The 59446-nt window shown below is 36.3% G+C and overlaps 5 protein-coding genes across 5 annotated transcripts; 3 read left to right on the plus strand and 2 right to left on the minus strand.

The window, feature by feature from the left end:
- Positions 1-18577: 18577 nt before the first annotated feature.
- On the minus strand, positions 18578-25531 carry LOC142534719 (protein LIKE COV 2-like). The gene is made up of 7 exons (XM_075641526.1): positions 25205-25531; positions 22152-22204; positions 21948-22057; positions 21359-21526; positions 20317-20414; positions 19820-19946; positions 18578-18963 (listed from the first exon to the last, which is right to left on the minus strand). Exons 1-7 carry the CDS (start codon positions 25319-25321, stop codon positions 18863-18865), a joined length of 774 nt encoding a protein of 257 aa, XP_075497641.1. The 5' UTR covers positions 25322-25531; the 3' UTR covers positions 18578-18862.
- Positions 25532-39079: 13548 nt separating this feature from the next.
- On the plus strand, positions 39080-41059 carry LOC142516788 (ethylene-responsive transcription factor ABR1-like). The gene is made up of 2 exons (XM_075619883.1): positions 39080-39595; positions 40087-41059. The coding sequence occupies exons 1-2, from the start codon at positions 39238-39240 to the stop codon at positions 40815-40817; spliced, it is 1089 nt and encodes a 362-aa protein (XP_075475998.1). The 5' UTR covers positions 39080-39237; the 3' UTR covers positions 40818-41059.
- Positions 41060-42804: 1745 nt separating this feature from the next.
- On the plus strand, positions 42805-44572 carry LOC142534838 (glucan endo-1,3-beta-glucosidase 8-like). The gene is made up of 2 exons (XM_075641574.1): positions 42805-43296; positions 43410-44572. The coding sequence occupies exons 1-2, from the start codon at positions 42944-42946 to the stop codon at positions 44524-44526; spliced, it is 1470 nt and encodes a 489-aa protein (XP_075497689.1). The 5' UTR covers positions 42805-42943; the 3' UTR covers positions 44527-44572.
- A 1237-nt stretch (positions 44573-45809) lies between these two features.
- On the minus strand, positions 45810-48414 carry LOC142534962 (iron-sulfur assembly protein IscA, chloroplastic). Its single transcript, XM_075641633.1, has 3 exons — positions 48095-48414; positions 46881-47099; positions 45810-46143 (listed from the first exon to the last, which is right to left on the minus strand). The coding sequence occupies exons 1-3, from the start codon at positions 48267-48269 to the stop codon at positions 46001-46003; spliced, it is 537 nt and encodes a 178-aa protein (XP_075497748.1). The 5' UTR covers positions 48270-48414; the 3' UTR covers positions 45810-46000.
- A 9720-nt stretch (positions 48415-58134) lies between these two features.
- LOC142516804 (mitochondrial pyruvate carrier 4-like) lies at positions 58135-58683 on the plus strand. The gene has a single exon (XM_075619885.1). The coding sequence runs from the start codon at positions 58208-58210 to the stop codon at positions 58544-58546; it is 339 nt and encodes a 112-aa protein (XP_075476000.1). The 5' UTR covers positions 58135-58207; the 3' UTR covers positions 58547-58683.
- Positions 58684-59446: the final 763 nt, after the last annotated feature.

Below are 59446 nucleotides of genomic sequence, written 5' to 3' on the forward strand. Positions count from 1 at the left end.
GGATGCACATATCAATGGTATCGTCGCCCCCTTTGGTTTAAAAAACTGTAGACAATTGCTACTATTTGTATTGCTATATAATTAATTATAGGAAGTATTAAACTGCCACACGATTTAGAATTGGTGTATCATATGTAAGAGAAAATTCTTCGATATTTTTCTTTATGAATGAAAAATATATTATATTTATCTTGACTTAGTCTTGGTCTTGCATTGAAAACCCACAAAAACTGGTTTTTTTTTATTACACGTGGAGAGGGAGAATCGAATTAGAGGTGCCAGCTAATCTGACAGAAGTGAGACCATATGGGATACAAGCCCGGTCTCACAAAAACTGGCTTTAGATATAATCATATTAATATATACATCGTGTCCAAAATTCAATGAAATTCAAGCCCATTGACACTAATGTTCGAGAACATTTCCAACTTATATTGAATTTATTTGTTCTCTTTCAATTGGAAAATCATTAATTATGATACGCTTACGAATAATTTTTTTCATCAATTTCATCGCGCGTTTTGGAAATAAAAACTCAATGATTGATGATTGTAAGTATACAATAAATTTAGGCAAAAACTTGTGTGAGACGGTCTTACAGATCGTATTTTGTGAAACAGATCTCTTATTTGGGTCATCCATGAAAAAATATTACTTTTTATGCTAAGAGTATTACTTTTTATTGTAAATATCGGTAGTGTTGACCCGTCTCACAAATAAAGATTCGTGAGATCATCTCACAAGAGATCTACTCATAACTTTAAAGGGTAAATGAAAATTCCAAAATAATCATGTAAATTGACCTAGATAGAATTTTAGTCATCTAATTAACAATATAACATGTTGCCTCTTTTTTTTTCTCCACTCTCTTTTAGTCTATTTTTTCTTTGTCGAAGTGCTGCTAGAGTGTTGAAAATCGCTAACATTCTCCGAATATTACTGACAAAATGTCGGATATTGCTAATTTTTGTCGCTAGTTATAATATTTATTGGCCTATATATGTTTCATATAAATTTGATATAACATGACAATAAAGTTAATTATTCTAAAATAATTTTTATAATATAGTATAAATCAGATGACCACTAAATTATGAATATTATATTTCCTAGGATGTGAGATTTTTATTCTTATGCCTAAATAAGCTGTGATCTATATAATATATATTTCTTACCGAAATTTAGAAAGATATATAATGTGAGGCCCAAAATATTAACTAAATGTTGGCCAAGTCAACGCACGACTTCAGAAAGAAGACATCAACTGTTGGATCTGGGTTTTTTACGTGCCCAAACGCAGCGGAAGTTTAAAAATTTTTATTTTATTTTGACAATCAAAATATGTTTTGCTTTGGGCGCTCGTATGATTTAACAAAAACATTCATAGGATGTTAAAGAATTATACATTTGGTGAATAATTTCACTTGGCACCAACTACTCCGGTATTAGCAGACGTAGCTCTTGTTGTAAATCCCTACGAACGTTCTTCGATCTACTTCTTTAATCTTCGAATCAGGTCCACGACCGGATTACTTGTTCCTCTTCTAATTTGCACTAGAAAATTAGAAGATCTATTGCGTAGAGATAAAACATGAAGAGGAAATCAACTTCTTGCAACAAGAAAAATAATTTTCGAGAGCAGCACTCCATTCTTGGGAAGAGCCGAAAGTCTTCCTCTAATTTCGGATGCCTCTGTGTGCGTAATAAGAATCAAAATTCTATTAATTGTTTCTAAATTTCAATTTACTTAATTAAATAGCTTAATTAAGTCAATTAAATATTCTAAACAATATTTGCATGCCAAATAAAAGTCCTTTTTGATTTCTTGTCAAATCACCTTGCAAATCTCGATTTTCCTTTTATGTATAAAGCATCGGTGGTCCATTCTCAAAGCAATATAAATATTATGTTAATTGAATCAACTAATTGTAATTTCCTTAATTAATCATATTAATTAAGTTAATAAATTTCAATAAATCCTTGACTCACGAGAATGGCACACTACTAATCATGCATTAACATTTTGTTTGTGTGCAAGTTTTAAAATTATGGTATCATGAATATCTCCATATTACATAAATCAATACCATATTTTATAAAACTTAATGGGCTATATTTTGACTCAATCAAAATATAATTCAACTACTAAAGCCCACTTGAACTTTAATAAATTAGCATGATGAGCTTATACTCTTACAAGCCCATGATTCATGCTCCCATTACATTAATATCATCATAATCCCGATCGGTGATCAAATATCATCGATTTGACAGTTCGAACTTGTTTGTTATTATGATGCACACTATAATATCGAGATCACAAATGTCTAAATATGGCAGGTGCACTCCCTTTGATTGTTTAAGCAGTCATGCTCTCAAAATTTCTATAAGCTTTTATAAACTTTATTTATAAGCTTATCAATTGATCATATCAAACTTATTTCTTATAAATTCAACTCATTGAATTTATTATCTCAACGTTTTCTATAAATTCAACTCCTTGAATTTATTATCTCAACGGGAGCAAGTAAACCAGTGCTTGTGTGACCCTCAATGGTTCAGGGATACAGCTAGCCGTGGGTTCACAACTCTTTGTGATTCAGGACATAATCCTTTATTCGGGCTTACCCTAGTTAGCCCCATTCTTTTCATCAACACCTTGATCAAGAATGTCAGAACTCATTTCTGATTGTACCCATCGGATCATGGTAAGAGCGTCTAGTAGCATCGCCCCATGATCCCCTAGGTATCACTGATAGTGCTTGCAAGAACCAGTCGATTATGATTAACGTACAGTACGGTCCCTTCATCTCATATATCCGATCGAATCTGCAACCATTGGTTCATCGAGGGTTGCATAATAATTCGATAACTATGTGATAACTATAATAGTGGCATCGCGTGTACTATTTGAAGAACTCCTTCTCCAACGTACATCTCGCACTCTGGCCAGAGATTCCATGCACTATTATTTCATCAGATCACATAGGATATCCACACCCGTAGGTGAGCGGTGAATCCCCGACTACAATGCACTGGCTCCTATATGTGCCGCAACTATACCCAACCTCGCCACCTGATGACTCTCCTGGAGCAGGTAAACGAGTCAAAGCACAGCCCTAGCATATAGAGCCTCAGTGTTGTCCCAGGTCGTAAGGACTAATGGTGTACAATCATAACCACAGACTTATCCTCTCGATGAATGATAACCACTTGGAAAGTCCGAGGGAGGTTTGTTCGGTATAATCATCATATGACTACCCATCTGAATGTTTGGACATCTTTATGCCCTTACCAAGAAACGCAGTACACAACATCACAGATGCTGGTCTCGAGCTCAAGCGACCTTTATCCATGTTTTAGGCGGCTGAATCGACTAGGAACGAATTTAGAATATGCAGTGTTTACAAATGAGTTTCAACATCGAATTACGATTCATTTGTATTAAAGCATAATCAAGGACTTTATCTATGCTGTTTGCATGGGTATACAGATAAAGTATAACGAAACCATTAAAAGTTAAATTATATTAAAATAAAAATTGTTTATTTCACTTGAGTCAATAAATTCCCTAGCCAACCGTTGGCTTGCAGGGCATCTACTCTAACAATCTGCTAAGCTTCGACTCCAAAAACATTATTTAATTTACGGTCAAGGATTGTCACAACTAATTTATAAATATATTTGCACGGAAAAAATTAACTTAATTTTAATATACACAAAAACTTTAAAAATACGATTGTGAGACAGAAGTCCAACATGGCTTGATTTATGAAAAATATTTTTTTTTATACTAAAAATATCACTATTCACTTTAAGTATGGTTCGGGGTTAATCCGTATCACGGAAATAGATTTGAAATACCGTTTCACAATAGACATATTTTTTAATAAATTAAAAGGTAAAATTTCGAAATTATTTTTTTTAATGGAGGAAATTGCATGCATTGCTCTTTTGCTTGTATACATGTATAGGCGAAATTTTTTAAAAAAATGTCATGTAAGTTGCCAGTGTAGTATTTTGGTTCTTTAATCGTCAAATTATGATCTTATTGCGATGAGTATAAATAAATTTTTTTCGTCAACTAATTTATTCAATTTTTATTTTGGTCCAATAAAGTTTTCAAGGTTTTGTTTTGATATACAAATTTTTTATTTTCAACTATTCTAATTCAGTTATTGATATGACATAGAACAAGTCAACAATATTTCAATTCGAAGCTAGTATTTTTCAATGTCATGTCAGTATTGTCCGATGTCACATCAATAATTGGACAGCATAGTCGAAAATTAAATTTAATGTACTAAAATTAAACTTTGAAAACTTAGTAGACAAAAACTCGAAATTCAACGAGTCAGTGAATCAAAAAAACTATTCTCCCATGCCATGTGTGATATCTAAATTTTGGTTGAAAATGGATAATGTTCAATGTCATGTCAACGGTGAGCCAAATGTTTATTATTTTATTTAATAAAAACTCTGTACTATTATTATATTATTGACATAATAAATTATGAAGACATTTGAAAAGTTAATAGGAACCATAGCAAATTGTTATTATTCTATAACGATTATATGGAAATTGGTGAAATGGTAGGTACGAAGATTCATCTATTTCATTGACGACAAAAAAGGTGTTGGTACATACTCTATATATTTAAAAATTGATTTTATGTTTAAATAACGATAATTGCATTCAATATTTTCATTGAAATCTCGAGATTTTTGAAAAATTTTCATAAAAAATGATCTATCAACTTTCATTATTTTCGAATTTTGAGTATATATACATATACCCTTGAAAACAAGTAGAGATAAAAGTACGTTCAAAATTCTGTAAAATGAGAGTTATTTTTATTTTTATTTTTTCTATTGGAGGTTTCTAACAATATTTAGAATTTTAAAACAAATAATTTGACTCTCTCGTCATCCCCCAAACACCACCATTTTGGAAAGTAAACCTTCAATTTCCAAAATTAATTAGTCTATTTGTTCAAAAAATAAATAAATAAAAATAAACATAAGATTTGACGAGGATCTGAACACATAAATGCACACAGAAACACGCACTCAGAGGTGCAACTCTCTCTCTCTCTCTCACACAGATTTCTTGTAATCTGTTCATATAATTTCAATGGCTCAACATTCGCCATCATCATCTTCAACAGAAGTGATACTCACGAGAAATTTAGGGTCCGATCCACGCAAGCGTCACTAATCCAGACATGAGCTTCAAAATTACCCTGGGCCTGAAATCACAAATAAGACCGTTAGGAGGGGGCCAGGAGGGTGTCCTGGCGTAGCCCCTCCGACGCTCAAGTTAGAGACTGAGGATATATGAGGGGAGCAGCTAAGGGCGCTGCTGAAAACCATATAGTGAATGAATCTACTGAACACTCAAACCTGGTATTTATAGGAGAATACCTGGGCCCTTGGTGGGGTTGTTTTCCACTTGGGCTAGGGATGTGCCAAGGATAATGGGGCCCTTGATGGGCCTGTCTTCCATGGGGTATCACAAGTCTCCCCCTCCCAAGTCGAACTGAATCGTAGGTTCAAAGTTCGATTAGTTGTGTTGTCCTTGGTTTATCGACGATGAGGACGTACCGTACTAGAAAAATTTATTCCGCTTATCGTTAACGAACTATGTTGTCGCTGCGAAAATTACGCAATCAAATCGCAATCCTATTCTGGAAAGATATCAAATCAAATCACAATCTCCTCCCGAATGGTAAGATTTGGTCTGAACTCCTCTATAAATAGAGGTCCTCCCATACTTCAATTTTACTTCTCCCCACATAACTTTCTCCTCAATTTCGCTTACCAGCTCTCCCCAGCCCACGCTTCACCTGCGTGTTAACCCTAACACTGCTTCATCATCACCTCACCGTCATAGTCATACCCTATCCACCGCCTTGCTTGAGCCGCTCGCACGAGCCCTCGCCTGCCAGCCGCCAGCATCGAAACCTCGCTGCCAGCCCACGCCGAGCACGCACGCCCACACCGAGTCACAACCACACGAGCTCGCCACCTGCCCCGAGCCTCGCGCGTTTGCCCTCGCCTGCCAGAACTCGCTAGCCGCGCGTCCCCTGCCCCGAGCCGCGCACTCGTCCTCGCCTGCCAGAGCTAGCCAGCCGCGCGCGTCCCCTGCCTAGCGCCGCACGCTCGGCCTCGAGCTCCCAGCGCACGCTCGCCCCTCCAGGTGCACGCTCGCCCCCGAGCTCCCTTCCCAGCACCGCACGCTCGCCCTCGAGCTTCCAGCCACGCTCGCCTCTCCAAGCGCACGCTCGCCCCCGAGCTCCCTGCCGCGCGTCCCCTGCCCAGCGCCGCACGCTCGCCCTCGAGCTCCCAGCGCACGCTCGCCCCTCCAGGTGCACGCTCGCCCCCGAGCTCCCTTCCCAGCACCGCACGCTCGCCCTCGAGCTTCCAGCCACGCTCGCCCCTCCAAGCGCACGCTCGCCCCCGAGCTCCCTACCAGCGCTCGCCCAGCCGCGCCGAGCGCTGCCCACACCGCCTTCGCCCTCTCGCCTAGACACACGGGCTCGCCTCGACACGCGGGCTCGCCCTTGCATGCTCGCCCCCGAACGCACTTCGCCATGCCCATACACTCGCCCGGCCCACCGGCCGAGCTCGTCCTCGCCCACAGCAGCTCGCCCACCACGCCACGGCCCAGCTGCACGCTCGCCCGGTGCATCTCTAGCCCTGCACGAGCGTGCCACGCCCCAGCGCGCGCCCCTCACCTGCTCGCTCTTGTGGTCTTATCTCTTGAACATTTTTTTCCTCGTCCCATCCGGGTCAGTTCTCTCCTCTTGCTGTTTGATTATTCTTAGCACTTATGTCTTCTTCCGATTCCGATTCCGAGTCTATTTCTTCGCGTGGTTCTGAGAGGTTTAGCGAGTCTAGCGAGTCCAGCAAGTCTAGCAGGTCTAGCAGGTCCAGCGAGTCTAGCCAGGGTAGGACTTCCCTAGCTGATCCTGATTTTACCCTTGATCCTCCTGAGGAGGAAGTCACCGTTCATAGTCGTCCGGGTAAGGAAGTTCGTCACGTGACCCAACAAATGAACATATCTGAGGCAGATAACTTATGGTATGGTCACTTGTCATCCCACATTCCTCCTGGTAGTGAGTCGAAAATTAGGACTCTGTGGCACATTCCTTCCTCCCACCAGATCATCATTCCTGGCCCAAAGGACCGACCTTATCTAGCCCCTAAGGTCTATTATACCTTTTTTCAGCATCATTTTGATGCCGGCCTTTGTTTCCCCCTGTGTGATTTCTTTCAAGAATTAAGCAAGTACTATCAGGTGCACTTAGGTTTACTCACGCCTAATGCCTTCCGTTTGATAAGCTGTTTCGCTGTGTTATTTAGAGCTTTAGGCCTCCCTTTGAATTGCACCACTTTTTCCTACTTCTTAGTTTTGTTCAGGTCAAAAGATGGACCTTTCTATGTAACATCCCGGTCTAGCCACAAACTGTTCGATGGGGCCCCCAGTCATGTGAAGGACTGGAAAAAATACTTCTTCTTTGTACAGCCACCCAAAGAATTGACTTGCTTTACCGATTGGTACCCTGTCTTCACTAAACCCAAACTTTCCAAGAGTTATAAGAAAGATGAGGAGTACCTGCAGATAATGACTGTACTAGGAGATCGATGCTTTAACATTCCCAAACTTCTATCTGAGGATCTCCTATGTCATGCCGGGTTAAGTCCCGCTAAAATTAAGCTGAAGGAGAATGCTGGTAGATATTCTCATCTGTCCATACTTCTTGTTTTTCTTTTATTTATTATGTTACTTGATAACATTCTCATTTGGTTCCTTGTCTCTGCTTGCAGGTACTAGAGTCATGAACGCCATATTTCTCCGTGAGCTTTCCAAGACAAAGGCCGGGGGTTCTTCATCAGCTTCCCAGAAATCCATTACCCCGGCAGTCACGATGGGCCCAAAGGGAGATTGTTCTGCTGCTGAGAAAAAGAAAACAGGTTCCTGTTCTACTACCGCGAAAAAGCCTGCTAGCTCCCCTAGCTCCCCTACTGCTGCGAAGAAGAAGAAGGCAGGCTCCTCCTCCTCCGCCTCAGAGCGAGCCTCCTCGCCACCTCCTCGCGCCAAGTCCCCTCCTCCGTCTGGTAAGCAAAATGCATCCACTGATCTTAGTCCGTCAGCCCCTCAGCATGGCAAGCGCAAGATTTCTGAGATTTCTGTCGTATCGGTCTCTTCTCCAGAGGGGTCCGAGCCCGATGAGGGGCCTCCCCTCGCATCGGCGGTGCATCCTCTATACACTTCGGATTCGGCCATCATGGGGCGGGGTCCTACTCCTCTGGCTCAGAAGATAATGTATCAGCTTCCTTCCGACGTCGATGCAGCGTTCATGGGTTCATTGGGGTGGTCAGACCTCCTCCGCCGGACATGCAGAAGTGTCATCGAGGTATACTTCTCCTTATAACCTTTAGATTGATGTTTAATATACATTTGATCTTCTTATCGTCTTTTCACCCTTGTCTACTTATGCAGGGCATGATGTACGTCGGGGAGTTGGCTGAGCGCGCTCACGCCGCTTGATCTGACTCTTGTCAAGAATTACGCGAGGTTCAGGCTCTCCGCGAACAGCTCCAGGCTACTATTGATGAGATGAAAGTGTCGCATGCCGAGGAGCTTTCGGAGTCCCAAGCTCAATTGTCGGAGTCCCGGATCCAGTGCGGCAAGCTCTCAAAACAGAAGCAGGAGTCTCAGCGGCCGATAGAGGATCAAGCTAAAGAGATCCAGAAGCTGAAGAAAGAATTAAAGAACTCACATACTGAGCTTAAAGATGCCAAGGCACGACATGTTGCAGAAGCCTCCTCCTTCAAAGAGGAATTTCTCAAATCCGAAGAATTTGTCGAGATCTGTGGTCCGAAAGCTTTTCACTACCTGGGGGTGGGTTTCGAGGGTGCAGTCGGCCTTTTCCATGCTCAGGGCTATCCTCCGCCAGGCGCCCCTACTGACTTTATCGACTTCGAGGGCTTCATATCGAGTCTCCCCCCCGATTCCTAGATTGAGCTCCTTTATTTATGTTATTTTCTGCATTGTTTTATTTTCCATAGGATTATGCGACTTTTGGGACGTTTACATTTGGTTATTTCCTTTTGCGCACTTTTAAAAAGTACGAACTCGTTTTATTTATGCAACCCTGAGTATTTTGCATTTGAATTTACTGCTTCTCACGAGTTTGTCTCTGATACTATTAACATGTTAGGGCAAATAAAATCATCACCCTCTAACTCCTCTGCTAGATCATATCTTAGCAGGAAAATAAAAATCAACCACCTTCCCCTGCTAACTCCTCTGCTCGGTGACAGGAAAATAGAAATTCACCATCTCCACCCTCTAACTCCTCTACTAGGTGACACCTTAGCAGGAAAATAGAAATCAACACCATCACCCTCTAACTCCTCTGCTAGGTGACACCTTAGCAAGAAAATAGAAATCAACACCATCACCATCTAACTCCTCTGCTAGGTCATACCTTAGCAGGAAAATAAAAATCAACCACCTCCCCCATCTAACTCCTCTTCTAGGTGACACCTTAGCAGGAAAATAGAAATTCACCATCTCCACCCTCTAACTCCTCTGCTAGGTGACACCTTAGCAGGAAAATAGAAATCAACACCATCACCCTCTAACTCCTCTGCTAGGTGACACCTTAGCAGGAAAATAGAAATCAACACCATCACCCTCTAACTCCTCTGCTAGGTCATACCTTAGAAGGAAAATAAAAATCAACCACCTCCCCCCTCTAACTCCTCTGCTAGGTGACACCTTAGCAGGAAAATAGAAATTCACCATCTCCACCCTCTAACTCCTCTGCTAGGTGACACCTTAGCAGGAAAATAGAAACCAACACCATCACCCTCTAACTCTTCTGCTAGGTGACACCTTAGCAGGAAAATAGAAATCAACACCATCACCCTCTAACTCCTCTGCTAGGTCATACCTTAGCAGAAAAATAGAAATCAACACCATCACCCTCTAACTCCTCTGCTAGGTGACACCTTAGCAGGAAAATAGAAATTCACCATCTCCACCTTCTAACTCCTCTGCTAGGTGACACCTTAGCAGGAAAATAGAAATTAACACCATCACCCTCTACTCCTCTACTAGGCGATGCCTTAGCAGGAAAAAAAAAATAAAAATGTACCACCTCCACCCTCTGCTCCTCTACTAGGCGATGTCTTAGTAGAAACATAGAAATTTTTTCTTCCTCACTCTGCTCCTCTACTAGGCGATGCCTTAGTAGAAAAATAAAATTTTTCACGTTGCTCCTCTACTAAGCGATGCCTTAGTAGGAAAATAAAATTTTTCACGCTGCTCCTCTACTAAGCGATGCCTTAGTAGGAAAATAAAATTTTTCACGCTGCTCCTCTACTAGGCGATACCTTAGTAGGAAAATAAAATCATTTTATCACTCTCACGATACCACTACATTCATGAACTAAAAGGAAGAACTTGATTTTATTGAATTCCGATGGATTACACAAGAAAATTCAGGAAATAAAATACATCAATGACAGAATCAAGAATAATACTTCCTAAGGTGATAAGCATTCCAAGGCCTCTTCAAAGCTTTGCCTTGCGCATTCTCTAAGTAATAGGCTCCAGAGCTCAACCTCTCGACCACCTTGAAGGGACCCTCCCACTTTGGGTCCAATTTTTCCCTCTGCTCTTCTGGCACCTTCCTCAGGACCAAATCACCCACCTGAAAGTTTATTTGCACGACTCTCCGATTATAAGACTGTGCAATGCGGTTCTTATAAGCTTCCAATTGAATGCTGGCAGCCTCCCTCTTTCCTTCCAAAATATCAAGGTCAGTAGCGCGTCTCGCCCCATTGTCCTCGTCATAAAACATCACCCTTGCCGATTCCAACCCGATCTCAGCCGGGAGCACTGCTTCATTACCGTAGACCAAACTGAAAGGAGTTTCTTTGGTTCCCTCTCTCGGAGTGGTTCGGTATGCCCATAAGACACTTGGTAGCTCATCCACCCAATTGCCTTTGGCTTTGCCCAGTCGAACTTTCAGACCCTGTACCAGCGTCCGATTAGTCACCTCCACCTGGCCATTACTCTGCGAGTAAGCTACAGAGGTAAAGACTTGTTGGATCTTCATCTCTTTACACCAAGCTTTGATTTTGGCCCCTTGGAAATGTCTCCCATTATCGGATATCAGCCTCCTAGGTACCTCGTACCTGCATACTATACTCTTCCACAAGAATTTCAGGACGTCGTTCTCAGTGATTCTGGCCAAAGGCTCTGCTTCCACCCACTTTGAAAAATAATCAACTGCTACCAGTAGGAATTTTTTCTGAGCAGGAGCTATAGGAAAAGGTCCCACGATATCCATTCCCCACTGGTCAAAGGGACAGGCGGCCGTGACAGCCTTCATCATCGCGGCCGGCCGGTAATTCAACCGCGCATGACGTTGACAACTATCACAAGACATTACCAACTCTTGAGCATCATGCAACACTGAGGGCCAAGAATAACCGGCGAGCAGTACTTTTCTTGCTAATGCATAAGCCCCTAAATGATTTCCACAACACCCCTCGTGAACTTCTCGGAGCACATAATCAACCTCTTTGTAACTTAAGCACCGAAGAAGTGGCCCTGCAAAAGACGTTCTAAACAACACGTCCCCAACCATTACATAGCGTGAACATTTTATCTTCAACTTACGAGCTTCGCGAGGGTTATCAGGAAGCTTTCCCTCTTTCAAGTAATCAATTATGTCAGTCCTCCAATCATCTTCTTCTTACTCAACTGCAGGTGAACTCGTGTGAGGTGTGAGTTCGATTTGAAATACCACATCTCTATTCTTCCAACTTCCCATTGTTCCAGCCATTTTGGCTAGAGCGTCCGCCTTTTCATTTTCTTTCCTGGGGATCTGTTCAAATGTAATCTCCGTGAATTTCTCTCTAACTCTGTCCACTTCTCGAGCATACTCAATAAGTTTCTCATCTTTCACATCATACATCCCCTTCATCTGTTGTGCTACCAACTGCGAGTCAGAAAAAATAAGTACTCGGGTAGCTCCCACATTTCTGGCTGCTCGAAGTCCGGCCAACACAGCCTCATACTCTGCCTCATTATTGGAGGCTCGAAAGTCCAACCTTACAGCCAACTTCACTTCCTCCCCAGCTGGTGAAATTAGTACTACTCCCACCCCACTTCCATCCTTCGACGAGGAACCATCCACATACACCTTCCAAGGGTCTTCATTCTCCTGATGAACAGTCTCAGCCAGAAAATCGGCTAAGGCTTGTGATTTAATAGCTGTTCTCGGCTCATACTGGATGTCATATTCTCCCAAATCCGTAGTCCACTTAACCAGGCGGCCGGATATATCAGAATGAGTGAGGATTCTGCCCAATGGACTGTTAGTTAGCACCACAATTGGATGAGATAGGAAGTAGGGTCTCAAGCGCCTCGCTGTCATCACCAATGCCAAAGCCAACTTTTCCAACCCTGAATACCTGATTTCTGCCCCTTTGAGTGCATGCGAAACGTAGTAAACCGGCTGCTGAACTGATCCTTCTGACTTGACTAGGACCGAGCTCACAGCTCCTTCAGTGGCAGATAAATATACCCACAAAGGCTCGCCTGCTGCCGGTTTGGCCAGGACAGGAAGCTCAGCAAGATACTCCTTCAACTCGGTAAAAGCCTTCTCGCAATCCGGACCCCATTCAAATTTTTTTGCCTTGCGCAAGGTCCGGAAGAATGGTAAACTTCTGTGAGCGGATCTCGAGATAAAACGTGCCAGAGCAGCAATCCTCCCTGTCAACTGTTGAACATCTTTGGGTCCCCGAGGAGAGACCATATCTTGGATAGCTTGGACTTTCTCGGGGTTGGCCTCGATCCCTCTTTCTGTCACCATATAACCCAAAAACTTTCCACTCCTCACCCCAAAGATACACTTCTGAGGATTCAACTTCAGCCCGTAGGATTTGAGGGTTGCAAAGGTTTCCACCTAATCAGGTACAAGCTGGGATGAGTCTTTTGATTTTACCATGATGTCGTCTACATACACTTCGACATTCCTTCCTACCTGTTCAGAAAAGACTCTATCCATCAATCGCTGATACGTGGCTCCGGCATTTTTGAGTCCAAAGGGCATGACCACGTAGCAGAAAGTTCCTTCAGAGGTGACGAAACTCACTTTATCCTGATCCTCCACAGCCAAGGGAATTTGATGATATCCCTGATAAGCATCCAACATACACAAATATTGATGTCCCGCTGTGGAGTCCACCAACTGATCTATCCGAGGTAGAGGATAACAATCTTTAGGGCATGCCTTATTGAGGTCTCTGAAATCCACACACATCCTCCATTTCCCTGAACTCTTCGGAACAAGAACGACATTCGAGAGCCAAGTAGGAAACTGCACCTCTCGAATGTGCCCAGCATTGAGCAATTCCCTCACTTCTTTTTTTATAGCCATATCTTTCTCAGGCCCGAAATGTCTCTTCTTCTGCTTTACGGGACGAGAGTTCGGTAAGATGTTCAATCGGTGCTCTGCTACATCTGGGCTCGTCTCTGTGAGCTCTTGGGCTGACCAAGCGAATCCGCTGAGATTAGCTTGTAAACAAATAATGAGTTCCTCCCTGACTTTTGGGTCAAGGTCAGGGGTCATTCTGAGAGTCTTCTCATCGGGCCCCAATGTCACAATCTCCGGCTTTTCATCCATCACCTCATGAACCTCCCTCACTACCACGGGAAACCCGCTTCGCCCTCTTCTAATCATATTGACCTCCACACGAGCCCTCTTCCCCTCTTCTTTCACTATTCCTTCATAACATCTTCGTGCAACTTTCTGGTCTCCACACAAGACTCCCACCTCCTTTCCCACAGGAAATTTCAACTTCTGATGATACGTGGAAGTTACGGCTCTGAAATCCTTTAAGGCAGGCCGCCCCAGGATTCCATTATACGACGAGGGGGTATCTACCACGGTAAATGTTATCATCTTTGACACCCGCCGAGAGTCACGTCCCAAAGATAGGGGAAGAGTAATCTGACCCAGCGGCGGAATGGCATGGCCTGCGAATCCATATAGAGGAGTGGAGACTGGATCAAACTCGAATCCTTCGACTTTCATCTAATCCAACGTGCTCTTAAACAATATATTTACAGAGCTCCCATTATCAATGAAGATCCTTGCCACATCGTAGTTAGCAATGGTGGCCGTCACCACCAAGGCATCGTTATGAGGGGCCACGATGCCTCGAAGGTCCTCCGGCCCGAAGCTGATGACAGGATCTTGGGTTAAGTCTGCACCCCTGGATATTTCAAAATTCTCCAACCTCCTTCCGTGCGCTTTCCGGGCTCGCCCAGAGTTTCCATCAGTAGCACCCCCCGAGATCATGTGAATCATTCCTCTCGTGGGGTGGTTATCTTCGTCTGCTCTTCTCCTCGGCTCGATAGGTCCCCGAGGAGCATCCTGACCCCGCCCTTCTCTTCTCGGCTCTCCTACCCTCCGGTTGATCCAAGGAGGACCTCGACCCCGTCTAGGAGACGTGCGAGGTTTTGGTCGGTCCCCGGACGAGGATCCCTCTCTTCTGTCCACTGGAGGCATCCTAACTCCGCCCTCCGCTCTCTGCGACTTCTCCCACCTTCCCTCTGACTCCCTCACCTCCATTACTTTATCACGATTCCTATTAAGAGGAACATGTGACGAGAATGGTCCTCTATTTCTATTTCTGTCCTCCTCTCTTTCCCCCGCACCCCTCTTCCTTCCCCCTTTCTCCGTTCCCTCAGCTCTGCTTCCTCCGGGCCGATTCTCCATCCTTCTGTACCGTTGAGCATCTTCCAAGTTTACATACTTCTCAGCTCGAGCCAACAGATCATCGTAGCTCGACGGAGGCTTCTTGACCAGCGACTTAAAAAACTCCCCTCCTCTCAGGCCTTGGGTGAAAGCACTTATCATGATGTCCGGGGTAGCCGCTGGTATCTCCAACGCCGCATTGTTAAAACGCTGGACAAATTATCGCAAAGTCTCGGCCTCTTGCTGTTTCATCACGAACAAGCTCAAATAATTTTTCTGATGTCGCTTACTACTGGCAAATCTGTGCAAGAAAGCGACTGAAAAGTCCTCAAAGGAACATATGGAGTTAGGCTGCAAGGTGTTAAACCACTGCTGGGCTGACCTCACCAACGTGCCCAAGAACACCCGGCATTTCACTCCATCTGTGTACTGATGCAACAAAGCCGCATTCTCAAATCTCCCCAAATGCTCTTCGGGGTCAGTATGTCCATCATATTCTCCAACATTCGGTTGTCGGAAACTCGGGGGAAGTCCTTCTTCCAGAATGGCAAGCGAAAAAGGACTTCCTCTCTTGGGGGCCGGCGCTCTGCTTCCCACCTGTTGTCTCAACATCCGTATTCCTTCTACATCTCTCCAATCTCTGCATTCCCTTCGCTTGGGAGGGGCTGGGTCTCTTCAATTCTGCTCTGCTGGCCCTCAACATTTTCCTCTCGCTCCTGGCGAGTGGCCTGCTCTTCAATGAACACAGATTCTTGGTTCCTCCTCATAGCTTCATCAAGTGTCCGAGTGATAAATTGACCCAACTGCTCCAGGGTCAAGTTCCCCACATTTTCATTAGGACAGGGTTGCTCGACCCTGGTCTCCTGACGAGGTTGTTCAGTTCTTGTCTCCTGATGGGGTTGTTCCTGCCTCGCCTCAGCATGAGACTGTTCGGGTCCCCTCTGAGGACGCGATGACGCTGAGTTAACTCTTCTACTCCCTCGCCTCACTACCATCTCTACGTCTCAACTCAGATATTCTCACAGACGGCGCCAAGTGATACTCATGGGAAATTTAGGGTCCGATCCACGCAAGCGTCACTAATCTAGACACGGGCTCTGGGCCTGAAATCACAAATAAGACCGTTAGGAGGGGGCCAGGAGAATGTCCTGGCGTAGCCCCTCCGACGCTCAAGTTAGAGACTGAGGATATATGAGGGGAGCAGCTAAGGGCGCTGTTGAAAATAATATAGTGAATGAATCTACTGAACACTCAAATCTGGTATTTATAGGAGAATACATGGGCCTTTGGTGGGCTTGTTTTCCACTTGGGCTAGGGATAGGCCAAGGATAATGGGGCCCTTGATGGGCCTGTCTTCCATGGGGTATCAAGAAGCTTACCCCAAAGACGAGAGTCGAAATGGATTGCCGGAGTCGAAGATGTCGCCGACTGTTTCAAGACAGCTCATAATGATCTTCGGAGACTATGAAGATGATAATGACAATACTAGAAATACTGATCGGTTCTCCCGGACCTCCATGAAAAGGAATAAAAAAGGCGCATCTGCTGCTGCCGATCTTGGGAATGGTTTCGTCGATATATTCGGAGAGATCAAAATCATCAAGAAAATAAGGTATAGAACTATTCAGAGTCTCTACATGGTTACAAAGCCAGTAGACTGAATTCTATGGAATATATTTATCTGTAATATGTGCGATCATTGACTCAATGCTGGAAATTGGATATATGTTTTAAGGGAATACTGATGCAAATGTTTTGCTATATATATACTTGAAGTTCCTTCTTTTGCGGTAATGGCCGGATGTTTCAGGCGCATGTATTCTCAGAGACCATAGCCGATATGTTTGGCAGATAAGTTTCTTATTTAGAATGTTCCTACCGGTAATATCGGTTAGGCAAAAATTTGTATGAGACACTCTCATGGATAGTATTTTGTGAGATATGTCTTTTATTTGGATAATCAATGAAAAAATATTATTTTTTATACTAAGAATATTACTTTTTATTGTGAATATCGGTAGAATTGACCCGTCTCACAGATAAAGATTCGTGAGACCATCTCACAAGAAACCTACTCTATTGGTAATACGTGCTACAATATAAATTTACATATTTTAATCAATATTTTTATTTTTAAAAATATATATTTATCTTATGAGTAGGTCTCTTTTGAGACGGTCTCACGAATATTTATCTGTAAAACAGATCAACCCTACCGATATTCACAATAAAAAGTAATACTCTTAGCATAAAAAATAATATTTTTTCATGGATGACCCAAATAAAAGATCTGTCTCACAAAATACGACTCGTGAGATCGTCTCACACAAGTTTTTGCCTTATCTTATATATAAAGCTTGAGGTTTCCGGTGGTTCAATTTTATGACACAAATTGAAATTCACAAAAATGTCTTTATCAGCTTAAAATTTTTAGGTGATTTTTTTTATTTTATGAAAAATCATAAAAACCTATTTTAGTAAATTTTTAATTTACTCATAACTATCATATTTTATCTGTTTTTCATTCCCAAAAAATTCGCATATTGTTTGTACAAGTTTTAAATATATTTAATATAATCACATCATTATTTTTCTTTAAAACCCACATGGAAAAATAATTACAAACATGACCAAAGAATCACAAATATTTTAAATTATTTTTTTATTATGTTATTTGCTCATTTTTATTTTTGGTATTGTTGTTGGTCAACTAATTTGTAATTTTTTTTTCAATTTCGTCTTTTTTATGTCCATCTTGTTATCATTCGGAAAATCGAAATATATATTATCTGAGCTCACATTTGTCTCCGTATCCATATATTTATATTAGTGTAAATATCCAATTTCAAATACACTGATACATTTAATAATATCAAATCTGACTAAGGGAATTCACCCTGCTCAGGTGTTGATAATACAATATTCCTTCCTTATAGCACACGTCAATTTAAACAAGTCTTAAAAATTACGCACAAAACTCTTAATTAATTGAATATTTTTAAAAGAACATTATTATAAACACAATCAAAGGAAAATAGTGGAAAAATCAAATCTCACAAGTCTCAACAGATGTTTTTGATTCCAGTAATTGGCCATATAGAAAAATTCCACACTCAAAATCAACCGAAATGAAGCCGCCACCCACCCCGGGGTACGATGAAGGATGCATGCGAACTCAAAATCTGGGACGAAAGCTCAACGATGCTGATTCAATTGGGATCTAAAATAAACTCAATATAATTTTATCTAAATAATCAAATAAATTTGAAATTCAAAACTCTCGATCCAAATACACCGGCGATGTTCACCCATTTTGCGCAGCCCTCTATCAAGTCCAGTCAAATAGAATCCCCCCTACCCAATGTAGCAATGCATCTTTTTTTAAGTAATTGTTTAGCACATTCAAGTTAGTAAAATATATTTTCTTTATATTCAGATGACACAAAAACTTCTCTGTAAGACGACGTAGCAATGCATCTTGTTTTAAGTAATTGTTTAGCACATTCAAGTTAGTAAAATATATTTTCTTTATATTCAGATGACACAAAAACTTCTCTGATTTAAATCGCACATGAAAAATATTATTTTTTATTATAAATATGAACAAGGTTGACTCGTCTAACGAATAAAGATCCGTGAGGCCATATCACAAAAGACATACTATTCATATAAATATTATATATACATACATATACATATATACACACACATGACATCATTCGTCCAGATAAATAAATCAAATTTTTAACAATTTGAAGCAGGAGTTTTAAATGTGATCAAAAAGAGAAAAAAAAAAGGTGAAAAAAAAAGTTGCAGAAAACTTCAATAAGAGCACACCTGATATCCTACCAGAATAAGAGATTAAACACAAGATAATAAAATTAGAAACGAAAAAAGGACAGAAATGAAATACGATCTTAATAAAATACAATGCAGTCAACGCAAATCTTATCCAACATGATGAGTTGGTGCAAACTATTGTTGTCTTCAAACAGCTCCAACTCCAAAATCTTTTGAGGCCACCCATGGCAAAATAAGAAACTGAATATCACTGAGATTGAACCTCTATATTCCTACATTAGCCTGTTGAGCGGGATTCTTCCACCGACTCGAGCAACACTTCCCATGGGAGATATTGTTTGGGGCATTGTCATACCACCAGAGACGATTATTTCTGCATTTCCACTCAAATTTCATTAAAATAGAAATGAAACTTGATACTCACAACAGGCATACAGTCAACGGCAATAAATAACTAAAAGTCACGTAGTATATATGTAAGCAAAGGCATGAATCCAAATGGTGGTATTAAAGAATTCTATCCAACACGTTCGGCCACTAAATTCTAATAGGAGCCAACGAACTTATTCTGCGTGGGGCTAATAAGAAATGCAACTCCGCCATTGTGTCCTTTTCCCACTTTCAAAGAACTTCTATTGATATTGTAAGTGTTCCAACACTAAGTATAGGTAAGGGAGAAAGTAAAAAGGGCTTTACAGTTAATGTTCGTTCTTTGTCTTAATGACATATAATAGTTTAGGAATATCCCAGGTTTGACGAGATGATATAAAATTCTCATGTAACATGAAAACTATGAACTTGGTCGTATCCCGTGAAGAAATTAGGCCTTAGTCCGACATTGGAGTAAATTTTCCAACTTACAAATGTTCAGTTTCTCTCACAAGTTCATGAAATCAGGTACACTTATAACATAACTGCTCACTATCTCTAGTTTAAAATGATAATACTATAAAAAGGAAATATTTATCTAAATTCATCCTAGTTAATGAAACCTGCATCAGTGCCAGCATTACTTGTTGATTACATGCACCTACGATACCTAGTACTCGTATTCATCTTATCTTACAATTGACATGACCTTAGTAGTGGCGATAGCAAGTTTGGTAATCTATAGCAGGATCAAGATTTCAACACATGGTCCTAATATGTGCAATGACAAAAATTCGTCACAGGTAAATCATATTATTTCAAGGGTAAATAAAGAATGTTCCACAAATAGAATAGTATACCTATCCCTTCACGGATAGACAGATTGGGCCTTATTATATCCTTGGAATTAACCAAGAATATATCACCAATATACAAGTGGTTTGTAGGTACAAAAACACTATATAGCTGTTCATCGCCCTCGTCTCTCTGCATAGTAAGGGAAAAGAAGACAATTAAGTACGAAAATAATAAAATAATGCACAAGAATGTGAGACAAGAATGTTTGATTTATCACACCAAATTCGTGGAGACAGACATCCATCGCATGGGCTAGAGACTCTTTTAACACAATTCCTTTGTGTTCTTTTTGTTTATTGGCAGGGCTTACATTAGAAGATGTAACCTAAATCTAACTCAATCGTGAATCAAGCATCTTACAACTCAAATGCAGCGCGTCGAGGACAGAAGAACTAAGAGGTGGAGGATTAACAAGCAAAACAGTAATTTTTGGATGAAGGAAAAAATACAAGCAAAAAGTTCTATACAAACATAGGTCATTAATTAACCATATGTTCACCTGAAGGAGAACCGACGAAGTGATAAAGCCAAATGCATATTCACCCACTCGTGGGTGACGTATAATTGCAACTTCCTTAAATGCAGTAGTATTTTGGTCTGCGACGAAAATAAAGCAAAATAATCAAGAAGTAGATCCTGATGCAAAAAAAAAAGCACATCGAAGGAAAAAAAACATCTCAGAAGGAGGATAAATAGGATAAATTTTTTATGTTAAGCCATTTACATATGCCAAAATTCAATTACCATTTTTACAACTGCCAACATTGCTGTTGAGGAACATTAGTTGTTTCGTGGATGTTGCACGTATGATAGGACCGAATGGTGGGGAGAGGTTTTTGTATCTTATAGTTCTAATCCTATACAAATGGAATGTAATTTTAAGGTGGATACCCAGGCTTTAGACAAAAGTTTTGTTAAATGTACGACAATCTGCATCTCAAACAAGAACTTAGAAAGGTGGCTTATTTATCATCTTGAAGCTTCTATGCAAGTTGCAACCTTCTATTGGTTACATGTAATTTTCATGAAAAATCTAAAATAGATAGCAAATATTTATGCCCAAAATAAAGATAGTTCTAGTCAGCCACGCCATTTAAAACTTTAAGGAAGCCAAAACTAATTGGATGCATTTAGGAACAAAATTCTATGTCTATTTCGCTGATAAACTTCAAAGCACTATATAATATAAAGGATTTTATTATCCACAAGGACCACAACCATTATAGACAGGTAATTCATAAAAAATGATTAGCTTAGTCTACGTGAGTAAAAAAAAGAACTAGAAAGTTCAAATAGTACAAAGGATGGCCAGCATTTCTCAGCCATGGCACACGTATCATTTCATTACAAAACTTTTTCCCACCACAGAAAGAGGGAGGGGCAGTGGAAGATGCCAAAATAAATATAAAGGTATTTAGGAAGACATGCTAGGGGTTTAAAAAGCAAAAAAAAAATCATGTTTACCGTCACATATAAAAGAATTGCATTATAACTTCACAAAACTATTAGGTTTCTACAAAGGAAACATGTCTATTCTTTACCTGGCGAAATTGCAGCACTAACTTGCTTGGAGGCTGAGTAAATATGTTTCACAAACGGCATTCTCTTAATAAACCATTCACCAATCCAGAAAACCGTAGAACCCAACCATGATGAAACAAATACACCAACGAGGAATACGAAAATTAATGATGTTACAAATCCAAGTCCTGCAACCAAAAAAATCGATTCAAAAAGCATATCCAAGTACTTCGACAAGAAATACAAGCATAAAAATGCAAGGATTTTAACAATAACAGGTGCTAAAATATTAGATAACCTTTTAAAAACTGAATCGAGGAATAAGCCACAGAAATTCAATGAGTCCCATGATAAAGAAGTGCTATAATGTCATAGCTATTAGAAAGAATGCCATCTTGAGAAAATTGACAGGAAAAAGAAAGATGATATTACTTTAAGAAAAGAGGACCCAGTACATACATATCCAAAACAACCACCTCAACTATAAGTCTATGACCAAAAAAATTAACTGATTTGATTTATGTTTTCCTACTGCATGGTGACGGCTAAAATTCAAGAAAATAGACGGCTAACATCAATGAAGAGCAATGCATGAATCTGAAAACTTACCAAATATGTCAATGCCCAGTTGATCATATAATGGACTGAAGAAACCATCGACAAACTGAATGAACCACCAAGTTACAAAAAAAGTAACAGCAACTGGAAATAGAACCACACTGCAATTTCAGTTTTTTTATGCATTGTTATACTTAATCCAGACAAGTGTAGATAAAAATATGCACTTTAACTAGATAAAAGACAAATAAGTACCATCCAGTCATGAACTTTTTTGAAACCCAACTTTGGAGAACAAAACAGCAAGCCTGGACATATGAAAAAGCAGTGAACCTTAGAAAACAGAAAAAAAATGAAACTTCCACAGAAACACAAACTTCTAAACGGTCAAGCACATAAAACAAGACTAAAATCTAACAGGGACCCTAGAGGGGTGCAATATCTATGTCCAATCACAAACATTTGCATCCAAACATGTACTTTCTATGACCGAGTGCTTACCGCTTTACCAAAAGCTATAGCTGATGGTAATGGTGCAACTCAAATCTTTTTAAACCGCACAGCAGCTCAAGCACCACGGTTCGATTGCTCTACCAAGCAAGCACAATTACTGCACCCAACAATCTCCCTTCCAATAATTGCACTCCTGGCAATTAATGGGAATCGAACCCGTGACCTTGGCTCTGATAGAAATTGTAGGACGAATGCTTACCGCTTTACCAAAAGCTATAGCTGATGATAATGGTGCAACTCAAATTTTTTTAAACCGTACAGCAGCTCAAGCACCACGGTTTGATCGTTCTACCAAGCAAGGACAATTATTGCACCCAACAGTATTATACTTGAATATTTATGAGTAAAAATAACAGTTTTACAGCATGCATAAAAGAAAATGTTGTCGGTGCAAATATTTTTTAATTCAATAATTGCACTAAAACAGCAAACAATTCAACCAATCACTAATGGTATGCGAACAGAAATTTACGACAGCGGAAATACTTGAAGGTCAAAGCATGACACTAAACATTGTGCTGCATTGTAGATGCTCAGACAATGACAAATTATAAAAGCAAGAAATGACTATACCAAGTTGAAGTGAAATTGGTCAGATATGAAGAATCAATTTGTTTAAAAAATATTTCATAGTTAGCATACTCGGACCGATAGTAAACAGAATGTTTCAGCTAACACAGATAGCACAATTTACTTTGTTTCTTCCTTATTGAAGTGTTGCCAATGCTACAGAAGCAAAAGAGTTGGACTTGGCGAGTCATGAGCAATAAAACTTAACACAGATATCCAACTTTTAGATCCTGCATGAGCATACAATATGTTTCCTATTTCTAGACAAGGATAGGGAAGGGCAATCAGATGTCAGCACACTCACAATAAAACATGACTATTGGAACTTCAATACCTTGCCATATATTCCTTATTTTGATTCATAATTTCATAGTCTTCAAATGCTCAAATAAAAGTAAAAGCTCAGGCATTGTTGTGTTGGATCTATCCAGTTATAATCTTTTACTTTTGGAAGGAGGGTGATCTCTAAAATATCATTTCCTACGAGATGTTTATTCTTTGTAGAACAATAGACAAGGTTCCTGAAAGCTGACAAATCCTTTTCTTCAACTCAAATAACATTAAATTTTGGTACACGTGTTCACTTGGACCCTTTATTTCCGGTTGACAATTGACATACCATCTATCCATCACAGAGTAGTGCATGGATTGTTTGAGACAGGAATGATAAAATTCAAATTTTGGCTGTTGGCAAGAACTATACAGGTCTTTTTCACATTTCAATAAACGATTGATGATGAGAGTGTTAAGATTATCATAATCTTTTCTTTCTTTACAATATCTAGTAAACTTTAGGTTCTATTATTTTTTAGTAGGATGTGGTTGGCAGTAGTTTCTTTTGATTGATTATGTACGTAATTTTTAAAAGTTGGCAAAGGTCTTCTCTCCCTCCAGCGCAACTGATCTTGACATGAAAAAACGCCCTTGGAAAATTACAATATATTGGTAGAGACCAGAAGTTCTCTCTCCTTGAACTTCTCTCTACTTGAAGCCAATGTTGAGAAAATTAGCAATATAAACCAAGGTTCTAAAATTCGCTAGGCGCTAGTCGGACACCAAACCAGCACCTAGATCCTAGACCGCCTAAGCAGGGACTAGGAGCTGCTAGACGGATTCTACGGTATCAAGAAACTTTGTAATGATTCACAAAATAAATTTCAGCCAAAACTTTGTTAAAATCCGATTGACACCCGGTTCATTTATCCTGCCTCTTCTGCTTAAAGCGGGTCAGGATAATAAACAATGCAAGAGAAATCAAAATACAGAAAAAAATTACCTTTAGGACTTGGTTCGATTTTCTTATGTGTGCAGAAGTAAGCAGACAAAGAAGATGAGAATGTTGTGACAAGCGCAAACCAAGAAATCATGGTTTTAATTGGGCTTTTAATCCCAAAAAATTAAAAGCATAAACTTGGAATTATTTCTTATGTCATGTTTTATTTTAATCGGGCTTTCAAAAAATAAAAGCCCAACAAAATTTCCCAAAAAACCTCTAAACGCCTAAGACCCCTAGGCCCGCCTCGGCACCAAGCCTGTCAACTTTTCAGTGAGTAGCCCAAGTTTTAGAATACTGCTATAAATCATCTTATATCGACCAATGCATTGCAAATTTTCAAAACAAAAGAGAACAAAAATGCATGACAACGACCTAGGCCAATCAGTACCCATGGCCAAGATAATGCAAATATTGGCTGTTATCCAAAAATAATGAAGAAAATGACTGTTTTGAAGGAAACTAGCATTTCAATTGATACTTCAGAAGAAAGATGGGTAGGAACAAGTTTACTTCTTCTATCAGATGGAACAACCAGATACCATTTGATATCCAACATTATCAATAGATGGCAATCTAATGAGAGAGATAGTACTTGGATTGTTATTACAGATCCATATTCCAACCACAATTTAGATTCAAATTCCTACAAAATTCAATAAACGGTCATCCAATTCATCATGTTTTTCATTGAATTTCCCCGGACCAAATTCAGCCAACCAACAAAAAAAATAACGAAATCTTCAGCACTGATCACTACCAAACGTGCTCAATTCTATTCTATTACTTCATACATAGTAGCAGACCCATTAATTATACCATATGTTATATTTAGTAAATAAGCCACCATTTCAAATTGCAAATTTAAAAAAACGAATCTTATTTTACAATTCAAATGGGGAAAAAAATTACCGTAAAAAGTTATACAAAAATTCAGGAAAAAAAAACGGACCTTACGAGTGGAAGAATCGGGAGAAGTGGGCGGAGATTTAACTGGATCTTCGGGATCTGCTCTTTCGGGGTCACCTTGACTCAATGGCACTGATGTGGTATCCTTCTCATCCGCCATTTTTTTCCTGATAATAGCTTTTCTCCAATTCGAACAAATTCCCGATAGAAATCTTTGGGAATTCAGAAGAAAATGGGATGATTAGAGATTATATAGATTTTACAGATCCTTTATTGAAAACTTCCAAAGATGAACATTGTACAAAGGGTTTGACAAGGAAGTCCGAGAGAGAAGAGAGTCCAAACTCCGGAAAATATTCAGATTTGAAAATCACTTTTATATTGGTCAACCATTATTTTATTTTAATTATTTTATGTTTATTTTTATATTTATATTATCACGAATAACATGGAGCGACCAAAATCAAATCAACTGAAATATAACATGGTTTGGATTGAACGTAAAAATTTGTGTTAGACGATTTTATGAGTTGTATTTTGTGATATGGATGTTTTATTTGGGTCATCTATGAAAAAATATTATTTTTTATGCTAAGAGCATTAATTTTTATTGTTAATATCGATAGGGTTTATCTGTCTCACATATAAAGATTTGCGAGACAATCTCACAAGAGATCTACTCTAGATTGAATTAATTTTAAAAATAATCATATCGAAAAATTGGTTTTGTAAAAATTTTTGCTAAAAATTTTCAATTCAAAAAAATTGGTTTTGAACAAACTTTTGCTAAAAAATTTCAATTCAAATTGAGCGCTAGACCTTTTATAAGGTCAGGGGTTGGGAAGTTCTTGTTTGTTGTCTATTTCTTGAGCATTTACTGTCCATCCACGAAATTATAAGAAGAGAGAAAGAGGCGACTATCTAGTGGGAGTCTTTTTGGTTGTTTGACACGAGGTCTCTATGGACAAAAGGACAAGTGAATCATCGCTTTTGGGTGTGTAAGCAGTTCTCTACCGTCTATCTCATTGCATTTCATTATACCATATCGAACCAGATAAGGATGGCAACTTTCCCCACGGGTTTGGGGCCCCGCGGGGAAAGCCCGAAACGGAGATGGGGATCCCTGATTTTTTCGGGTTTGGATTCGGGTTCGGGGATTTAAAAAAATCCCCGACGTAATTCGAGACGGGTATGAGATTATTATTCACATCCCCGAAATCCCCGAACCCGCCCCGAAAATAATATCAATAATAAAATAATAGTATTATTAATATTAATAATATAATAATATTATTATTTTTTAAAATATTAATAATCTTATTATTACTAATATTGATATTGATATTAATATTAATATTATCTCTAATAATAATAAGTTTTGGTTTGAGAAAATCTTTGAATTCGTCATCGTCTTGCCATATTATTATTTTTGAAACGGGGATGGGGACGAGGATGAGAAGTTGATCCCCGAAGTTTCGGGTTTGAGGATTTCCCGAATCCGAAAAAGCGGGGATTGGGGCGGGTATGGGGGTGGGGATGGAATTCGGGGATGGGGATGGGGATGGCAAACCCGCTCCCGCTCCGGCCCATTGCCATCCCTCCGCTCCGGCCCATTGCCATCCCTAGAACCAGATAGATCTCAACCAAACTGAGTTTATAATTATATATACATAGATTATTTGATTTTTCAGTTTAATCTCATCACTAGTATTATGAAAAAAAATATGATAGATGTTACTTTATAAAGTTTAAGTTTGAGTAAATTGTCAACTCCCCATACCCAAACTTGGGTTTGACGTCATCTCATGGGAAAATATTTTGCATTTTCTGATCTACAATAAAAAAAATTTACACTATTTATGCTCACATATCCTCACTGATGTGAAAATTAGATACGAATAATTGAATATATATAGCATAAATATATAAGTTATCAGTATCAAATATTTTAGATCTAATACAAAAACAGATGTTCAGAGTATAAAATATTTGACATTTATGTATTTTATAATTCATCTCTCTAAAACTGAAATTGTAAATCGTGATTTTGTATTCAATTTGAGTCAATTGGTAGCATAAATATATAAATCAATTTTGTGTACCTAAATTTCTTAAATTAATACACCAAACATGTATAATAAAATTTTTTTTTGTATATATATATATATCCATTTTTGAAGCTTGATGATGGATGAAGTGATTTTTTTTTAAAGATAACTAGTTCATTTTAAAATTTATATTTTTTTAGGGGTATATTCATTCTATAGTTTCAAAGATTTTTAATGACTTTTTTTAAATGATGGACTTTTGTGGAGTTGATATATTTTTATTGACTTCTATGGAATCTCATAGAATTGTAAAACAAATTTCACAGACTCTTATAGACTTTTTTTCAAGATTTTTGTAAACTTTTTCATAAAATTATGTGAATTTTGTAGTTTATAATTGTGATTTATTTTTTATTAATTTTTTTAAAATAATTATTGGACATATATAATCTCTTCAATTTTAAATTATTATTTTTTATTTATGAATGTAAATGAATTTTACTTACTTAAAAGTTAAATCAATTTAATTTGTAAAAAACGACAAATGAACTATCCAATTTATTGAAATCAAAATTTCAATTCTTTATGTCAATTCAACATATTAATGAATAATTTTTTTATAAGTTCATAATAAAATTTTATTAAAAGAACACTCAAAATAATGAGTAGTCTTTTATAAAAAAATCTAATAATTACTGACAATTTGATCACCATCGTTCTACATTCCATTGGCTATGATATCCCTCCATGCATTAGTATTTGCTCGTTGTTGTTTTTGAGTATTAAATAACTGATCAAAGTCGTCACCTTCATCGAATGTTATATAATAATTAATAAAAAAATTAAATTTTAATTATGTTTTTAAAAAGTACAAATAAAAAGAAAAATAAATAGATGAGAAAAGAATGAAAGTTTGTATTGAATTTGGGAGATTTCTCAATTAAATGTGCATCCAAATCTTTAGGTTGAATCAAAGACTTTTGTTGACATTTTATTGTTGTACCTTAGACTATAATTCTTGTACTTAATAGAATTTCATAGAGTCATTAAAAGTCTATTGACATTTTGAATACCTATAGACTTTTGTAGAGTTTTTAAAAGTCAAGTTTGAATATCACATGACTTTTTAAAATTCTACGAAAGTTTACATTGAATACCACTAAACTTTTATGGAGTATATAAAAGTCTAGTTTGAATACCTCTAGACTTTTAAACTCAATAAAAGTAATTAAAAGTCTATAATCAATACATCCGCCTTAAAAGAAATTTGGTTATGTTACTACCATATATTACCAATATATTTTCGGTAGGCGATATTTCATTGTGATTGATGATATATGGAGTTGCGAAGCTTGGGACGATTTGAAGATGACATTTCTGTTGGATCTGGTTTTCTACGCGCCCAAACACAGCGAAAGTTTTAAAAATTTTAGATCTTGACATTCAAGATGTGTTTTGCTTTGGGCGCTCGTATGATTATAACAAAAACATACATAGGATGTTAGAATCGTTATACCTTTGGTGAATTAATCACTGGACACCAACCGATTCGGTATTACAGATCTGGCTCTTGATGAATCCCTACGAACTTTCTTCAAGAGACTCCTTTCATGTCGTCTAATCAGATCCACGACTGAATTGTTTTATCCTCTTCTAAATTGCACTGGTAAATATGGAAGAGATTTTGCGTAGAAGAGGAAAAATTGAGAGATGGCACAACAATATTTCTTTTCAAAAAGGGTTGGCCGATCTTTTTCTTTGGAGGTGGAATTCTCGAATGATTGAGGTAGGTGGCTAGGGTTTTTCTTTGCAACCTTTATTTATAATTAAATTATAGCCTAATTACATAATTAATATTAATGGGCTTGATTTAATTAATTGGGTTAGTCCAACTAGTTTAATTAATTTAATCAAATCCCATTAAAACTTTAATTATTTATTATGTTGGACTTGTACTCCTACAAGCCCATAAAACATATTACCCACCATAATTAATTTATTAATTAATAAACTCAACTTTTGAGCTTAATAAATTAAATACATTATAAATTCAACATTTGAATTTATTATTTAAATTATAAATTCAACTACTTGAATTTTTATCACCTCCAAAATTTAATATTTAATAAACCCAACATTTGAGTTTAATAAATTAAATTCTCAAATTTTATAAATTCAACTCCTTGAATTTATTCTCTCAAAATTTAATTATCATAAATTCAACTCCTTGAATTTACTATATAATATAAATTCAACTTCTTGAATTTACTCTCTCAACGGGAACAAACAATCAAGTACTTGTGTGACCCTCAATGGTTCAGGGTTACAGCTAGCCGTGGGTTCACAACTCTTTGTGATTCAGGACATAATCCTTTATTCCGGCTTACCCTAGTTAGCCCCATTCTTTTCATCAACACCTTGATCAAGAGTGTCAGAACTCATTTCTGATTGCACTCTTCGGATCATGGTAAGAGCGTCTAGTAGCATCGACCGATGATCCCCTAGGTATCACTGATAGTGCCTGCAAGAACCAGTCGATTATGATTAACGTACAGTACGGTCCATTCATCTCATATATCCCGATCGAATCTGCAACCATTGGTTCATCGAGGGTTGCATATTAATTCGATCATAATGTGATAACTTTAATAGTGGCATCGCGTGTACTATTGGAGAACTCTTTCTCCAACGTACATCTCATACTCTGGCCAGAGATTCCATGCACTATTATTACATCATATCACATAGGATATTCACACCCGCAGGTGAGCGGTGAATCCCCGACTACAATGCACTAGCTTCTATATGTGTCGCAACTGTACTCACTCTCGCCACCTGATGACTCTCTTGGAGCCGGTAAACCAGTCAAAGCACAGCCCTAGCATATAGAGCCTCAGTGTTGTCCCGGGTCGTAAGGACTAATGGTGTACAATCATAACCACGGACTTATCCTCTCGATGAATGATAACCACTTGGAAAGTCCGAGGGAAGGTTGTTCGGTATAAGCATCATATGACTACCCATCTGCATGTTTGGACATCTCTATGCCCTTACCAAGAAACGCAGTACATAACATCACAGATGCTAGTCTCAAGCGACCTTTATCCATGTTTTAGGCGGCTGAATCGACTAGAAACGAATTTAGATTATACAGTGTTTACAAACGAGTTTCAACATCGAATTACGATTCATTTGTATTAAAGTATAATCAAGGTCTTTATCTATGTTTGATAACATGGGTATACAGATAAAGAAATAACAAACCATGAAATAATGAATTATATTAAAATAAAGATTGTTAATTACAACTGAGTCAATAAAATCCATAGCCAACAGTTGGCTTGCAGGACATCTACTCTAACAATTTCCTGATGATGGCAGTGGAAGTCGGATCTTATTAACTACGAGGCCACCACATGTTTCTTTCCACACCTGTGCTTCACTTCACCAAATGAAGTTTCTAAACGAAGATCAAAGTTGGGAGTTGCTCCGCGAAAAGGTTTTTGGGAAATAATCCTTCCCTCTCCAACTGGTGGACGTTGGGAAGAAGATCGCAAGAAATTGCTGGGGACTGGTTGAAATATATAGAGTTAGGTCATTAGCATTTTTGGATATTATGTAACAATAGTTTGTTGTAATTAGTTGTTGTATTCTAATTCTTATGGCATTTTCTTTTATTAGGAGTCGGTTGTGATTTTTTCTAATTTTGTGGTCTGTTACGTTTCTTAATCTTATATACGTATGGTTTCACAATAAATGAATAACACAGATTATTATTCACAAAATAAGTCGTCCTCTGGACTTAGCACTCACCTTTTGGTGGTTGAAGGACTTCTCCTTCCTTCGGGCAACGTGACAGAAGAAAAGTGGTGGGAAACTATTTCGAAAAACATAAGCTTCACAGAACCCGCAATTGCACCGCAATGCTAAAAAAAATACTCTATTTTAGTTATGATTGGTTGCCCCATCCCAGAAGATTCAGAAATCGATGTTTCCAAGTAAACAAGCTGTGGATTGCAGAGGGATTTATTAAATCAGATCATCGGTCTAAATGTTCGATTTATTAGTAAACATACAATTTATTAAATTCTGCACATGTTCGATTAACTAGAAAACCATTTTTTTTAAACAAAAATAATGAAAAATAACATTTTTTAAGGGCATGGCCGGTCCCAAGGCCACGTGACTTTTTCCTCCAACTTCAAATTCCATCCATATAGACTTGAAATTTGAAAAGGCTTTGAACATGAAAATGAAGTAAGAATTACAGCATACCTTTAATCATCATGTAAACAAATAGACCATTATTTGGAGTAATTATTCACTAACTCCCGCTTGACTCGTGGGGGAGATGATTAAATAATTTAGACGTGTAATATGAGTGATAAATTTTTTTTTTTGATAGATATACGAAGTTTATGTAGTCCATAATTTAATTGTGATTTGTTAATAGGCAAAAACTTGTCTGAGACGGTCTTACGGGTCGTATTTTGTGAGACGGATCTCTTATTTAGGTCATCCATGACCAAATATTACTTTTTATGCTAAGAGTATTACTTTTTATTGTGAATATCGGTAGGCTTGACCCGTCTCACAGATAAAGATTCGTGAGACCGTCTCACAAAAGACCTTCTCTTGTTATTGTTATTGTTATTATTATTATTATTATTATTATTATTATTAGCAGCAGTAGTAGGCAAATAATGCAAAAGGATATATACATGAATCAGTTCTCCCTCAATTAATATCATAATGATTCCAGAAAATCCAAAGAAGAGTTGCAAGATTTAACTTGATAGATTGTTACAGACGTCCCGTAGATTTTGAAGTGTCTGAATCTCTCATTTTATAGTTTAGTTTCGTATTTTATTTTATATTATATATAATTTTTATTTTATATTATATATAATTAAATGAATTATAATTTTCACGAATAATTTAAGAGCATTACAATACAAAATTTTAAAGATATTACCAAATTATTTCTCTCTCAGCTCAAGCTCTGTCCATTTACACTTAAATCATTTAGGCCCAAGCTCACTCAGGCCAATAAAACGGGGCTGCCCAAGTAGGATAGATATAATTTTTGTACATAAAATTATTAAATTATATAAACAAAAATACATTTGAAATTTATCAATTCAGACGCAACTTTAGTTTAATTTCAAACTCAAATTATTTGAAAAGACAATGGTTTCTAAAAGTACATGCTCTTGAAAGCAAAGGCAATATCAAATCCTTCTTTCGTCACAATTTTCGTAGAAAAAAATGATAATCAGTTAGGTCTAATTCCAAATAGGTCGAACCTATCGGAGCCCATTCATTCAGCGTTTTTATTTCCATCGGGCTATATATTAAATCGATCTCAAATTTATGTAAGGCTCGGTCCAATATTTATCAGATCGTGTGGGTCTGGCAGCTCGACCCATTTGTCACGATCCTAGAGCTTTCATGACAGGAAATGGATGAGAAGTACCTATTGTAAGACTGAATGAATTGCCAAGATTTATGGTCGACTTGGCGTTTGGTATGCTAGCAAGTGGTGCATGGAATAAACATCAACTAAAGAAGCCTATCCCCTCAAGTTGGTGTAGAAAACCCCCTCGGTTTAAGGTTGACATCAATTATTAATCCACACTGTATCTTTGAGGTTGAACCATTGTTTCTTTCTTTAGACGAAACCTAGTGATTTACATAGCATTGGCATCTTCGGTAATGTCAACGCCTATGTCATTAGGTACTAGATATCGACCCCAAATGGGACTGAGGCGTAGATGCTAGACGCGCGACCGTGGACATAGGGTCGACTCAACAAAGGTGGGTGAAAATCAAACGTTGATTGAAACAAGTAAATGATATTTCGAATTTCATTTCGCGAAATATAATTTTTATATTAGAAAGTGAAGTCAAATATTGTAGTCATTTTTTATTTATTTATATAAATTATATATGTCATTTCAATCGATACTTATATAGATGTCCATAAATTTATTTATATAAATGATATATGTAATTTCAATCGATACTTACATAGATGTCCATAATGAGTGTTCATCTTATCATAACTCTGTTTATGGATGTGATGAAATTTTACATCCAATATATGAACGTCATCTCAGTGATACTATATATATATATATATATATATATATATAATTAGGTTGTCTTCGGTCCTTCGCCTATACTAGGGAATTGATTAACGAGCTAGAGCACTGGTAGTTAATGTCATACTATTTTCAAATAGTGGATAATTGAATTAAAGGTTGTTCTATATTTAGTTTTTGCGATAGCTATTTTTTAATAAGTTTCTTACGAGACAGTCTTACGAATCATATTTAAAGATTCGTGAAACGAGTCAACCATTCTCATATTTACAATATTAAGTAATATTTTTGATATAAAAATAATATTTTTTAATTGGTGACTCAAATAAAATATTTGTGTCACGAAATTAACTCGTTAGACCGTCTCACTAAAGTTTTTTTGTTCTTTAAAATACGAGCGAGTCTAAGACGGTATTTGGACAAGCTAGCTTATAAGATGTGAAAAAATGTTTAGTAAATAAAATTATAAACTCAATTATAAGATGAGAATTTTTCATATCATCATCATGTCCCATTTTTTAATAACGATGAAAATAAAGTCTAATAATACCAAACATTAAGCTTTATTATCTTATTTCGCTCAACATATAAACGATCGACTTTGTTTTGAAAACAAGATCTACAACTTACAAGCTCCATAATTATAAGACGTTTCAAACAAGTTCAGTCAAACACCGTCGTCTAATAATATTACACAGCTTTTCAACTTGCATTTCCAAAATCATTAATATCTTTTATATGTATTTTATGTTTTTATCCAAGTGTTAATCATTTTACTGAAATTCAATGGAGACGCTATAAACATGCGGCTCCTATAGCAATGTCAATCTTGAATGATACAATAACGTATCCATTTGACTTTGTTTGTATATATCTAGAGAACATCAGCCAATTCTTGCTTTTTGCCTTAATTTTTGAAAAGTTTGACAATACACTCAATTAAAACAAGACAATATAATAAAGATGAAGATAGTTGGGGTTTGAATCAGTCTTTCCCTATTCTTGGTGCTAATTAAATTTTGGGTTTGCCTACAAACTTTGGACTTTGACCATTGCAAGTGAAATGCAATGTTGTGGACTTTGATATATATATATATATATATATATATATAGGGTTGTATCAGATACTTTGGTATATTATTGATATACATTCTCTTTACTCTCAATTTGGTCATGCAGATTATTTATTTTATTGTATAAACGAGAATTTTAAAAAAAAATTGAAACCGAATATTTTGTAAATAAAAATCAGGCCATCCGGTGTGCGAAACTTGCGCCTGACTATTTGCACTTATCGCGGTGGGTTTTCCTGGTTTAGGTTAGAGTTTACACTAACTGGTTGTAATGAATATTATTTTCTCGTATGAAAATTAAATTTTTGAATAAATAATGTGAAATCTATACAATATATATTTATACTATTATATACTAACATACTTGGTTTCATTGGATGGATAGTTTTGTACTCAATGCCTAATATTATACTTTCATTTTATTTTATAGTTGGGAATAACCCAAAATAACCTAATACTAATATACTTTATTTTTATTTTATTTTCAATTTTATCTATGTATAATTTGTTATGTAACTTTGATGTTGTGTGTTTATTAGTAATTTTCATACATCTCACTTTTTTTTCCGAATTTAATGCTAGTGAGTATTAATATTTTATTAATATAATATACATGTATGCCAAATATACGTACATTTTGAGTATTTCAGACGTTTCGAGCTTCCGAATCTTCATTTTCGAACCTTAATTTTCGAACAATAATTCGAATGGCTTGCGAATATGTTCAAAGATTTCAAGCCGAACATGAACTCAAACTTCATTTGAACCGAACTCGAGCAAAAAAAAATTAAGAAAATTGAACTTCTAATCGAGCTGAAAGTGAAACATACTTTATTCGATTTCTATTAATATTTGAGTTGATTCTGTTAGTTTACATCCTTTATTCATGGATAATGATAAAATTAGCTTTGTCACACCAATTGATTTCACAAAAATACACCTATCAACCTTAGAAACATAATATATTTTTCAGTTAATATCCGATTTAAAAATTTTAAATATTCACACATTATCTCCTACAATTATATATTTGTTATATGTGCATCACTATTATCTATATAATAATTAAACTATCACAAAATAATCATGAATCATATATTTATATATAAAATAGATAGATATATATATTAAGACCAACCGTGTAAACCCGCAACACGTATACGAGAACACTTGTACTTACTATTAATTAATGTTAAATACTTTAACAGTATGTCGTTGAAGTCTTTTTTTTTTTTTTTTTTTTTGAATTTCATAAATATCATTTTGCCTTCTACCACTTTTCACTCTCCATAACTTTCTCTCTTCAACCATTTTTCTCTTTAATTTTATAATCAATGAACTAAACAATACAAATTATATAATACTTAACGTAATTATATATATATTTATATTTATCTTAATTAATTATACAATACTTGACATATTTTATCTATTAATATAAAATATAAACGAACGATTTCAAAATAATAAATCAGATTGAAATATCTTTCAGGTACATGATTGTGTACGTGAATCGCTAGTATTAAATGAAATTCGAAGCATATTATAACTTTTTTTTTTTAAATGATTTTTCAAAAAAATGATAATAATAAATTTTTTTTTGGATCGAATTTAGATTTTTTTAACTCTGAACTAATCTGGTTCGACAAGTGTATGTGCAAAACGGTAGCTTCGATGCTACATGTGGAAACACTGGTTTGGCATGGACAAGATTCACACATATATGTGATTTTAAAAAAATTAGTGAACCCCATGTATGTGTGGTTAAATTTGGGCCTTTGATTCTATCAAGGAATAGTATCCTACATGTAGCATGTAATCAACCGTGGAAAACATGGCCTGACCTATTATTCTTTCCGTTTTTAGATTGGATCTTCTTATCCTCTAAACCGCGTCGCAGAGTGGTGGCGTTGACTCAAGTCAACGTTGACCAACCAACAACGAACCATACATTCTCCTACTTCCTACTGCGGGCCCCCCATTCTTTTAAAATAAATTATATATTAATTTTTATTTAATTTGATATTAACGCCATGACTCGATTTAAAAAATTAATAAATTTATATATTTTAAATCTAAACTCAAGTAGATTAATAATTCGTGCTCTGTCATTGTCTATTAGCCAGTGTTATTCATTCTACAAGCTACTCAATGTTTTAAAATTGATTAAATTAATAGGTAATAATTAAAATTTTATGATTAAGAATTTTTTTGGTGGCTATTTCATAATAAGATCGTTAATTAATAGTTCGTTAAAATCACTTTATTATTTCGGTTATTTTAGTTATTTTCATTTTTTTTCCGATTCGTCGTTAGTTGGAATCATTATTGTAACAAGAGTGTCAAATTTGGGTTTGGTATTTCAAATTTTAGATAATTTGGTTAATTTAGTACGTAATTGTTTTATAAATTTTTATTAGGAATAACAATTGTTGCAATAAGGGTATCTGAGAAACAATTGATTAAAAATATTAATCATTCTGTTCAAACAATTGATTTAATTTATTGGTTCCATTTTGTAAAAAATATTATTTATGGTTAATCTGATCTTTCTGTAAGACTTATTTGGTTTTAAATTGGATTCAACTAATTTATATTTTTATTATTCGCTTTCACAATTATTTATGAACCAAATAAATGCATTTCATCTTAATCTTAATAAGAAAAATCTAAATGACCGTACAAATCATCATACCCTCAGTGTTTGTCAAGCATTAGTTCTTTTTAAAACGACGATACATAAATTTCATTTCGACGTCGTATCATAATCACATCGAGAAAATGGACAAAATCGCTCGAAATAGATGGTCATAAACAAATAAATAAATATATAGAATCAAAATTACAATTTTCCCGTCGTAAAGTTGAAACTCGTTGCTTTTTCTAATTTCTAACGCACAAATTTTAAGTAATTTTTTCAAAAATTATTACATGAAATAATTCAAAACGTTCCGAGTAATTTTAGAGCTTCTTACAAATATTATCTTTGTTATTTACTTCTTTATTTACTTTATAATATTTTAAAATTTTCTCTTATGCTTTTACACATATTTATTTATAATTTTTTTTTACTTTTTTAAACCATCCCGAACGATTCCAATTGAAGGTTTAATTTCTCAGATTACAAAAATACCATATTTATTACTAAGCTACCTTTTAAATCTCTCTCACATATGTTATAAATTTCTTTTTTTCTTATTTGATTATGTTTATAAGAAAAAAAATTTAATTATTTAAACATAATCATTTTAATAGTTAATGGAAAATTATAAGTGTGGAATGTCAATCAAGATTTAATATAATATAAGAAAGTCATAAATAAGTATAATTTTGTCAAATAATAAAATAAAAAGGCATAATAAAATGTATTTTATTAACATTTTTGGAGTATAAATAATAATTTTCATTTTAGGGGGGATATAGTAAAATTTATTGGGATAGTTTGGCTTTTTAAATTTAACAACTTATTTTTTTCATTTTATGATGTCTCTCAATTGTTTTTTCATCAAACATATCTTTTTTTATAGTTTGCGAGCTCTCGTGATATCAACTCATCAGTCAATATGTCGAAAAATTTTAAACCATGTGAATGAAATTATAATTTCAGACTCTTCTTTTTGGTCTCCTCATTTATTTCCACTATGTATAAATAAATGCATTCCCATGATTTATTAGTTTATTTCTCAATGGGTTCGATTTTCATTGACAGTAAGAAGTGAGCGAGAGATATTTGAGTATAATAATTGTCTCTGTTGAAAGATCGATCGAATAGTGATACTTAAGTTGTTGTGCAGTTTAAAATATTCGAGTTGCATTATTATAAAACGGTAAGCACTCGATCCTAATAATTGGTATCAGAGCCAAATTCACGAGTTCGATTCTCATTGACTGATATCAATGTAATTATTGAGAGGGAGATTATTTAGTGCAATATTGTCACTGCTGGAAGAGCGATTGAACCGTGATGCTTGAGCTGCTTTGTAATTTAAAAGATTTGAATTGTATCGTTACTGTAAACTATAGTTTTTGGTAAAGTGGAAGGCATCCGGTCCTACACAAATACTCCAACAACAATATTTACTTATTTATAAAAAAACACAAAGTTAATTAGGAAGAAAGTAATATTTTTATTTCACGTGTTCCATTTATTTCTTATCCACGTAGGAATATATTATGTCCGTCCATCGCCGACAAAAGATGACAAATGGCCATCCCTTAACTGCGTACTTGTGAATTCACCCCCCCCCCCCCCCCCCCCCCCCCTATTGACCACTTCAAAGATTCTTGCTTCTAATATTTTACTGAATGTAAAAAATTGTTTATTTAAATTCATATATATATATATATATATTATAAAAATTTATTTATTTAAATATTTATATATATATATATATAATACATAAACAACTCAACAAAATATGAAATGACATTATATTTATCACAAAAAAAATCACATGCATTAATTTTTGCGCAAATATAATATGTATATATAACTTTTAATGTCAAAAATTAAATTATAAAATATTATAAGAAGATTCTATTGCTTCGATTTGTTTAACTTTGTTTTATTAACGTATTTACAAGTCAAATGACACATTTGACAGTGGTATTTCTTTTTGTCCTATCCGTTTTTAAAATAAAATAATAAGGTCAAAGATTTGAACATTCCAGCATGGGTGTATTATAAAGTCCCTGGAAGATCTTCGGTTCTTGCCAACTTTCCAGATTTAGTGAACGAGCAATCTAACAATCTTCTTCTTCTTCTGCTGATCAATTAGTTCTTTTGATACATTCAACGAATATATATACAGTTTCTTATTGATATATTTCAGAAAAGATATTATATAATACATGTGTGTATTCAAAGTGGCGAATCCAAAAGAAAACTTCAGGCAGAGCGGTGGAAATGACGACAGAGATGAATTGTTTGAAATTGGAAACAGGTTGGATTTTATGCCTATGCTTTCTGGGCTGAATAGAGACCAAGAAATGTCGGCTATGGTCTCGGCTTTGGCTCGTGTGGTGGCCGGTGACAACGATGGGGCGTTGGCGGATGGCGGCGGCGGCGCTGGTTCTTCATCTGCATCCAAAAGGGGCCGTGAGGAGCTGGGCAGTATTGATGCAGATGAGTTTTCGGAATCTATTGGTGCGGTTTACGGAGAATACAGAGATTTTTTAGCTACAAGCTCAAATATGGTTGCAGCCTCGGGTAAATTACTTTGTGTAGATATATTTCATTATTATTATTTTTCATGAGACAACTCAAAACACTTAAGAAAATTATTACAAATCAAATTTGATACATTTTGCAAGTTTCCATGATCTCTAAAGTTGGCAAACATTGCTTGTATACTTTGCATGGTGGAAATTAAGAACTTGCTATCAACTCTCTGGAAACCAACAATGTAAAATTAGGCTGCAGTTCCAAAAATCTGGAAAGAAAGTTGTATATTTTCGTCTGTAACAATGAGTTATTGTTCCTAGATCACACGGTTGAGAATTATTTCATACCAACATTCAATCAACAAGAGTATGTTAGACTGAAAAAATCCTGAAATGCGAATTAACCACACAGATCTACGTACGAGATTACAATCATTAAGAACTCACTCGTGCTTCGCTTATTTAACACGAGTTTATGAATTTTAGACTACGATTTTGCTTTAGGTTTTATTACTTACAAATTATCACAAATTGCAGAAGCGAATCTGAGTGAAGCAGCTAACCGACCAAGCAGTACAATCATAACATCAACAGAGGCAACGGGAGCAGTATATGCATACACTCCCACATATAAATACAGCCATCCCCACAAAACCAGCGCCAACGAATCATCGTCAAGAATACTAAGCAGCAGAAGATACAGAGGGGTGAGGCAGAGGCCTTGGGGCAAATGGGCTGCCGAAATAAGGGATCCATACAAAGCCGCAAGGGTCTGGCTCGGCACATTCGACACTGCAGAGGAGGCTGCTACTGCCTACGACGAGGCAGCCCTCCGGTTCAGAGGCAACAAAGCAAAACTCAACTTCCCGGAAAATGTCAGCCGGATTATTCAAGAACCTCCTCCTGATCATAGTAGCCAAACCAAGATTTTTGGCATTTCGGGTTTGTTTGATCAGCCGATTCCCCACGGACTACCTCAGTTTCAAACGCAGAATCTGGTGAATATTCATGATAGTTCTTCATCGAGCACTTCACAGTCTTCTTCCTCCTCTGGGATTATGACTCTTGATGATATTAATAGGAGGCAGGCATCAGATGGAAGCTGCAACTTGATGAATGAATGGATGCTGCATCCTTCTGATTTACTGTCTCCCGATTTTCAGACCGGGTTTCCGAATTATCCAATGTTTTATCCAGCGGATAAACCCCCGCCAGGGGATGGAGACATCAAGGAGGACGGTGGCCAGAGCAGTGGAGGTGGAGCTTAGATTTCGTCGGAGTTCATCTGGATGATTGAATGTCATCTAGCTCCTTTTTTCACTGCAATTATTTTTAAAAAAATACAAAATTGTTTCGGGCTTCCATATTTTTCAGCTGTGGCATTTGATCGATTTTTAAAGCGAGAAAGTTAAAACGAAAATATATGGGTATTATATATTACGGGTTTGATTCATAATACAAGTCCAAAACCCTTTGTATAAGTTTGTTATAGAAATTATAAACGATGTTTATACAATTTTATAAACTTCTTTTTTATGTTTCATGAATTAGGGATCTAAGCTAGCATATTTTGGATTTCCCTCGTTTAATTAGTAACATGATTTCAAGCATAATACTATTAACGTGACATCGAATATTATTGATAAAATACAAGATGTTTCTACTTAACATAAGACGACAGTGAAAAAATACAAATTTACATGAAGTTTTTTGTATTATTTCTATTTCCACTGCCATACAAACATCTTATTTGTTTTTGGTTGATGAAATTCACTGTTGATAGATATCTAGACTTGAAGTTTGGTTTCATGGAAGTGTGGCGAGGAGTGATTATCTTCTTGCATAGAAAAGATTTAGAATTTTTAAAAGGACTTTTATCGATATTAAGAATTTATAAACTATCTATAATTTGTGATTATATTAATAACTATCAAATTGGCATAAGAATTATTGGTGGTTATCATTAATCCACGATGTTCCATAATAATAAATACCAAAAGGCTAAGATTGACACTCATTTTGGTTATCTAAATTTATTATTATTTCATTTAAAAAGGGAAAAGATAATTTCTTTAGAGTTTGGTATTATGAAACTGCAATGTCCTTGTTGAATGATTGAATATTTGAATGTGGATTTTACCTAAAAATTGTACTTTTTTCAATGACGATAAATTTATAGGCTGAAAATGGTGAGGAAAAAGAGATCATCGGTGATATGAACTTGAAAAAAAAAAAGCAACATATGCTATTAAAGCTTTAATCGATCTGAACCTCACTCATATTCACTTACAATCGTCCGTGTAAGTAAATGAATCAAATCATGCCGATTATATTCGAAACTTTAGTATTTTAATTTTTTTTTTTGCCAGCTAGAATTCGGATTCAAACATATCCACAAGGTAATTGAATAATTTTTTAAAAATAAATGATCGAAATGGTCAAAATATGTTCATCTGTTATTTAATTATATTATATTAATAAAATATTAAAGTTCGTTAATTATCAAACAAAATATTTTGATCCCGAATTCAATTTTTGAAAAAAGTTTAAATATATTTGAGTTTGATCAAATTTCAAATACGAATCAAATATTTTTGAGTCAAATTTAAAAGCTCACGAGCTGCTCATATTTATCCGGAAGGAAACTCGGTTGTGGATATCTTAGCAAAAGCCGCCTGTGAAAATGATTGGTTTCATTTATTCTCAAACTGTGTGCTTAACTTAACAACCACGTCTTTTTTTGAAGAGACGATCAAATTAGGGTTGCCCATACTTAGATACTTCCTCCAGAATTTGTTTTGTTCTGTTATCAAGATTTGATCAAATCAAGTGTCCATACTTGATAGAATCCTCACCCACATACACTGTTGTTCAGTGAAACAGAATTTATGGCTTTTCAATAGAAATATAAAATCATAATTTGATCACGGATATATATTTTTCTTAAACTAGCTTTAGTAGGTTGTGTCCGAGCATTAATAGCAGAAAAGAAATAACTACTTAATTTGTAAAAAAAAAAACATTTTGTTTGGAATTTCAGGGAATTACACCATTTTTTATTAAATGGTATAGATTATGTTAATATGAGTGATATCACATAATTAAATGTAATATTTCCATATTTTCCGGTTAGAATATCTTGTCAAAGGTTACGTTGTCTCCAAAAAAAAAAAAAATCAAATATAAACCAATGAATATCAAGAAATCACCCTTTTGTGTTTCTCTTTTATCCCATTCCTCTAAACCGACGGAATCCCATCAATTTTCATTCATTCTTGTCCCCAGGAATTCTACCCCCATTTCCCTCAAGAAAGATGACATCCCTGTTGAAAACTTATCATAAGCCAGCTGATTCATATCAGAAGTCTAATTTATCGCAAAGATTAATGCAGGCATGAAAACTATGACCGACAGGAAGAGGGTCGTGATATTAACATGGGTCATGGCTTTTATTGTTGTGCATATCGTTGTGACAGAGGGGGTCGGTGTAAATTGGGGCACCCAAGCCTCTCAAAATCTACACCCTAGCATGATCGTCCAAATGCTCAAGGACAACAACATTGGCAAGGTCAAGCTATTTGATTCGGATCATTGGACGGTTAAGTATTTCGCTGGTACAGGCATTGAGGTGATGCTTGGGATCCCAAACAATCATTTGGCTTCTTTTGCAGATAGCTATGATAATGCTAAGGAATGGGTCAAGAAGAATCTCACAACACATTTGTACGATGGAGGAGTCAATATCAAGTAAGGGTTTTCAAGTATATATATATATATATATATATATATAGACACATACATCACACATGTGTGAGTGTGTCACGTTCCTACAACATTTGATCATGCATTGAATATGACAGGTATGTTGCGGTAGGAAACGAGCCGTTCTTGACATCCTATAATGGTTCAAACTTGGAGACCACATTTCCAGCTCTGAAAAACATACAGAAAGCCATAAACGATGAGGGGCTAGGTGACAAAATCAAAGCAACGATCCCACAAAACGGTGATGTGTATGACTCCGGTTCTGGCGGTCCTTCGGCCGGCCAATTCCGGTCTGACATAAGGGACCTCATGACACAAATCGTCAATTTCCTGCAAGACAACTCCTCCCCTTTTCTAGTCAACATCTACCCTTTCCTCAGCTTGTATCAGGACCCCGATTTCCCTGTTGAATTTGCGTTTTTCGAGGGTGGGGCAACCCCTGTGCAAGACGATGGAATCTCTTACACAAACATGTTAGATGCAAATCTAGACACCCTGGTATGGTCGCTGAGAAAAGCAGGAGTGCATAAGGTGAAAATCATAATCGGAGAAATTGGGTGGCCAACTGATGGAGACAAGAATGCCAATTTTCAAATGGCTAAGAGATTCTATGATGGGTTCTTCAAGAAAATGGCTACGAAGAAAGGCACCCCACTTTACCCTGGAGACATTCAATACTATCTCTTTAGCCTCACTGATGAGAACCAAAAGAGCATTGCACCGGGGAACTTTGAGCGTCATTGGGGGGTGTTTAGGTACGATGGACAACCCAAGTTTCCAATGGATTTCACCGGACAAGGACAAGACAAAATGCTGGTTGGTGCAAAGAATGTTAAGTACTTGGAAACACAGTGGTGTGTGTTCAATAGTGATATCAAGATCATGGACAAGGTCCCCAAAAATGTTGACTATGCGTGCTCAAGATCAGATTGCACGTCGCTCAAAGAAGGCGCATCTTGCAACGCTTTGACTAATGTTGATCACATTTCTTATGCGTTTAATATGTATTTCCAGATGAATAATCAAGACGTGGAGGCGTGCAATTTTGAAGGATTGGCCAAGATAGTGAAGGCAAATTTGTCCACACCGCAATGCCACTTCCCCATAGCCATAGAGAGCCGTGGGTTGAGGCTCAGGATGCAGCAAATTGGAGCGGTCATTTTTTCTGGGATTTCGAGTTTGCTGCTAGTTTTGTACACAACTCTTAGCTAGGCTAAACATGTACACAAAAACGAATGCAAGTACTGTTTGCACATAACTTGTAGCAACGGTCCCCATCAGAGAAACACCTCAAAAATCAATTCTGCCATATATCACACTTCCTCTGTACCCAGGGGAAAACCGAAAAGGAAAGCCACCAATCAGATTTAAAACATGTTATTTTTATAAAAGTACAACTCTCAATATTATTAAATCAACCCTAACCACCCCATTCTTCTTAGTCCTGTACTTACAGTAGAATCCAGATTTTCTCTACAAAATTACGGTGCAGTCAGTACAAGTAGAGCCAAATGAAAGATAAAAAATTCGCTAATCTTAATTATTAGGCATATATATGTTGGACATTAAACTTTTTGGTCAGAAGTACCGGCTCATGCTATGTGCAACATCACATAGTTTCAAAAACTTAAATCTTAGCTCAACACTGTAAACACTTGATATCCTAGCAAACGAGTACTTGCTACAAAAAATATACATGTCATCCAGCCCAATCTCAGACTTTTGAACAATGCTGGATTTCCCAAGTGCCTGAGTTCCCATGATTAATAGACCACTAAAGGGGGGTTAGGGGCTGGCCTGAACTAATGCAACTCCGACTCTTACGTCTTCAAGAGCATGGCTTATACACAGACACAGGCCTTGACCTTGCGGTTCCTCGGATGTAACTGAGCAGGAAACATATTCAAAAGATGATTGTTTTATCCTGTCACATCACATCGACTGACAGTGCATAGAGTAAGAGGACCCGACCCCACAAACAGGGATAATGGATCCCAAGCCCGTAGGCCTTGGCCGTATGTCTCATCAATCTCAATAACAAAAAATTCCAAGAAAATAAGGGAATATCTATTAGGTAAGGTATTTTCACATCTATAACTATCAGGTATGTCAATGATAATTTCAACTCATAATTAGCCACTCACTAAAATTTATTGAGCGAGTTATTTTCCCTGATTTTGTCCAGTCTCTAACTCGAGTAGGCAGGGTGTTATCGGTAAAATTTACGGCGTCTTCTTTCTTGTTTGTTATTTTTTGCAGTTTGTTATTTGGCTAGAAAAGGCCACAGATTCATGATCACACCCACTGAAAATGTTCCATCATCATCCCACATTCCAAATAACCCTAATAAACAAACAACTGCTTACGTGGAAAAGATGAGTATTAAATAACATCAATGCCATCACACAAGCTTTTCGATCAGAACTCGGTATCTCATAACTTTGATCATGAGTTCAAATCACAGTGAACTTGTATTTTCACATGTGGAAAGAAAATAACGAATTTTAAAAATTTTATTAAAAGGATGTCAAATGTACTTAATCAGATATACAATAGCTGGTTCGACATATTGCTATGACAAATCTCTAAATATTGATACCAGTAAACAAAGTTTGCATAAAATAATGCCATTTCAACTACATTTAAATACAGAATAGAAGTTTATAACCATTTGTAACATGCTCAATCACATTTCTGCGGCAAAAGATTTACCACAGCCGCAGGTCTGGGTGGCATTTGGATTCTTGAAATTAAATCCTCCTCCAATTAGTGCATCGCTGTAGTCCAGTTGCATACCGAAAATAAAAAGAAGACTCTTTGGATCACAAACTGCATGACCGAACATAGAAGTAGAATTTGAGCACAGAAGATGAAAAACGAAACCACATTATGCAATATGTCACAGCTAATAATAGAAACAGCTAATTGCATGAAAATTTCGTGCTGTAGCATGCAACAACAATTATGGCCAAATAGCCATCGTTTTTTAAAGGGTATTCCTCAACTGGATCAAATTTAAAGTTAAGTTTGTATTCCCATGAAGCATGATAAAGAACAATATCAAAGATGATAAAGATAGATGGAAAAGAATGGGTGCATTTTTACAACATGTCATCCGAAGGAATCAATTGCTGATCTGAAATCAATGGCAAACTGGAAAAAACATAATATGATGACAATATTAACTATCCTATGTGAATAGGAACCCTATGTTTTGAGAAGTACTCTAGATTTTAGATTGGGAATTTTGGCCACAGTTGGATTTCCTTTCCTTCATGTCTGATTCGGTAAATAAATCAATCAAAATGACCGCAAGCAATCAACATTTGCACTTGCAAAAAGAACAATCCTAATTAACGCAAATTGTAAAGCTCGCTCGAACAAATTAACCACTTTTATTATATCATGAACAGAGATTGACAAAAGGGTGTCCCTGAAAATATTATAATACATGACAAAAGTGATCAGACTCAAAAACTCTCTTATATATGCTACTAATCTGTGCTTTAAATAATCAAATAAAGAAGTAGCTAAAAAAATGTTAGATGTGACAAGAACAACAATACCTATACTGAAACCATCATACTCCGTTACAGAATCATCAGTTCTAGAGTTCTCTTTGCTTTCAAATTCCATAGTATATGACAAGCCAGAACATCCACCTTGTTTGACACCAATTCTTAATCGCAGATCTTCGCTCCTGTCTGATCTCATCTTGTTTAAATGCTTTAGAGCATTTTCAGTCAAAGCAATAGCAGGTGCCATACCACCGCTAACAGGTGGTGCTACGACAAACACAAAAGTATATTATAATAGTATACCAAAAAAAAAGGTATAATTGACAAATTCCAAACCAAGCAGAATAGCAAACTAAGAATGATTTATTCCTGAAGCATTATTTAAAAGGTCATTAAATCCTAGCAAACTTAATAGAATCACGTGAAGTTGCTTCTCAAAAAATTTCAGGTGAACAGACCACCATGAATATTTTCACTATTGTGCATTATCAGTCTCACAATCGCACGTAAAGAGAGAAAATTTCAATATTTTTGTGCACGCTTGTGTCCTTGATATGGAAATGACCAGAACAAAAAAAATGACGCAAATGAGGTGAGAAACATGGAAAAAAAATTCTCATACTTCTTTATGTGATTATACTTCAACCAATGCAAGGCTTTATTCAATTTGCATTTGGTTCTTTAAGCATTTATAAGTGAAAAGAATTTTCATCTTTCAGGGGAAAATCATACCAAGATTCAGAAATTTAAATTTCGAATATTTCGTAAAAGAACAGAAAACTAAGAGCAGTCCGCGTTAAGGGCTTGAAGGAATAATTGCATCATGAACTATAATAGGCAAGCTTTTCATCAATGGAGATATTGTTCAAGAACCGATACAACTGTACAACAAGTTACATTTCAATCCCAAATTTTAACAAAATACATATCAAACAAAGGCAAGAATTAACAGATATGCAATGTTTTACAGTAGCCTCTGAATTTTACAACTGCTCATCACTAATAAGGTAAATATAAAGCTATTACCTAACATATATTTCAATACCCTTAGTCTGGTTCTCCTCAACAATCCTAAAAATTACAAATTTGTTTCTAAGGATTGAATCGTCGGCTCTTGCATCAAACAAGCACAATCCGAGTCTTTTTACTTTCGTATTATTACATTAAATTATCCCACAAAATCAAAGCTGGAAACTCCAATAAATTTCAATAATCAAACCCCAAAAAAAAACCGATTGTGCGAAAATGTTTAAAGAGATTACCTTCCACGGAGGCCGACCGAATGGATAAAAGGGGCTTCTTTCCATTGAGAGACGCTGGCGAAAATTGAAAAGACACATTAGAAATCGACGAAAATGAAGATTTTTGAATCGAAACAGAAGCTTTTGACAGCCCATAAACAGATTGCGGAGAGCAAAAAGATCCAGAGAAAGCCATATTTTCTTGGGTTCCAACACCTAAATGAAACTCCAGAATCAAGAATCGAAGGAAGATATCCTTGAGAGCTGCTGTATTTTGACTAGCTAGGCGTGTCGTACAATGTAGACTGGTCTTTTGATTTTCTCTTCCATTTTTAAAAAATTCGAGGCTTACTTCTTTTATAAATCCATATAAAATAATGACAATAATAATATTTAAAATCTATAATAATAGTAGCCACAAGAAACTAGATATTTTTTGCTCGACGAGATTTGCAAGTTCCATGAATCTGGTTCCCTTCCGAAAAAATAATAACACATCATCTTTTGAAATTAAAATTTGTTATAATTTAGGTACCAAATTTAGTCGTTTTTTTAATGACAAAAATTTGTGTGACACGATCTCACGGGTCGTATTTTGTGATACGAATCTCTTATTTGGGTCATCCATGACAAACTATTAATTTTTATGCTAAGATATTACAGATAAAGATTCGTGAGACCATCTCACACAAAACCTACTCTTTTTCAAAATAAAAGTAAGATTATGTTCATTTTTTTTTATTTGTCACTAACAAGAGTTCTTCAAACCTACACTTTTGACAATTTTTTTTATTAATAATATGTTTGATTTCGGGTTTAGGTAATTTTAAATGAGTATGGATTGGATTATGAGTATTTAGGTTTTGTAATCGGAAGAGTCGGATAACGAGTTTTACAATCTTCGACTTATTTAGATTTTGATTGTGATAAATATTATTATTTTCATTCTAAACATGTTACTTCTCTCCTCTTTTGATATTTCTTTTTTTTATACGAGGTCTTATGGTGTATTGGTGTATGTATATTTATATATCAAGTTAATATTTTGTGGGATTAACATAAATTGTGGATTTTAACATTTGTTTGAAAGGTTATTAGAGACTGTTGGGTGCAATAATTGTCCCTGCTTGGTAGAGCTATCGAAACGTGCTGCTTGAGCTGCTGTGCGATTTAAAAGATTTGAGTTGCACCATTACCACTAGCTATAGCTTTTGGTAAAGCTTCAAGCACTCGATCCTACAATTGTTATCAGAGCCAAGGTCACGGGTTCGATTCTCATTGATTGCAAGGAGTGCAATTATTGGGAGGGAGATTGTTTGGTGCAATAATTGTCCCTACTTGGTAGAGCGATCGAACCGTGATGCCTTGGACTGCTGTGTGGATTAAAAGATTTGAGTTGCACCATTACTACTAGCTATAGCTTTTGGTAAAGCGGCAAGCACTCGGTCCTAATAAACTCGTTTTTTTAAATGTTTTTTTACTCAATTTATTTTGTAAATGTACATCGGTGGAAAGGAATTTGTATTCAATGCGGTGCAAAGAAGATGATCATCAAACGCCAACAGGAACATGGTCTTGCACTTTCAAATTTCAATGATCATATATGTGTGTGTGTGGTTTTGAATTTGTCATATTCTAGTTAAATATAAGGATCACTGATGTGCAAGTATTCAGCAAGTAATTGTTTGTAGGAGTTATTGTTGCACAAGAGGATGTACTCGGACGTCTGTTTTTCAGGATACAATGGAGCAACTAGCAGTAACCTAACACGAGACACAACTACGACGAACTGAAAAGTACCTTAACTTTATCACGATGGCAGAAGGAACAACAACCGGAGGAATGAGCAGCAGCCGAGACAAAATAAGAGTGTTGAAGGAATGAGACTGCAGTAGAGTGTGTGAGGTGATTCTGAAGGACTTGAGGCTGCTTTTTCTATGTGGGACATTTCCTACTTACCATCTACTAGGCCTTGCTTGTCTAATTTCTCATTCAAAAAGAACAAGCCCAATAGGCCTCTAAGTCCAACAGTTATAAAGCAATGTAATCCCTGCTTGGTAGAGCTATCGAAACGTGGTGCTTGAGCTGCTGTGCGATTAAAAAAATTTGAGTTGCACCATTACCACTAGCTATAGCTTTTGGTAAAGCGTCAAGCACTCGATCCTACAATTGTTATCAGAGCCAAGGTCACGGGTTCGATTCTCATTGATTGCAAGGAATGCAATTATTGGGAGGGAGATTGTTTGGTGTAATAATTGTCCCTGCTTGGTAGAGCGATCGAACCGTGGTGCTTGAGCTGCTGTGTGGTTTAAAAGATTTGAGTTTGTTAGAGTAGGTGCTCGTCGAGCCAAGTGTTGGCCGAGTGTTCACAATGAAACTCTATGTATAAGCAATCTTTATTTTAATAATATTTGAAATTATTGTTTTGGCAAATCTTTATCTGTATACCCATGCTAGTTGCATAGATAAAGCCCTTGAATATACAAATAGTAGAAAGAATATGAGATGCTCATATGATGAGTATCATGAAACTCATATTTGTAATACTGTATATTCTAAACAGTTCCTAGTCGATTCAGCCCGCCACTAAGAAGGATATAGGCCGCTCGAGTTCGAGAATAGTATCTGCGATGTGAGTACCATGTTTCATTGGTAGGGGACATTGTGATGTCCGAGCATGCAGATAGGTGCTCCTGGTAGAGTGCACTGAACAACCCTCCATAAAGGACTTTCCAAGTGGTTCTCACTTATCGAGTTGAAAAGTCCTAGTTTATGGTTGTACACCATTAGTTCTTATGACCCGGGACAATATTGAGACTCTATGTGCTAGAATTACACTTTGACTTGTTTACCGACTCTCATGGGGTTATCAGGTGGCAAGGTTGGGTGTTCTGTCGAAACATATAGGAGTCGATGCATTGTAGTCGGGGATTCACCGCTTACCTTCGGGTATGGACATCCTATGTGTTATCATGTGTATGTAGGTTGAAATCTCTGATCAGAGTATGGTGGTAATTATGAAAGGGGTTTCATAGATTACACCATCGATGCAACTACGACATGACACATAGTATCGATTCATTGACAACTCTCGATAAACCAATGATTGTCGAATCGGTCGGGATATATGAGTTGAAGGGACCGTACTGTACGCTAACCATAATTGAATGGTTCTTGCAGGCACTATCAGTTGATACCTAGGGAATCATGTAAGCGATGCTGCTAGGCGTTTAACATGATTGGTTGAGTACTATCATACTTGAGTTATGACGTTCTTGTTATCAAGGAGTTGATAAGTAAGAATAGAGCAATTGGGGTATGCTCAAATAAGGACATGTTTAGTCCGAATCACATGGAGATGTGAACCCACGGTTAGTTGTATCAATGAACCATTGAGGGCCACACAAGTACTAGCTTTTTAGATCCCGTTAAGAAGTAAAAATAGTTCAATGTGTTGAACGGCTTATAAATGAGTTTATAAGCGTTGAGAAAAATAGAAGTATGACTTCTATGAGAGAAATGTAACTTTTAATTTATGAATGTGTTCCTAAATTAAAAGTAGGCCAAGTGAATAATGTATTTGAAGATTGTGATTTTCATAAACATTATTATGGACTAAATTAAATTAATTCAAGTGTTGAATTAATTAAACACTAGTGGGCCTAGTAGAGTCCAAATAATTAAATTAATTCAAGTGTTGAATTAATTAAATAACATTGGGCCTTGTAGAGCCCAATTGGAAATAATTATTTAACTAGTGGGCTTGAGTAAAATCAAGTAAAGTCTAATTGGGCTCAAATATGTTTGAGACAATTAAAAAGTCCATGGGCCCTTTGTAAATGTTACAAGCCCACTAGGGTTTGCATGCTTGGGAGGTGAAGAGTTGTGAATATTTTTGAATAAAATATTGCATGGCATGCAACTTTTGCTTTTTGCTTTTTGCAACACCAAGACACAACATTCACTCCCATTCTAGCATCTCTCATGGCCGAAATATTGAAGGGAATTCTCTCAAGTTTTCTCTCATTTTTGTGTTCTTCAATTGTTGGAGAAAACACTCACTTCTACAAAGAAAAATCCTCTTAGTTTTCTAGTGCAAATTAAGAGAGGATCTACCTAGTTGGTGGTGGGCTTAATAGTTGAGCAACGGAGTGCTCAAAGGAAGCTTGAAGATAGTTTCTACCATTGAAGAGCTAAGGTGTTTACACCTTAGTTGGAGCCATACATCAATCTTTTAAAGATTGATCGGTATATCTCTCAAACACCCTATGTATGACATGTGTTTGTTTTTGTATTTGCTACACAAAATGTGGGGTGGCCGAAAATTCCAAGCAAAATTTCGATTTTTAAACTTCCGTTGCGCTTCCGGTCACCGTAACCGATCCCCTTTCAGAGTTGCACCATTACTACTAGCTATAGCTTTTGGTAAAGCGGCAAGCACTCGGTCCTAATAGACTCTTTTTTTTAAATGTTTTTTACTCAATTTATTTTGTAAATGTACATCGGTGGAAAGGAATTTGTATTCAATGCGGTGCAAAGAAGATGATCATCAAACGCCAACAGGAACAGGGCCTCGCACTTTCAAATTTCAATGATCATATGTGTGTGTGTGTGGTTTTGAATTTGTCATATTCTAGTTAAATATAAGGATCACTGATGTGCAAGTATTCAGCAAGTAATTGTTCAGTAGGAGTTATTGTTGCACAAGTTATGGACTAATATAGTACAGAAATCTTTCGGTAAAGAAAACCTGCGAACAGCACAGTGAAAAAAACAGTAGAAGAAAGCTTAAAATAAACCAAATCGATGCCCGTATGAAATACAGTGTCCTTAAAACAGATTCGTCTCCTCCGGTATGTGCTTCGAGGATGTACTCGGACGTCTGTTTTCCAGGATACAATGGAGCAACTAGCAGTAACCTAACACGAGACACAACTAAGACGAACTGAAAAGTACCTTAACTTTATCACGATGGCAGAGGAACAACAACCGGAGGAAGGAGCAGCAGCCGAGACAAAATAAGAGTGTTGAAGGAATGAGACTGCAGTAGAGTGTGTGAGGTGATTCTGAAGGACTTGAGGCTGCTTTTTCTATGTGGGACATTTCCTACTTACCATCTACTAGGCCTTGCTTGTCTAATTTTTCATTCAAAAAGAACAAGCCCAATAGGCCTCTAAGTCCAACAGTTATAAAGCAATGTAATCTAACTTACGAAATCAAAACCCAAAATTGAATACTTATCGAACCAAAAATTCAGCAAAATTACATGACTATTTTGGCATGGTAATTTTTCTTTTTGACTTCATAGTACAGATTTTGATAATGAACTTTTATGGCATTCGTGTAATCTAAGAACAAGACATTCCTCATTTTCTAATTCACATTAACAAAACGTACTTATAATCTTGTAATCTAATACACGTAATATGTAGAGAGGAATTATCATCTTGTGCTCCACCTATAACAATTGGATCATGTCGAATTTTTGGATCACATTCCGATCGAAACATCGGAAAATCAATGGATTCTACCCCAAACAAGAGCCTGATCTTCTCCTTGTTTATCCTCTCACTTCACCTCCTAATACAATCACATGGAGTTACATCCTCTCCGGATGTTCAAAAGTTTATGAAAGGGTATGCGGTACATGTTGTGAATAACCTTCCGAGCGCCCCTACTCTGTTCATCCATTGTGCCTCCAAAGACGATGATCTTGGAAATCATACACTTAACTCGAACGAGGAATTCACCTGGAATTTTCACATGAACTTTTGGCAGACCACGAAGTTTTTTTGTCGATTTCGATGGGATAATAGAGATATAGCTCATGATGTTTTTAATTGGAAGCTTTCTTCGTCGTGTGAATTTGATCACCATCAAGCAGAAGGAAATATTTGCTACTGGTCTGTGAGGCTTGATGGATTCTATCTTGGCAATCAAATTCCTCCTCAAAGTGTGATGAAAATATACGATTGGTTTCCGTAACATGCATTGTTTTTGTTTCGTGACAAATATAGATATATGAGACTGTAATAAAACTAATATGCATGGACAAGCATGTTGTATCATCGTACATATACTAGCAAATTTAAAAACTTTAATTAAAACTAAATAAATTATTTGAAAAGGGCTTTATTTTTTTCCCCAAAAGACTCGATTTTAGAGAGTCTTGTCCCCTTTTTTTATGCGTGTTGCATCATACTTATAAGTTTGAGATGTTAATAACCAGGCAGAGCGAGTCACGAGTCACCCCTTTCAACAATTATAGCAACCGAAGAGATCGCCATATAATAAGAAGTAGGTAGACTTAAAGTTATCTTTCTTTTTTTTTATTTTTCTAACTATCTTTATTTATTTAAGTAGAATCCACATAATAATCTTTTTTACTTTAAAATAATAAATTATACAAATTTCTATGAACTTTTGCTATTTTGTAATGTTCAAAAACTCACTTAAATTGAATTTGGATCGAAGGATTTGTTTTGGGGTGGATGAATTTCAAACTACATTCATCTTATGTATTTGAAACCCACCATTATTACTTTTAAAATTGTATAATTCTACATTCAGTAGATTTGAAATCCACTTGAATTTTTGTCCATTCAAACAAGATAAAAAAATTGAAATTCACTTGTATTTTGCTCATTCAAATAAATTAAAGAATTTGAAATCATTGTATTGAAATACATCATCTCAAATCTATCAATTCCAGTACAATCTTATGTTGCGTTTTAAGGATTTTGAAGCTATGAATTTCAAATATATGGATTTTAAATCCATTTGTCTGTTTGGATGAATCTATATTGAAAATTTTCAAATTCATCATTCAAATCCTTATTAAAATAAAAGTCTTCTTTCCAAATCAAATCAATACATCCAAACGCAATCCTGAGTATAATTTACTTGAAATTAAGCACGACACACACAATTTTTTTAAGTTTTTTGTGGAAGTAATTAAGCTCAATATTGTTGTTTGGATGGTTAAATTTCAACAACCTAATTACCCTTTGATGTGTAATGATTACTTGTGACCCTTGAATGCGTACTTGATCATTATATACATATATATATATATATATATATATATATATATATATAATTTAAGCACGTCATTTATGTATGGGAATTTTATGAATAAAATACTGTCTTATAAAAATAGAAGCTCAAATATATTACTATAGTTGCTATGATCGCAGTGGTACAAAAATACTTGTTTAAAGATAAGCTTTAATGGCTTATGCCGCCCTAGAGTTTGGTAAAATGCCTAAATAATAAGTGATTTTATAAATGTTAGCTTGCTTGTAGCATAGACTTACAGGAAAATTTGAAGTTCGGGGGCAGGGTGCCTATAAATTGTTTTTTCTTTATATTTGTGGTGACCTAAGTTTAGGTTTTAAGTAGTTAAAAATGTATGATTTTTTTGTTGATGACGTGTGAATCCATCATCGTTATCTTTCGATGTGTAGTAAGTTAATCTTTGAGTTAATGCAGTAACTTGATTTTTGAATGAATAATGATTGACATGGGGAAGAGTGTAGATTCGATCCTCTTCTTATGTACGATCAAGTGATATAAAAGAGATAAGATATCTTGCATAATTTGAATATGTGAAATGATCGATTGTATAAGAATGTGATTTATTTTGTCATTTTACACCTTAAAAGAGAACAATACATGATTTATGTTGAACCCATTCTCCAAAATCATGAACATCTTTGAATTACACTTGGATAGTAATATTCGACCATGGCCCCATGTGATGTATTATAAATAATGTAAAAGAACTACTAATTGTCGTGCATATTGTCATGCTTGTAAAAATATGACATTCACATATTATAGGTTTGTGCTAATTGACTCCTTTGTTGAAGGACTTAGGATTGCTCTAAATTAATTATATCTCATAAATATTTACCTCATAACATACATTATTGGCCAATGGTGATGGCAAAGAGAGGCCCCAAACACTTCTAGAAAGTTTTTGGGCATGAGTGCCAAATATTTTGGTGTTTAGAACCAAGTTCTGTTTTGAATGAAATATTATTTAAATATGATTAAGATGTTTGGTGATAACCCTATTAGAGCACGGGTCAATGTTTGGTGATACCCCCATTAGAGTCTGGGTCATGGATGACTTGGGATATATGGATATCTCAAATCAGGGTCAATCTACAGGAAGAATTCGTCAGAGGTCGGGCCTGTGAATGATCGAGACATCTTCTCCCCGGGTTATCAAAAGTTTGGGCTCTCATACAAGCTCCCGGATGATTTCTACCTGGGCTAGCTCGATAACAGTACTGCACTCAAGTGTTTGAGTAAGTAAGATCTTGTCTCGATAATCGTTCATGACAAAAATTTACTGATGTGACACGATGAAAAAGTAGGACGGCATGATAGAAAGTCAACATCCAAGTCTTCAAGTGGTAAGTATGCACTGAAAATAAGGAAAAATCATCATCTTCCTTCCTATAAATAACAGTTTCTTCTTGTATTAAAGATTATTCAACCACATACTTCTTTATCCTTCATCTTCATCTGCTGATTTAAGCATCGGAGTGGCCACGTCGGACACTGCTCTGGCGCCCATTCACAATTTCATCTTCTGATTTGCAGGTTACAGTCGATGTCATAGCTTACAGATATACCTTACTTACAAGCTATATCTCTTGCTCATTTCTCTAAACAAAAAACTCTTATCAAATCTGGTGAATTTCCCCGACCCTGCTCACCTGATTCACCCGGATATCATCAACGTTATTAAATGATCAAATTGAGCAATTTAGGGTTAGTGAGTTCGGAACCACCGAACTGAGATCGAAGCTTTCGAAGTCATTTCGGGACATCTGATTCTGGCTAGGTAGCAAGACAAACTGTATGTTACAAGTACATTGACATGTAGCAGCTCGGACCTACTAAACCGAGATCAAACCTTCCAAACTCACACATACAATGAAGAGTCAAAACGAGCATGACACATCACAACAACAGCAGTTCGACTGCGGACCATAAAAACTTCATAATTTGATAAGAATTTGAAGTCAATTCTCTATATATGAGTGTTTCCTATCCATATTATCGAGGCCTAGCAAGGTGCTTACGAAGTTGCAGCAGAGCTAGGCTCAAGTTGCGGGAATTTCGACTTCAGTGGGCTATCGAAAGATGTAGGTATAGCTTCATAACCTTAGTATAGTAGCTCAACAGCCTTAGTACATCAGTGGGCTGATGACGACGTAGGCATAACTAGGTTCAAGTTTCTTAGTATTTCTAAACTAGAGTTCTGAAGTATGTAATGTATTGATCGAGATGGCTGGTATATTATACATTCTTCTTATATACACATTTACTTGATATTCTTTGCATCATTATGCCATGATATTATGTTGCATTATATTATCACGTTGGAACCAGTGTCCTTTGAGATAGAATGTAGTATGGGGTTGCTCAACCATTTTCTTTCATAGATGGATGGGCATCGAGAGTTACAGTGGCCAACGAGTCGAGCGGGCTCTGATGCACTCGGGATATTCTAGTTTCACCTCTTGAGAGTAGTGTGTTAACGACCTCTCATTTAACTGCAACACATGATGGTGCACAGACCAGACATAGCATGGTGATGATCCAATTTTGATCTCAGATATCTAATACATGTTTCATGCATTTGCATATAGGTTTGTATACTTGTGTCTTACGTATTGGAATATTATCGTTCACGCCTCGTTTTCACCTACACCCTATTCCATGACAAATGTTTCAGGTTTGGCGGACTAAGCGGCATTGGTGGTTCCAAGAATAAAAATGTAATTTTTCCTAATAAATATTTACAGAGGTTTCATATTTAATATATTTATATATAATTATATATATATATATATATGTGTGTGTGTGTGTGTATAAAAGGGGTGTTAATTGGGTTGGTGGAGTTGTACACTGAATAATAACTGATGTGGGTTACATGGCCATAAAAAACATATATTGTGGAAATATACAGAGGTTTAATAAGTTTTTACAAAACAAGACCTTTAATTATTATAATATAAATCATAGCTTCTCTCTCTCTCTCTATATATAAGTGTGGCACCGCTGGCTTTTGGCATAAGATAAATTGAAGAAAAGAAAACAAAAGAAAAAAGCAAAATGGTAAATCCGAAGCTCCGGGCTCTTTGGAATCACCCAGCGGGCCCGAAGACGATCCACTTCTGGGCTCCGACGTTCAAGTGGGGCCTCAGCATAGCCAACGTATCCGACTTCTCCAAGCCGCCGGAGATGTTGTCGTATCCGCAGCAGGCGGCGATCGCCATCTCCGGCATCATCTGGTCTCGCTACTGCTTCGTCATCAAACCATGGAACTGGAATCTCTTCGGCGTCAACTCCGCCATGTCCGCCACCGGTTTCTACCAGCTGTTCAGGAAGGCCAAACACGACTACCAAGCCTCCGCCTCTGCCGCAGGAAGCATCGCCGGCGTAGATCGGTGAATGATCATATTAATTACCTCTTGTTTGCTTCCTCCTTTAGTTGTCGTGCAAAATTGAAGTTTCGTAAAAAAATATCATAATATGAAGGATAAAATTGTCCCAATCATGGAAATTAAATCAACTGCATCATTTTATGTATATAAGTATGAATATTGTATAAATCACTCTGAGTTTTTATTGTCTGGTAAATAAATTTTATATAAATTGAAATTGGCAAAATTTATGTTAATATTTTCAAGTAAATAAGTAGTAGAAAGTGAAGTCAATAATTTATTTACCAAAGATAGAATCAGAAATTGGGCTGCCAACGATTTCTATACTATTAATTTATGGATAAATCTAAATCTTTCTATAATTTTGAAGGGATCAAATAGGAATCTTCAACATTGTACAGCAGAATCTTTGACACCAACTACTGCTTGTTGGGTCATTTAATATCATACCTAAATGATATTTATCACTAATGTCCTCACCTACCACCCCCACCCCCCACCCCCCACCCAACCTTCTTGAAAATGATACAAATCTATACACTTAATTAGGTATACAATATTACATTTCATTCGATTTGTGGAGACAATTTGCCACGACAAAACAACCATATATACGGTATAAAAAATCCGCCAATATATTTTACATCTCCAAGAAAAAATTACTTCTTGCTGTCATGACAAAACCATTAATAAAAGGTTTCTACCAAATACCGATTACTTATAACACATCTGATATCATTAAAATCTCGATTTCAAGATGAAATATCGAGTACGAGACTTAATTATAAAAGTCTCCTTACTCAAATTGTCCAGATGTTCTAAACTCTCAAACTACATATGTTTTCCTAAAATGCCCAACATGTATGTCAGTTGCAAAATCAACTGCTGAAAAGCAAGACATATTAAT

This window comes from Primulina tabacum, chromosome 1 (genome assembly GCF_025594145.1).
Source record: "Primulina tabacum isolate GXHZ01 chromosome 1, ASM2559414v2, whole genome shotgun sequence".
Taxonomy (NCBI): domain Eukaryota; kingdom Viridiplantae; phylum Streptophyta; class Magnoliopsida; order Lamiales; family Gesneriaceae; genus Primulina; species Primulina tabacum.

Coding starts and splice junctions, on each gene's coding strand:
- LOC142534719 (XM_075641526.1), bottom strand. CDS start 25,321: ATGGCGGATGAGAAGGATACCACATCAGTGCCATTGAGTCAAGGTGAC. Junction 21,527..21,947: donor ACTGGGCATTGACATATTTG/GTAAGTTTTCAG, acceptor TTTTGGTTGCAG/GACTTGGATTTGTAACATCA. Junction 20,415..21,358: donor TAGTGCTGCAATTTCGCCAG/GTAAAGAATAGA, acceptor TTTTCGTCGCAG/ACCAAAATACTACTGCATTT.
- LOC142516788 (XM_075619883.1), top strand. CDS start 39,238: ATGTGTGTATTCAAAGTGGCGAATCCAAAAGAAAACTTCAGGCAGAGC. Junction 39,596..40,086: donor AAATATGGTTGCAGCCTCGG/GTAAATTACTTT, acceptor CACAAATTGCAG/AAGCGAATCTGAGTGAAGCA.
- LOC142534838 (XM_075641574.1), top strand. CDS start 42,944: ATGAAAACTATGACCGACAGGAAGAGGGTCGTGATATTAACATGGGTC. Junction 43,297..43,409: donor GATGGAGGAGTCAATATCAA/GTAAGGGTTTTC, acceptor TGAATATGACAG/GTATGTTGCGGTAGGAAACG.
- LOC142534962 (XM_075641633.1), bottom strand. CDS start 48,269: ATGGCTTTCTCTGGATCTTTTTGCTCTCCGCAATCTGTTTATGGGCTG. Junction 47,100..48,094: donor TCGGTCGGCCTCCGTGGAAG/GTAATCTCTTTA, acceptor TGTTTGTCGTAG/CACCACCTGTTAGCGGTGGT. Junction 46,144..46,880: donor GTATGATGGTTTCAGTATAG/GTATTGTTGTTC, acceptor TCGGTCATGCAG/TTTGTGATCCAAAGAGTCTT.
- LOC142516804 (XM_075619885.1), top strand. CDS start 58,208: ATGGTAAATCCGAAGCTCCGGGCTCTTTGGAATCACCCAGCGGGCCCG.